General features: G+C 45.5%; 1 protein-coding gene across 1 annotated transcript; it reads right to left on the bottom strand.

Annotated features, from left to right (window-relative positions):
- Positions 1–33,473: 33,473 nt before the first annotated feature.
- Positions 33,474–41,328, bottom strand: LOC123078540 (ABC transporter G family member 37). The gene is made up of 20 exons (XM_044501085.1): positions 40,725–41,328; positions 39,302–39,635; positions 39,129–39,205; positions 38,932–38,985; positions 38,725–38,815; positions 38,290–38,591; positions 37,918–38,199; positions 37,517–37,830; positions 37,215–37,375; positions 36,999–37,102; positions 36,762–36,918; positions 36,390–36,643; positions 35,963–36,295; positions 35,581–35,871; positions 35,420–35,503; positions 35,194–35,327; positions 34,887–35,114; positions 34,609–34,780; positions 34,166–34,420; positions 33,474–34,061 (listed from the first exon to the last, which is right to left on the bottom strand). The coding sequence occupies exons 1-20, from the start codon at positions 41,172–41,174 to the stop codon at positions 33,789–33,791; spliced, it is 4,350 nt and encodes a 1,449-aa protein (XP_044357020.1). The 5' UTR covers positions 41,175–41,328; the 3' UTR covers positions 33,474–33,788.
- Positions 41,329–72,089: the final 30,761 nt, after the last annotated feature.

A 72,089-nucleotide genomic window follows, 5' to 3' on the forward strand; every position in this document is an offset into this window, starting at 1 on the left:
AGTTTGCGTTAGTTACAGATTACTACAGACTGTTCTGTTTTTGACAGATTCTGTTTTTCGTGTGTTGTTTGCTAATTTTGAGGACTCTATGGCTAGTAAAATAGTTTATAAACCATAGAGAAGTTGGAATACAGTAGGTTTAACACCAATATAAATAAATAATGAGTTCATTACAGTACCTTTAAGTGGTGTTTTCTTTTCTTTCGCTAACGGAGCTTACGAGTTTTCTGTTGAGTTTTGTGTTGTGAAGTTTTCAAGTTTTGGGTAAAGATTCGATGGACTATGGAATAAGGAGTGGCAAGAGCCTAAGCTTGGGGATGCCCAAGGCACCCCAAGGTAATATTCAAGGATAACCAAGCGTCTAAGCTTGGCGATGCCCCGGAAGGCATCCCCTCTTTCGTCTTCGTTCATCGGTAACTTTACTTGGAGCTATATTTTTATTCACCACATGATATGTGTTTTGCTTGGAGCGTCATTTTATTTTCTTTAGCTTTGCTTGCTGTTTGAATAAAATATCAAGATCTGAAATTCTTAAACGAGAGAGAGTCTTCACATAGCTACATAATTATTTGACTAATCATTGATCTTCACTTGTATCTTTTTGGAGTAGTTTGTCATTTACTCGTGTGCTTCACTTATATCCTATGAGTAAATGGTTGAATGATTTGAATGTCATAAATCTGAAATTATATATGTTTCATATGCCTTTTCCATGGGGAGTAATGCCTTCACATATAAGAAGTAGAGGTGGTAAATTTATTGAAGGTTAGCAAACATTGTATTGGTCACTTGAACAATTCATGAAAGAATATTGAAGGAAGAGAGATTTCACATATAAATATACTATCTTGGACATAATCTATGATTGTGAGCCCCATTATTATTTTCAAACCTGAGCAAATTAGTTGAAGTTGGACAAGGAAGACAACATAATGAGTTATTCTTGGGTATATTTGTATAGAAGTTATATTGTTATGGATCCTCTGACATGTGGTGCTTGCTATTTAGAATCCTTTGCTAGCCAAAATATCTGTACTAAGCGGGAATACTGCTTGTGCATCCAAATTCCTTGAACCAAGTTTATTCCATGAATTTCCACCATATCTACCTATATGCGGTATTTACCTGTCGTTCCAAGTAAATTTGCATGTGCCAAACTCTAAACCTTCAAATAATAATCTATTTTGTATGCCCAAATCGCTCATGTAGCGACTAGGGGCTGTCAGTATCTTCCATGCTAGGTGGGTTATTCTCACGATGAGTGGACTCCGCTCATCATTCACGAGAAAATGGCTGGTAACTGGGATGCCCAGTCCTATGATCAAAAGATCAAAAACAAATTCGCAAATAATTTAAACAAACTCCCCCAGGATTGTTGAAAGTTGGACGGCACCCGTTGTTTCGGACAAGCCGTGGAGTGTGATTGTTGGTGGAGGGGGAGTAAAATCTTTACCTTTCTGTTTGGGAACTGCCTATAATGTATCTAGTATGGAAGATATTGGGAACTCTTGGTCGTTATGTTGACAATGAAAGCATACCTCTCAAAATTATTTTCATCTCTGTTTTAGCTTCGAGCTCTGGCACCTCTGCCAATCACTGCTTCCCTCTGCGAAGGGCCTATCTTTTACTTTTATGCAAGAGTCAATAGTATTCCTTCTCATTCCAACCTACTCTTTAGTTGGCAAGCATCATGTGATGGAAAGATCTAAGCATATATGGCCATTCAAATATATTTGATCATGAATTATTATTGTTGACATTACCTTGAGGTAAAAGGTTGGGAGGCGAAACATTAAGCCCCTATATTTCTCTGTGTTCGATGAATGCTATTTGTTCTAAAAATATGCATTGAGTGGTAGCAATCATGGAAGACTATATGATAGTTGAGTATGTGGAATTTGCTAAATCAAAGCTCTTACATAGACCCTTCCTGAAAATAAGATGAATTGCAATTGTTTGATGACTGAGAACTGTTTGTTAGTTTTCAAGAAAGTTTATGATCTATACTTTAACATGTGAATAGCTTGTTACTTGATCATGAGAAGCTTTATGATATGAGCTACTGTTATGACATATAATGATGCTAGAAAAGGTGATTGAAATTATCATTGATCAAACTTGTGCACCTGCTAGCATTCACACTTCATAAATTATTTCTTTTATCATTTATCTACTCGAGGACGAGCAGGAATTAAGCTTGGGGATGCTGATACGTCTCCAACGTATCTATAATTTATGAAGTATCCATGCTATTATATTATCTGTTTTGGATGTTTATGGGCTTTATTAAACACTTTTATATTATTTTTGGGACTAACCTATTAACCCAGAGCCCAGTGCCAGTTCCTGTTTTTTCCCTTGTTTCAGTGTTTCGAAGAAAAGGAATATCAAACGAAGTCCAAACGGAATGAAACCTTCGGGAGAAGTTATTTTTGGAAAGAAAGCAATCCAGGAGACTTGGAGTGCACGTCAGGGGATCAACGAGGAGAGCACGAGGCAGGGGGGCGCGCCCTCCATCCTCGTGGGCCCCTCGTGGCTCCCCTTACCGAATTCTTTCGCCTATATATATCCATATACCCTAAAACCTTCGGGGAGCATAATAGATCGGGAGTTCCGCCCCCGCAAGCCTCTGTAGCCACCAAAAACCAATCGGGACCCTGTTCCGGCACCCTGCCGGAGGGGGGGAACCCTCACCGGTGGCCATCTTCATCATCCCGGCGCTCTCTATGACGAGGAGGGAGTAGTTCACCCTCGGGGCTGAGGGTATGTACCAGTAGCTATGTGTTTGATCTCTCTCTCTCTCTCTCTCTCTCTCTCTCTCTCTCTCTCTCGTGTTCTTGAGGTGATATGATCTTGATGTATCGCGAGCTTTGCTATTATAGTTGGATCTTATGATGTTTCTCCCCCTCTACTCTCTTGTAATGGATTGAGTTTTCCCTTTGAAGTTATCTTATCGGATTGAGTCTTTAAGGATTTGAGAACACTTGATGTATGTCTTGTCGTGCTTATCTGTGGTGACAATGGGATATCACGTGATCCACTTGATGTATGTTTTGGTGATCAACTTGCGGGTTCCGCCCATGAACCTATGCATAGGGGTTGGCACACGTTTTCGTCTTGACTCTCCGGTAGAAACTTTGGGGCACTCTTTGAAGTTCTTTGTGTTGGTTGAATAGATGAATCTGAGATTGTGTGATGCATATCGTATAATCATGCCCACGGATACTTGAGGTGACATTGGAGTATCTAGGTGACATTAGGGGTTTGGTTGATTTGTGTCTTAAGGTGTTATTCTAGTACGAACTCTATGATAGATCGAACGAAAATAATAGCTTCGTGTTATTTTACTACGAACTCTTGAATAGATCGATCCGAAAGAATAACTTTGAGGTGGTTTCATACCCTACCATAATCTCTTCGTTTGTTCTCCGCTATTAGTAACTTTGGAGTGACTCTTTGTTGCATGTTGAGGGATAGTTATATGATCCAATTATGTTATTATTGTTGAGAGAACTTGCACTAGTGAAGGTATGAACCCTAGGCCTTATTTCCTAGCATTGCAATACCGTTTGTCTCACTTTTATCATTAGTTACCTTGCTGTTTTTATATTTTCAGATTACAAAAACCTATATCTACCATCCATATTGCACTTGTATCACCATCTCTTCGTCGAACTAGTGCACCTATACAATTTACCATTGTATTGGGTGTGTTGGGGACACAAGAGACTCTTTGTTATTTGGTTGCAAGGTTGTTTGAGAGAGACCATCTTCAACCTACGCCTCCCACGGATTGATAAACCTTAGGTCATCCACTTGAGGGAAATTTGCTACTGTCCTACAAACCTCTGCACTTGGAGGCCCAACAACGTCTACAAGAAGAAGGTTGCGTAGTAGACATCAATGCCCGTACCCGGATGGTGCTCCACCAATGTGACAGCCCCGATGAGCTCTACCCGGTCCACTCATCCACCTCCTCCATCACTGCACCCATGGCGCTTTCCGCCGGAGTTGACCTTTGGCATGCTCGTCTCGGTCATCCCAACACCGCCACCCTTCGTCATATTCTTCGGAGTTTTTCATTCACGTGTAATAAGATCGACGATCACACTTGTCATGCTTGTCGTCTCGGCAAACATGTTCGTCTTCCTTTTAGCACTTCCTCGCATGTTGCATCATACCCGTTTGAGTTAATTCATAGTGATGTTTGGACCTTGTTAGGAAATATGCAACTTAGTATTATCAGGAGGCAAACGCCATCATATATACATGTACAGGGGAGGCCAAAGGCCAGAATGCAAAAGGCCAAAGGCCACCATAAATATAACTCTAACACCCCCCCTCAAACTCATGGTGGATCCACAACACTGAGTTTGGAGAGATAAAATCCATGTTACGCTCTTGTCTGGGCCTTCGTGAAGAAGTCCGCCAGCTGTAACTCGGAAGGAACATACTGAAGAGCAATAACATGGTCCTGCACACCAGCGCGCACAAAGAAAGCATCAACACCAATATGCTTGGTAAGCTCATGCTTCACTGGGTCCCGCGCAATACTGATAGCTCCTGTACTGTCTGACAAGAGTGTAGTAGGTGCAGTAACAGTAACACCAAAATCCTCAAGTAACCAGCGTAACCAAGTCACCTCTGCTGTGAGAAGAACCATAGCTCGCAACTCAGCCTCTGCACTCGAACGGGAACTGCAGTCTGTTTCTTCGTTTTCCAGGCAATGAGAGAACCACCAAGAAAGACACCGTAAGCAGAAAGTGAACGGCGATCCGAAGGATCACTAGCCCAGGTAGCATACGAATAGGCCTGGAGCTGTAACGAGCTAGAATGAGGAAAGAAGAGACAGTGAGAGATTGTGCCACGAAGATATCGTAGAACATGAAGAAGGTGACTATAGTGAACCGAAGTGGGAGAAGAAACAAACTGACTCAGGATATGGACACGATAGGAGATATCCGGACGAGTGACAGCGAGATAGACAAGACTCCCAACAAGATGACGATAACGAGTCGGATCGGACAAGGGCTCACCATCAGTAGCACCAAGGTGAACATTAAGCTCTATAGGAGTCTCAACAGTGCGCTCATCACTAAGAGCCGCACGAGCAAGAAGATCCTGGATATACTTTTCTTGGGAAATAAAAAAGCCATCAGAGGTGGAGGAAATCTCAATCCCAAGAAAGTAACGAAGTGGACCAAGATCAGACATAGAAAACTGCTCACTGAGACGAGCCTTGACAAAGGCAATGTACTCAAGATCATCGCCGGTGATGATCATGTCATCAACATATAGAAGAAGAAGAGTGCGACCATGAGCAGAAAGGTGGACAAACAGCGCTGGATCATGAACACTGGGTGAAAAACCAGCTACAGTGACAACCGAGGCAAAACGCTCAAACCAGGCGCGAGGGGCTTGCTTAAGGCCATAGAGAGAGCGACGAAGACGACAAACCATGCCATCAGGAACTGAATACCAAGGTGGTGGCTGCATATAAACTTCCTCATGCAACTCACCATTAAGAAAAGCATTCTTAACTTCAAGCTGAGACACGGACCAGTGGCGAACAGAGGCCACGGCGAGAAGTGTGCGAACAGTGGTCATATGGGCCACAGGAGCAAAGGTCTCATCGTAATCACGACCATGCTCCTGCTGAAAGCTGTTGGAAATATGCCCTAGAGGCAATAATAAATGGTTATTATTATATTTCTTTGTTCATGATAATTGTCTATTGTTCATGCTATAATTGTGTTATCCAGAAATCGTAATACATGTGTGAATACATAGACCACAACGTGTCCCTAGTAAGCCTCTAGTTGACTAGCTCGTTGATCAACAGATAGTCATGGTTTCCTGACTATGGACATTGGATGTCATTGATAACGGGATCACATCATTAGGAGAATGATGTGATGGACAAGACCCAATCCTAAGCATAGCACAAAAGATCGTGTAGTTCGTTTGCTAGAGCTTTTCCAATGTCAAGTATCATTTCCTTAGACCATGAGATCGTGCAACTCCCGGATACCGTAGGAGTGCTTTGGGTGTGCCAAACGTCACAACGTAACTGGGTGACTATAAAGGTACACTACGGGTATCTCCGAAAGTGTGTGTTGAGTTGGCCCGGATCGAGACTGGGATTTGTCACTCCATATGACGGAGAGGTATCTCTGGGCCCACTCGGTAATGCATCATCATAATGAGCTCAATGTGACTAAGGAGTTAGCCACGGGATCATGCATTACGGTACGAGTAAAGTGACTTGCCGGTAACGAGATTGAACAAGGTATTGGGATACCGACGATCGAGTCTCGGGCAAGCAACGTACCGATTGACAAAGGGAATTGTATACGGGATTGATTGAATCCTCGACATCGTGGTTCATCCGATGAGATCATCATGGAACATGTGGGAGCCAACATGGGTATCCATATCCCGCTGTTGGTTATTGACCGGAGAGGCGTCTCGGTCATGTCTGCATGTCTCCCGAACCCGTAGGGTCTACACACTTAAGGTTCGGTGACGCTAGGGTTGTAGAGATATTAGTATGCGGAAACCCGAAAGTTGTTCGGAGTCCCGGATGAGATCCCGGACGTCACGAGGAGTTCCGGAATGGTCCGGAGGTGAATAATTATATATAGGAAGTCAAGTTTCGGCCACGGGGAAAGTTTCGGGGGTCACCAGTATTGTACCGGGACCACCGGAAGGGTCCCGGGGGTCCACCGGGTGGGGCCACCTATCCCGGAGGGCCCCATGGGCTGAAGTGGGAAGGGAACCAGCCCTTAGTGGGCTGGGGCGCCCCCCATGGGCCTCCCCCTGCGCCTAGGGTTGGAAACCTTGGGGGTGGGGGGCGCCCCACTTGACTTGGGGGGGAAGTTTCCCCCCTGGCCGCCGCCCCCCCTTGTAGATGGGTTCCAGGGCCGGCGCCCCCCCTCCAGGGGGCCTATATAAAGGGGGGAGGGAGGGCAGCAGCAACACAGCCCTTGGCGCCTCCCTCTCCCCCTGCAACACCTCTCCCTCCCGCTTGCGCTTGGCGAAGCCCTGCCGGGATCCCGCTACTTCCACCACCACGCCGTCGTGCTGCTGGATCTCCATCAACCTCTCCTTCCCCCTTGCTGGATCAAGAAGGAGGAGACGTCGCTGCTCCGTACGTGTGTTGAACGCGGAGGTGCCGTCCGTTCGGCACTCGGTCATCGGTGATTTGGATCACGGCGAGTACGACTCCATCAACCCCGTTCATTAGAACGCTTCCGCTCGCGATCTACAAGGGTATGTAGATGCACTCCTTTCCCCTCGTTGCTAGTATACTCCATAGATGGATCTTGGTGATGCGTAGGAAATTGTAAAATTCTGCTACAATCCCCAACAAAAGCCACGAGCCACAAGACGAGCTTTATAACACTCAAGAGAACCATCAGAGCGTCTTAATCTTATAGACCCACTTACAAGTGATGGGGCGAACACGGGGAGGAAGAGAAACCAGATCCCACGTGCCGGTGCGTTCAAGGGCAGCAATCTCCTCTGCCATGGTAAACTGCCATTCAGGATGAACAATAGCATCTTGATAAGAAGTTGGCTCAACAACGGTCGAAAGACCATAGCGAGAAGGAGAACATCGATCAGGGGGTGGACAAGGCCAAGAACGAAGACAATAAGTCGGCCGAGAGGATGAAGACGACACATCAGAAGTAGAGGGCACATCAGTAGACTCATCCACAACATGTCGATGACGAGTATAATGGAATGGAAAGGAGGGGAGAGGTGGAATCACTGGAGGTGGAGACGGGGAATGTATCGGTGAGGAAGGTGGAAAAGAGGAAGGTATCGGTGATGAAGGTGGAGAAGAGGAAGGTACCGGTGATGAAGGTGGTGAGTCATGCGATGAGGGAGGAGAAGAAACCATAGGAGAGGACTGCATCAGATCTGCAACAGCGGGACGAGGAGTAGGAATACTACTGGCACAAAGGGAGGTGTATCCGGAAAGGTGAGAAAAGAGATGTCCTCCGCATCACTGTATCCGAGAAAGACACACTCAACCGACCGAGCGGTTGATACGTCTCCAACGTATCTATAATTTTTTATTGTTCCATGCTATATCATATTCTGTTTTGGACATTATTGGGCTTTATTATACACTTTTATATTATTTTTGGGACTAACCTATTAACTGGAGGCCCAGCCCAGAATTGCTGTTTTTTGCCTATTTCAGAGTTTCGCAGAAAAAGAATATCAAACGGAGTCCAAACGGAATGAAACCTTCGGGAACGTGATTTTTGGAACTAACGTGATCCAGAGGACTTGGACCCTACGTCAAGAAAGCAACTAGGAAGGCACGAGGTAGGGGGCATGCCTACCCCCCAGGCGCACCCTCCACCCTCGTGGGGCCCACGTTGCTCCACCGACGTACTTCTTCCTCCAATATATACCTACGTACCCCCAAACTACCAGATACGGAGCCAAAAACCTAATTCCACCGCCGCAACCTTCTGTACTCGTGAGATCCCATCTTGGGGCCTTTTCCGGAGCTCTGCCGGAGGGGGCATTGATCACGGAGGGCTTCTACATCAACACCATAGCCTCTCCGATGATGTGTGAGTAGTTTACCTCAGACCTTCGGGTCCATAGTTATTACATAGATGGCTTCTTCTCTCTCTTTGGTTCTCAATACAAAGTTCTCCACGATTCTCGTGGAGATCTATTCGATGTAATCTTCTTTTGCGGTGTGTTTGTTGAGACCGATGAATTGTGGGTTTATGATCAAGTTTATCTATGAACAATATTTGAATCTTCTCTGAATTCTTTTATGTATGATTGGTTATCTTTGCAAGTCTCTTCGAACTATCAGTTTGGTTTGGCCTACTAGATTGATCTTTCTTGCAATGGGAGAAGTGCTTAGCTTTGGGTTCAATCTTGCGGTGTCCTTTCCCAGTGATAGTAGGGGCAGCAAGGCACGTATTGTATTGTTGCCATCGAGGATAACAAGATGGGGTTTATATCATATTGCATGAGTTTATCCCTCTACATCATGTCATCTTACTTAAAGCGTTACTCTGTTCTTTTGAACTTAATACTCTAGATGCATGCTGGATAGCGGTCGATGTGTGGAGTAATAGTAGTAGATGCAGGCAGGAGTCGGTCTACTTGTCGCGGGCGTGATGCCTATATACATGATCATACCTAGATATTCTCATAACTATGCTCAATTCTGTCAATTGCTCAATAGTAATTTGTTCACCCACCGTAATACTTATGCTCTCGAGAGAAGCCACTAGTGAAACCTATGGCCCCCGGGTCTATTTTCCATCATATTAATCTTCCAGCACTTAGCTATTTTTACTGCCTCTTATTTTACTTTGCATCTTTATCATAAAAATACCAAAAATATTATCTTATCATATCTATCAGATCTCACTTTCGTAAGTGACCGTGAAGGGATTGACAACCCCTTTATTGCGTTGGTTGCGAGGATCTTATTTGTTTGTGTAGGTGCGAGGGACTCGTGCATGGCCTCCTACTGGATTGATACCTTGGTTCTCAAAAACAGAGGGAAATACTTACGCTACTTTACTGCATCACCCTTTCCTCTTCAAGGGAAAACCAACGCAGTGCTCAAGAGGTAGCAGCGGTCAGTTTGGTGCGTTCACGAGGGGCAAGCAAAGCATAACAAACACAACCAAACAAGCAAAGCGCCGAATAATCAGGAGAACGACCAGAAAGATGCTCAAGAGGAATACTACCTTTTAGAGCAGCAGATGGCTGAATGTTGATGAGATAGGTGGAAGTGGTAATAGCCTCAGCCCAGAAGTGAGGCGGGAGAGAGGCAGCGATCATTATCGCACGTGTCGTCTCAAGAAGGTGACGATGCTTGCGCTCGGACACACCATTCTTAGCATGAGCACCAGGATAAAAGAACTGAGCAAGAGTACCCTGCTCAGCAAGGAATCCTTGCAACACATGGGAGATATACTCACCAGCCGAATCTGCGCGAAAAACACGAATAGGAGTAGAAAACTGGGTATGAACCATGGCAGCAAATTTTTTGTATATAGATAAGACCTCACTACAAGAAGACATGAAATAGATCCAAGTGTACCGAGAAAAATCATCTATAAAGATAATATAGTAGCGATGACCCTCTTTCGAAGCGAAGGGAGCCGGACCCCAAACATGAGAGTGAATGAGATCAAAAGGGCGTTCGTACACTGACTCACTATGAGGATAAGGTAGCCGGTCTGCTTACCAAGCCTACAACCCAGACAATCCAACGAAGCGTTACCGGAGACAGACCCCAGAACACCGCGATGAAGAAAAGACGAGAGACGAGAACCACATAAATGGCCAAGACGATGATGCCACTGCTGAAAAGAGCTGGTAGATGCAGCATAGGGGCTACGAGACTGGCGGCGGTGGCAGCGGAGGGAAGACGAAGCCAGTTAAGCTCCCAGAGACCATCAGAGCGTCGAGGGCCAGCACCAAGCAAAGCGCCCGTGCGACGATCCTGGACAGAACAGGAATCAAAGTCGAGAATGACCCTACAACTAGAGTCAACAATCTGACCACCAGATATGAGCTGCATAGTAAGTCGAGGAACATGAGCGACAGAAGGAACATGAGATGAAGAAGTGTTAAGAGTGCCTCGACTATCTACAGGGAGGGGAGTGCCATCAGCTGTAAGAACACGAATAGGAGACTCGACGGGTCGAACGGAGGTCAAAGTAGAAGAGTCATAAGTCATATGAAAAGATGCTCTAGTATCAAGAATCCATGGGGATGTACCTGAATGAGTAGAAGGTGGTTTCTCAATGCCAAAAGAGTCAGTCATAGAACCTGTAGAACCAGTCAGTGAAGACTCTGAAGCAGCAAGCAGACTTCAGAGCTGCACAATTTCGCATGCAGACAGGGACACAGCGAAAGAGGTCGAGGTAGGAACACCAGCCGCTTGTGTTGGGGAACGTAGTAATTTAAAAAAATTCCTACGCACACACAAGATCATGGTGATGCATGGCAATGAGAGGGGAGAGTGTTGTCCACGTACCCTCGTAGACCAAAAGCGGAAGCGTTAGCACAACGCGATTGATGTAGTCGTACGTCTTCACGATCCGACCGATCAAGTACTGAACGCACGGCACCTCCGAGTTCAGCACACGTTCAGCCCGATGACGTCCCTCGAACTCCGATCCAGCCGAGTGTTGAGGGAGAGTTTCATCAGCACGACGGCGTGGTGACGATGATGATGTTCTACCGACGCAGGGCTTCGCCTAAGCACTGGTACAGTATTATCGAGGTGGACTATGATGGAGGGGGGCACCGCACACGGCTAAAAGATCAAACGATCAATTGTTGTGTCTCTAGGGTGCCCCCTGCCCCCGTATATAAAGGAGCAAGGGGGGAGGTGCGGCCGACCAGGAGGGGGCACGCCAGGAGGAGTCCTACTCCCACCAGGAGTAGGACTCCCTCCCTTCCTTGTTGGAATAGGATAAGGGGGGGGGGAAGAAGTGGAGGAGAAGAAGGAAAGGGGGGTGCCGCCCCCTCTCCTTGTCCTATTCGGACTAGGGGGGAGGGGCGCGCGGCCCTTGCCCTGGCCGCCTCTCCTCTTCTCCACTAAGGCCCACTATGGCCCATTAACCCCCCGGGGGTTCCGGTAACCCCTTGGTACTCCGGTAAAATCCCGATTTCACCCGGAACACTTCCGATATCCAAATATAGGCTTCCAATATATCAATCTTCATGTCTCGACCATTTCGAGACTCCTCGTCATGTCCGTGATCACATCCGGGACTCCGAACAACCTTCGGTACATCAAAACTCATAAACTCATAATATAACTGTCATCGAAACTTTAAGCGTGCGAACCCTACGGGTTCGAGAACTATGTAGACATGACCGAGACACGTCTCCGGTCAATAACCAATAGCGGAACCTGGATGCTCATATTGGCTCCCACATATTCTACGAAGATCTTTATCGGTCAGACCGCATAACAACATACGTTGTTCCCTTTGTCATCGGTATGTTACTTGCCCGAGATTCGATCGTCGGTATCTCAATACCTAGTTCAATCTCGTTACCGGCAAGTCTCTTTACTCGTTCCGTAATACATCATCCCGCAACTAACTCATTAGTTGCAATGCTTGCAAGGCTTATAGTGATGTGCATTACCGAGTGGGCCCAGAGATACCTCTCCGACAATCGGAGTGACAAATCCTAATCTCGAAATACGCCAACCCAACAAGTACCTTCGGAGACACCTGTAGAGCACCTTTATAATCACCCAGTTACGTTGTGACGTTTGGTAGCACACAAAGTGTTCTCCGGTAAACGGGAGTTGCATAATCTCATAGTCATAGGAACATGTATAAGTCATGAAGAAAGCAATAGCAACATACTAAACGATCAAGTGCTAAGCTAACGGAATGGGTCAAGTCAATCACATCATTCTCCTAATGATGTGATCCCGTTAATCAAATGACAACTCATGTCTATGGTTAGGAAACTTAACCATCTTTGATTAACGAGCTAGTCAAGTAGAGGCATACTAGTGACACTCTGTTTGTCTATGTATTCACACAAGTATTATGTTTCCGGTTAATACAATTCTAGCATGAATAATAAACATTTATCATGAAATAAGGAAATAAATAATAACTTTATTATTGCCTCTAGGGCATATTTCCTTCAGTCTCCCACTTGCACTAGAGTCAATAATCTAGTTCACATCGCTATGTGATTTAACATCAATTGTTCACATCTTTATGTGGTTAACACCCATAGTTCACATCGATATGTGACCAACACCCAAAGGGTTTACTAGAGTCAGTAATCTAGTTCACATCGCTATGTGATTAACACCCAAAGAGTACTAAGGTGTGATCTTGTTTTGCTTGTGAGATAATTTTAGTCAACGGGTCAGTCACATTCAGATCCGTAAGTATTTTGCAAATTTCTATGTCTACAATGCTCTGCACAGAGCTACTCTAGCTAATAGCTCCCACTTTCAATATGTATCCAGATTGAGACTTAGAGTCATCTGGATCAGTGTCAAAACTTGCATCGACGTAACCCTTTACGACGAACCTTTTGTCACCTCCATAATCGAGAAACATATCCTTATTCCACTAAGGATAATTTTGACCGTTGTCCAGTGATCTACTCCTAGATCACTATTGTACTCCCTTGCCAAACTCAGTGGTAGGGTATACAATAGATCTGGTACACAGCATGGCATACTTTGTAGAACCTATGACTGAGGCATAGGGAATGACTTTCATTCTCTTTCTATCTTCTGCCGTGGTCGGGCTTTGAGTCTTACTCAATTTCACACCTTGTAACACAGGCAAGAACTCTTTCTTTGACTGTTCCATTTTGAACTACTTCAAAATCTTGTCAAGGTATGTACTCATTGAAAAAACTTATCAAGCGTCTTGATCTATCTCTATAGATCTTGATGCTCAATATGTAAGCAGCATCACCGAGGTCTTTCTTTGAAAAACTCCTTTCAAACACTCCTTTATGCTTTGCAGAATAATTCTACATTATTTCCGATCAACAATATGTCATTCACATATACTTATCAGAAATGTTGTAGTGCTCCCACTCACTTTCTTGTAAATACAGGCTTCACCGCAAGTCTGTATAAAACTATATGCTTTGATCAACTCATCAAAGCGTATATTCCAACTCCGAGATGCTTGCACCAGTCCATAGATGGATCGCTGGAGCTTGCATATTTTGTTAGCACCTTTAGGATTGACAAAACCTTCTGGTTGCATCATATACAACTCTTCTTTAATAAATCCATTAAGGAATGCAGTTTTGTTATCCATTTGCCAGATTTCATAAAATGCGGCAATTGCTAACATGATTCGGACAGACTTAAGCATAGATATGAGTGAGAAACTCTCATCCTAGTCAACACCTTGAACTTGTCGAAAACCTTTTTCGACAATTCTAGCTTTGTAGATAGTAACACTACTATCAGCGTCCGTCTTCCTCTTGAAAATCTATTTAATCTCAATGGCTCACCGATCATTGGGCAAGTCAATCAAAGTCCATACTTTGTTCTCATACATGGATCCCATCTCAGATTTCATGGCCTCAAGCCATTTTGCGGAATCTGGGCTCATCATCGCTTCCTCATAGTTCGTAGGTTCGTCATGGTCAAGTAACATGATCTCCAGAACAGGATTACCGTACCACTCTGGTGCCGATCTTACTCTGGTGGACCTACGAGGTTCGATAGTAACTTGATCTGAAGTTTCATGATCATCATCATTAGCTTCCTCACTAATTGGTGTAGGAGTCACAGGAACAGATTTCTGTGATGAACTACTTTCCAATAAGGGAGCAGGTACAACTACCTCATAAAGTTATACTTTCCTCCCACTCACTTCTTTCGAGAGAAACTCCTTCTCTAGAAAGGATCCATTCTCAGCAACGAATATCTTGCCTTCAGATCTGTGATAGAAGGTGTACCCAACATTTTCTTTTTGGGTATCCTATGAAGACGCACTTCTCCGATTTGGGTTTGAGCTTATCAGGTTAAAACTTTTTCACATAAGCATTGCAACCTCAAACTTTTAAGAAATGACAACTTTGGTTTCTTGCCAAACCACAGTTCATACGGTGTCATCTCAAAAGATTTAGATGGTGCCCTTTTTAACGTGAATGCAGCTGTCTCTAATGCATAACCCCAAAACGATAGTGGTAAATCGGTAAGAAACATCATAGATTGCACTATATCCAATAAAGTACGGTTATGACGTTCGGACACACCATTATGCTGTGGTGTTCCAGGTGGCATGAGTTTGTGAAACTATTCCACATTGTTTTAATTGAAGGCCAAACTCGTAACTCAAATATTTTCCTCCACGATCAGATCGTAGAAACTTTATTTTCTTGTTACGATGATTTTCTACTTCACTCTGAAATTCTTTGAACTTTTCAAATATTTCAGACTTATGTTTCATCAAGTAGATATACCCATATCTGCTCAAATTATCTGTGAAGGTCAGAAAATAACGATACTTGCCGCGAGCCACAACACTCATCGGATCACATACATCAGTATGTATTATTTCCAATAAGTCAGTTGCTTGCTCCATTGTTCCGGAGAACGGAGTTTTAGTCATCTTGCCCATAAGGCATGGTTCGCAAGCATCAAGTGATTCATAATCAAGTGATTCCTAAATCCCATCAGCATGGAGTTTCTTCATGCGCTTTACACCGACCTAAACGACAGTGCCACAAATAAGTTGCACTATCATTATTAACTTTGCATCTTTTAGCTTCAATATTATGAATATGTATATTATTACGATCGAGATCCAACAAACCATTTTCGTTGGTGTGTATGACCATAGAAGGTTTTATTCATGTAAACAGAACAACAATTGTTCTCTAACTTAAATGAATAACCGTATTGCAATAAACATGATCAAATCATATTCATGCTTCAACGCAAACACCAAATAACACTTATTTAGGTTCAACACTAATCCCAAAAGTATATGGAGTGTGCGATGATGATCATATCAATCTTGGAACCACTTCCAACACACATCGTCACTTCACCCTTAACTAGTTTCTGTTTGTTCTGCAACTTCCGTTTCGAGTTACTAATCTTAGCAACTGAACTAGTATCAAATACTGAGGGGTTGCTATAAACACTATTAAAGTACACATCAATAACATGTATATCAAATATACCTTTGTTCACTTTGCCATCCTTCTTATCCGCCAAATACTTGGGGCAGTTCCGCTTCCAGTGACAAGTCCCTTTGCAGTAGAAGCACTTAGTCTCAAGCTTAGGTCCAGACTTGGGTTTCTTCACTTGAGCAGCAACTTGCTTGTTGTTCTTCTTGAAGTTCCCCTTCTTCCCTTTGCCCTTTTCTTGAAACTAGTGGTCTTGTCAACCATCAACACTTGATGCTCTTTCTTGATTTCTACCTTCGTCGATTTCAGCATCGCGAAGAGCTCGGGAATTACTTTCGTCATCCCTTGCATATTATAGTTCATCACGAAGTTCTAGTAACTTGGTGATAGTGACTAGAGAACTTTGTCAATTACTATCTTATCTGGAAGATTAACTCCCACTTGATTCAAGCAATTGTAGTACTCAAACAATCTGAGCACATGCTCACTGGTTGAGCTATTCTCCTCCATCTTGTAGGCAAAGTACTGTCAGAGGTCTCATACCTCTTGACACGGGAATGAGTATGAAATACCAATTTCAACTCTTGGAACATCTTATATGCTCCGTGGCGTTCAAAACATTTTTTAAGTCCCGGTTCTAAGCCGTAAAGCATGGTGCACTAAACTATCAAGTAGTCATCATACCGAGCTTTTGTCAAAACGTTCATAACGTCTGCATCTGCTCCTGCAATAGTTCTGTCACCTAGCGGTGCATCAAGGACATAATTCTTCTGTGCAGCAATGAGGATAATCCTCAGATCACGGACCAAGTCCGCATCATTGCTACTAACATCTTTCAACATAGTTTTTCTCTAGGAACATATCAAAAAATAAAACAGGGTACAACATCGCGAGCTATTGATCTACAACATGGACAAGCAAAATACTATCAGGTACTAAGTTCATGATAAATTTAAGTTCAATTAATCATATTACTTAAGAACTCCCACTTAGATAGACATCCCTCTAATCATCTAAGTGATCACGTGATCCAAATCAACTAAACCATAACCGATCATCACGTGAAATGGAGTAGTTTTCAATGGTGAACATCACTATGTTGATCATATCTACTATATGATTCATGCTCGACCTTTCGGTCTTAGTGTTCCGAGGCCATATCTGCATATGCTAGGCTCGTCAAGTTTAACATGAGTATTCTGCGTGTGCAAAACTGGCTTGCACCCGTTGTAGATGGACGTAGAGCTTATCACACCCGATCATCACGTGGTGTCTGGGCATGACGAACTTTGGCAACGGTGCATACTCAGGGAGAACACTTATACCTTGAAATTTAGCGAGAGATCATCTTATAATGCTACCGTCAATCAAAGCAAAATAAGATGCATAAAAAATAAACATCACATGCAATCAATATAAGTGATATGATATGGCCATCATCATCTTGTGCCTTTGATCTCCATCTCCAAAGCATCGTCATGATCTCCATCGTCACCGACATGACATACTGATCTCCATAATCTTGATCTATATCAATGTGTCGTCATATGGTCGTCTCGCCAACTACTGCTCTTGCAACTATTGCTATCGCATAGCGATAAAGTAAAGCAATTATTTGGCGCTTGCATCTTATGCAATAAAGAGACAACGATAAGGCTTCTGCCAGTTGCCGATAACTTCAACAAAACATGATCATCTTATACAACAACTTATATCTCATCACATCTTGACCATATCACATCACAACATGCCCTGCAAAAACAAGTTAGACGTCCTCTACTTTGTTGTTGCAAGTTTTACGTGGTTGCTACGGGCTGAGCAAGAACCATTCTTACCTACGCATCAAAACCACAACGATAGTTCGTCAAGTTAGTGTTGTTTTAACCTTCTCAAGGACCGGGCGTAGCCACACTCGGTTCAACTAAAGTTGGAGAAACTGACACCCGCCAGCCACCTGTGTGCAAGCACGTCGGTAGAACCAGTCTCGCGTAAGCGTACGCGTAATGTCGGTCCGGGCCGCTTCATCCAACAATACCGTTGAACGAAAGTATGACATGCTGGTAAGCAGTATGACTTATATTGCCCACAACTCACTTGTGTTCTACTCGTGCATATAACATCTACGCATAAAACCTGGCTCGGATGCCACTGTTGGGGACCGTAGTAATTTCAAAAAAATTCCTACGCACACGCAAGATCATGGTGATGCATAGCAACGAGAGGGGAGAGTGTTGTCCACGTACCCTCGTAGACCGAAAGCGGAAGCGTTAGCACAACGCGGTTGATGTAGTCGTACGTCTTCACGATCCGACTGATCAAGTACCGAACGCACGGCACCTCCGAGTTCAGCACACGTTCAGCCCGATGACGTCCCTCGAACTCCGATCCAGCCGAGTGTTGAGGGAGAGTTTCATCAGCACGACGGCGTGGTGACGATGATGATGTTCTACCGACACAGGGCTTCGCCTAAGCACCGCTACAGTATTATCGAGGTGGACTATGGTGGAGGGGGGCACCGCACACGGCTAAAAGATCAAACGATCAATTGTTGTGTCTCTAGGGTGCCCCCTGCCCCCGTATATAAAGGAGCAAGGGGGAGGTGCGGCCGGCCAGGAGGGGGCGCGCCAGGAGGAGTCTTACTCCCACCGGGAGTAGGACTCCCTCCCTTCCTTGTTGGAATAGGAGAAGGAGGGAAAGAAGTGGAGGAGAAGAAGGAAAAGGGGGGCGCCGCCCCCCTCTCCTTGTCCTATTCGGACTAGGGGGATGGGCGCACGGCCCTTGCCCTGGCCGCCTCTCCTCTTCTCCACTAAGGCCCACTATGGCCCAATAACCCCCCGGGGGGTTCCGGTAACCCCTCGGTACTCCGGTAAAATCCCTATTTCACCCGGAACACTTCCGATATCCAAATATAGGCTTCCAATATATCAATCTTCATGTCTCGACCATTTCGAGACTCCTCGTCATGTCCGTGATCACATCTGGGACTCCGAACAACCTTCGGTACATCAAAACTCATAAACTCATAATATAACTGTCATCGAAACTTTAAGCATGCGGACCCTACGAGTTCGATAACTATGTAGACATGACCGAGACACGTCTCCGGTCAATAACCAATAGCAGAACCTGGATGCTCATATTAGCTCTCACATATTCTACGAAGATCTTTATCGGTCAGACCGCATAACAACATACGTTGTTCCCTTTGTCATCGGTATGTTACTTGCCCGAAATTCGATCGTCGGTATCTCAATACCTAGTTCAATATCGTTACCGGCAAGTCTCTTTACTCGTTCCGTAATACATCATCCCGCAACTAACTCATTAGTTGCAATGCTCGCAAGGCTTAAGTGATGTGCATTACCGAGTGGGCCCAGAGATACCTCTCCGACAATCGGAGTGACAAATCCTAATCTCGAAATACGCCAACCCAACAAGTACCTTCGGAGACACCTGTAGAGCACCTTTATAATCACCCAGTTACGTTGTGACGTTTGGTAGCACACAAAGTGTTCCTCCGGTAAACGGGAGTTGCATAATCTCATAGTCATAGGAACATGTATAAGTCATGAAGAAAGCAATAGCAACATACTAAACGATCAAGTGCTAAGCTAACGGAATGGGTCAAGTCAATCACATCATTCTCCTAATGATGTGATCCCGTTAATCAAATGACAACTCATGTCTATGGTTAGGAAACTTAACCATCTTTGATTAACGAGCTAGTCAAGTAGAGGCATACTAGTGACACTCTGTTTGTCTATGTATTCACACAAGTATTATGTTTCCGGTTAATACAATTCTAGCATGAATAATAAACATTTATCATGAAATAAGGAAATAAATAATAACTTTATTATTGCCTCTAAGGCATATTTCCTTCAGCTTGTAGAGTCGACCGAGAGTAATGAGTCGATGTAGAGCGACCATCGCCGCCCGCGGAAGCTGCGAGAGGAGTCCGCATAGAGCGACCACCGCGGCGCCCGAAAGCCGCGAGAGGAGTCGATGTACAGCGACCACCACCACGCGCGGAGGCCACGAGAGGAGTCGACGTAGAGCAACCACCGCCGCGCGGAGAAGCCTCAAGAGGAGTCGGCGTCGAGCGACCACCGCCGCGCGGAGAAGCCGCGAGAGGAGTCGACGTCGAGCGACCACCGCCGCGCGGAAACCGCAAGAGAAGTCGGTGTAGAGCGATCATCACCGCGCGCAGAAGCTGCAAGAGTCGACGAAGAGCAGCCACCACGACGTGTAAAAGCCGCAATGGGATTCGACAAAGAGCGACCACCACCGCCGACGAAAGCGTCGAGAGGAGTCGACACAAAGCGGCCATTGCCATCCAAAAATATCGAAGTAACAGACTGCAAGGCTTGAGGAGGAGTACCGAGTAAAGATAAGGCCTGAGGAGGAGCACCGAGTAAAGATGGAAGGTGCATGTGTGAGCTGACGTTGGATAGACAATCAGCGCCTGAAGACAATGACATAGTACCCTTTTTTGTTTCTTTTTTTCTTTTTTTTTGGAAAAGGGACGGGCAAACTCTAATCAGGCAAGGGCCAAGGGGCAGAGCCAAGAGCCGAAAGAATCGGTACGTAGCGAGGCAGACCAATCACAGCGGCCCACCAATAGCCCAAGTCAACACGCGCCCGCGGAATCCCAGGGATCGATCCGAACGGGGAACTGAAACAGCGACAGTTTCACACACGACCATGGGGAAGCCTGCAACGCGGAGGCCGGACGGGCGGCCGGCGGAGATGGGTGGAAGGGGCCGGCGGTGTCTGGCAGACGGGGCCAGAGGAGCACCAAGGCAGCGGCCGGAGGGGCGCCGGTCGGCGGCCCGAGGAGTGCCGGACGGCGGCCGTAGGAGCAGCGCCCAATGGGCCGCGGGCGGCGGCCGGCAGGGCGCCGGTCGGTGGCCCGAGGAGCGCCGAGCAGCGGCCGGAGAAGCAGCACCTGATGGGCTGCGGCCCGCGGCCGGAAGGGTGGCCGGAGAAGTAGCACCCGATGGGCTACGGGCGGCGGCCGGAGGGGCGGCCGTCGGCGGCCTGAGCGGGATGAACCAGTTGGAGATGCCGGACGATGCAAGACGCAGGGGAGCGGCGGCCTTCTACCATGCTCTGGAGTGGAGACATCAGTGATCAAGTAGAAGGAAAACGGCAGTAGCAGAGATGAGGGAGCGGCCACGCCAAGCAAGAAGACGACGGAGACGCGATGGAAGGATCAAGCACGAGTTGTGCGTGCGAAAAAATTTGTCCTAAGCTCTAATACCATGTTAGGAAATATGCAACTTAGTATTATCAGGAGGCAAACGCCATCATATATACATGTACAGGGGAGGCCAAAGGCCAGAATGCAAAAGGCCAAAGGCCACCATAAATATAACTCTAACAGACCTCTCTTGTTGCAAGTAACACGGGCTATATTTATTATCTTGTCATACTTGATGATTTTTCGCACTATGTGTGGACCTTCCCGTTGCGGTGAAAGTCGGATTATGTTGCCACTCTCACCGCGTTCTACTCCTATGTCTCCACGCAGTTTGGACGTCCCATTCATGGTTGCAAACAGACAACGGGAAGGAGTTTGATAACCTTGCGATCCGCAACCTTCTCGCCACACACGACACGATTTTTCGTCTCACTTGCCCGTACACTTCGCAACAAAATGGCCGCGCTGAGCGCGTGCTTCGCACTCTTAATGACTGCATCCGCACCCTCCTCTTTCACGCCAATGTGTCACCTCGTTTTTGGCCCGACACGCTTGCCACCGCATCACTACTCATCAACATTCGTCCCTGTCGCACTCGCGGGAAAGTTGCACCTCATCACCTTTTGTTTGGCACGCCACCCTCCTATGCTGAGCTCCGCATCTTCGGTTGCTTGTGCTACCCTAGCATCGCTTCCACTACTCCTCATAAGCTCGCACCTCGGTCTGTGGCCTCCATCTTTCTCGGCTATCCCCCCAACACCAAAGGCTACCGCTGCTATGATCCTATCTCACATCGGGTGACCACTTCCCGACATGTTTACTTTGATGAGATGGTTTTTCCGTTTCAGCAGATACCTTCGGATGTTGCGGCTTTGCCCGCTCCCGATGACGGCCGCTCGCGTGCTTCTCTTGGACCGCCTCCCGGCTTTGAGGGTGCCCCCCGCGCCACGGGTCGAGCTTCTCCCCGGCTGGCTGCCTTAGGGGCTGCACCCCCCCGGCGCCCGCGACGACCTTGGCGTCCCCGGCCCTGACCACTCTGTCGGCCTCCCCGGCGGCCGTGACGCCTCCCACATCCCCTACGCCTTCCTCAGCATCCCTCGCGGCCTCGCCGGCGGCCTCGGAGGTGGCGGGCTCTTCTTCATCATCGCCCGCCGCCACCCCGAACTCGCTGCCCCGCCCGATGACTCGCTCTCGGGCTGGCACTTTCCGCCCGAGCACGCGGTACACCAGCGATGAGTACCTTCTCGTTGCTTCCGTCTCTGAGCCGCCCCCTCTCCCATTATCAGCTCGAGCCGCCCTTTGGGATCCTCATTGGCTCGCTGCGATGCAGGAAGAGTTCGACTCGCTCCAGCGGAACCGTACCTGGCAGCTTGTCCCTCGGCCGCCTTGTGCCAACATCATCACGGGCAAGTGGGTCCTTCGGCACAAGACTCGTCCGGATGGCACTCTCGAGCGCTATAAAGCTCGCTTGGTGGTTCGAGGCTTTCGGCAATGTGCGGGCGTGGACTTCACCGACACCTTTGCCCCGGTTGTTAAACCGGGCACGATCCGCACCGTGCTTCAGCTAGCCGTCTCCCGAGCTTGGCCTGTGCATCAGTTGGACATTTCCAATGCCTTCTTGCACGACCACCTCGCTGAGCAGGTGTTTTGTGAGCAGCCCACCGGCTTCGTCGACGCCGCGCATCCAGATCATGTGTGCTTGCTCTCCCGTTCCCTTTACGGGTTAAAGCAGGCGCCTCGGGCCTAGTACCAACGCATCGCTGCCTTCCTACAGACGCTCTGATTTACATCGACTCACTCCGATGCGTCCCTCTTCGTGTACCATCACAGAGTTGACACGGCTGATACGTCTCCAACGTATCTATAATTTTTGATTGCTCCATGCTATATTATATTCTGTTTTGGACATTATTGGGCTTTATTATACACTTTTATATTATTTTTGGGACTAACCTATTAACCAGAGGCCCAACCCAGAATTGTTGTTTTTTGCCTATTTCAGAGTTTCGCAGAAAAAGAATATCAACCGGAGTCCAAACGGAATGAAACCTTCGGGAACATGATTTTCGGAACGAACGTGATCCAGAGGACTTGGACCCTACGTCAAGACATCAACCAGGAGGCCACGAGGTAGGGGGCGCGCCTACCCCCCCTGGGCGCGCCCTCCACCCTCGTGGGGCCCCTGTTGCTCCACCGACGTACTCCTTCCTCCTATATGTACCTACGTACCCCCAAACTACCAGATATGGAGCCAAAAACCTAATTCCACCGCCGCAACCTTCTGTACCCGTGAGATCCCATCTTGGGGCCTGTTCCGGAGCTCCGCCGGAGGGGGCATCGATCACGGAGGGCTTCTACATCAACACCATAGCCTCTCCGATGAAGAGTGAGTAGTTTACTTCAGACCTTCGGGTCCATAGTTATTAGCTAGATGGCTTCTTCTCTCTTGTTGGATCTCAATACAATGTTCTCCCCCTCTCTTGTGGATATCTATTTGATGTAATCTTCTTTTGCGGTGTGTTTGTTGAGACCGATGAATTGTGGGTTTATGATCAAGTTTATCTATGAACAATATTTGAATCTTCTCTGAATTCATTTATGTATGATTGGTTATCTTTGCAAGTCTCTTCGAATTATCAGTTTGGTTTGGCCTACTAGATTGATTTTTCTTGCAATGGGAGAAGTGCTTAGCTTTGGGTTCAATCCTGCGGTGTCCTTTCCCAGTGACAGTAGGGGCAGCAAGGCACGTATTGTATTGTTGCCATCGAGGATAACAAGATGGGGTTTATATCATATTGCATGAGTTTATCCCTCTACATCATGTCATCTTGCTTAAAGCGTTACTCTATTCTTATGAACTTAATACTCTAGATGCATGCTGGATAGCGGTCGATGTGTGGAGTAATAGTAGTATATGTAGGCAGGAGTCGGTCTACTTGTCTCGGACGTGATGCCTATATACATGATCATACCTAGATATTCTCATAACTATGCTCAATTCTGTCAATTGCTCAACAGTAATTTGTTCACCCACCGTAAATACTTATGCTCTCGTGAGAAGCCACTAGTGAAACCTATGGCCCCCGGGTCTATTTTCCATCATATTAATCTTCCGTCAACAAGCTATTTCTAGCGCCGTTTTTATTTTACTTTCTTTACTTTGCATCTTTATCATAAAAATACCAAAAATATTATCTTATCATATCTATCAGATCTCACTCTCGTAAGTGACCGTTTAGGGATTGACAACCCCTTATCGTGTTGGTTGCGAGGATTTATTTGTTTGTGTAGGTGCGAGGGACTCGTGCGTGGCCTCCTACTAGATTGATACCTTGGTTCTCAAAAACTGAGGGAAATACTTACGCTACTTTGCTACATCACCCTTTCCTCTTCAAGGGAAAACCAACGCAGTGCTCAATAGGTAGCAAGAAGGATTTCTGGCGCCGTTGCCGGGGAGTCTACACAAAAGTCAACATACCAAGTACCCATCACAAACCCTTATCTCCCGCATTACATTATTTGCCATTTGCCTCTCGTTTTCCTCTCCCCCACTTCACCCTTGCCATTTTATTCGCTCTCTCTTTTCCGTTTGCCTCTTTTTGCTCGTCTCTTGTTTGCCCGTGTGTTGGATTGTTTGCTTGTCACGATTGTTCAAGATAATACTAAATTGTGTGATTTCACCAATACCAACAACAATGATTTCCTTAGCACTCCGATTTCTCCTCTTACCGATACTGAATCTTGTGAAATCAATACTGCTTTATTGAATCTTTTCATGAAAGATCAATTCGCCGGCCTTCCTAGTGAAGATGCCGCTACCCATCTAAATAGCTTTGTTGATTTTTGTGATATGCAAAAGAAGAAAGATGTGGACAATGATATTGTTAAATTGAAGCTATTTCCTTTTTCTCTTAGAGATCGTGCTAAAGCTTGGTTTTCGTCTTTGCCTAAAAATAGTATTGATTCTTGAATAAGTGCAAAGATGCTTTTATCTCTAAATATTTTCCTCCTGCTAAGATCATCTCTCTTAGAAACGATATTATGAATTTTAAGCAACTTGATCATGAACATGTTGCACAAGCTTGGGAGAGGATGAAATTAATGATACGTAATTGCCCTACTCATGGTTTGAATTTGTGGATGATTATACAAATTTTTTATGCCGGATTGAATTTTGCTTCTAGAAATCTTTTAGATTCGGCCGCGGGAGGCACTTTTATGGAAATCACTTTAGGAGAAGCTACTAAACTCCTAGATAATATTATGGTTAATTATTCTCAATGGCACACTGAAAGATCTACTAATAAAAAGTGCATGCGATAGAAGAAATTAATGTTTTGAGTGGAAAGATGGATGAACTTATGAAATTATTTGCTACTAAGAGTGTTTCTTCTGATCCTAATGATATGCCTTTGTCTACTTTGATTGAGAATAATAATGAATCTATGGATGTGAATTTTGTTGGTAGGAATAATTTTGGTAACAACGCGTATAGAGGAAACTTTAATCCTAGGCAGTATCCTAGTAATTCCTCTAATAATTATGGTAATTCCTACAACAATTCTTATGGAAATTTTAATAAGATGCCTTCTGAATTTGAGACTAGTGTTAAGGAATTTATGAATTCGCAAAAGAATTTCAATGCTTTGCTTGAAGAAAAATTGCTTAAAGTTGATGAATTGGCTAGGAACGTTGATAGAATTTCTCTTGATGTTGATTCTTTAAAACTTAGATCTATTCCACCTAAGCATGATATCAATGAGTCTCTCAAAGCCATGAGAATTTCCATTGATGAGTGCAAAGAAAGAACCGCTAGGATGCGTGCTAAGAAAGATTGCTTTGTAAAAGCGTGTTCTTTTAGTTCCTATGAAAATAAAGATGAAGATCTAAAAGTCATTGATGTGTCCCCTATTAAATCTTTGTTTTGCAATATGAATCTTGATAATGATGGGACTGAATATGATCCACCTTTACCTAGAAGGCGTTCCAAAAATTCGGAGTTTTTAGATCTTAATGCAAAAATTGGTAAAAGTGGGATTGAAGAGATCAAAACATTAGATATTAATGAACCCACTATTTTGGATTTAAAGGAATTTAATTATGATAATTGCTCTTTGATAGATTGTATTTCCTTGTTGCAATCCGTGCTAAATTCTCCTCGTGTTTATAGTCAAAATAAAGCCTTTACCAAACATACCGTTGATGCTTTGATGCAATCTTATGAAGAAAAACTTGAGTTGGAAGTTTCTATCCCTAGAAAACTTTATGATGAGTGAGAACCTACTATTAAAATTAAAATTAAAGATCATGAATGCTATGCTTTGTGTGATTTGGGTGCTAGTGTTTCCACGATTCCAAAGACTTTGTGCGACTTGTTAGGTTTCCGTGATTTTGATGATTGCTCTTTAAACTTGCACCTTGCGGATTCAACCATTAAGAAACCTATGGCAAGAATTAATGATGTTATTATTGTTCCAAATAGGAACTATGTGCCCGTAGATTTTATTGTTCTTGATATCGATTGCAATCCTTCATGTCCTATTATTCTTGGTAGACCTTTCCTTAGAACGATCGGTGCAATTATTGATATGAAGGGAGGAAATATTAGATTCCAATTTCCGTTAAGGAAAGGAATGAAATACTTTCCTAGAAAAAAATACCTTATGAATCTATTATGAGAGCCACTTATGGATTGCCTACCAAAGATGGCAATACCTAGATCTATGCTATTATGCCTAGCTAGGGGTGTTAAACGATAGCGCTTGTTGGGAGGCAACCCAATTTTATTTTTAGTTTTTTGTTGCTTTTTGCTTCTGTTTAGGAATAAATCTTTGATCTAGCCTCTGGTTAGACTTGTTTTTATGTTTTAATTAGTGTTTGTGCCAAGTTAAACCTATAGAATCTTCTTGGATGATAGTTATTTGATCTTGCTGTAAATTCCAGAAACTTTCTGTTCACGAAAATAATTGTAAATCACCAGAACGTGATAAAATATTGATTCCAATTGCTGCTGATCAATAAACAAATTTTCTAGGTCTTCCTATTTTGCATGAATTTTTGGAGTTCCAGAAGTTTGCGTTAGTTACAGATTACTACAGACTGTTCTGTTTTTGACAGATTCTGTTTTTCGTGTGTTGTTTGGTTATTTTGATGAATCTATGGCTAATAAAAGATTTTATAAACCATAGAGAAGTTGGAATACAGTAGGTTTAACACCAATATAAATAAAGAATGAGTTCATTACAGTACCTTGAAGTGGTCTTTTGTTTTCTTTCGCTAACGGAGCTCACGAGATTTTCTGTTAAGTTTTGTGTTGTGAAGTTTTCAAGTTTTGGGTAAAAGATTTGATGGACTATGGAACAAGGAGTGGCAAGAGCCTAAGCTTGGGTATTCCCATGGCACCCCAATATAATCTAAGGACACCAAAAAGCCAAAGCTTGGGGATGCCCCGGAAGGCATTCCCTCTTTCGTCTACTTCCATCGGTAACTTTACTTGGAGCTATATTTTTATTCACCACATGATATGTGTTTTGCTTGGAGCGTCTTGTATTATTTGATTCTTTGTTTTTTAGTTTACCACAATCATCCTTGTTGTACACACCTTTTGAGAGAGACACACTTGATTCGGAAATTGTTAGAATACTCTATGTGCTTCACTTATATGTTTTGAGTTATATAGTTTTTGCTCTAGTACTTCACTTATATCTTTTAGAGCACGGTGGTAACTTTTGTTTTATAGAAACTATTGTTCTCTCATGCTTCACTTAGATTATTTTGAGAGTCCTACAAAACAGCATGGTAGTTTGCTTTAACTATGATAGGCATTCAAGAAAAACAAATTATGAGTGTGTTGAATGCTATGAGAAGTTTGATGCTTGATAATTGTTTTGAGATATGAAGATGGTGATATTAGAGTCATGCTAGTTGAGTAGTTTTGAATTTGAGGAATACTTGTGTTAAAGTTTGTGATTCCCGTAGCATGCACGTATGGTGAACCGTTATGTGATGAAGTCGGAGCATGATTTATTTATTGATTGTCTTCCTTATGAGTGACAGTCGGGGACGAGCGATGGTCTTTTCCTACCAATCTATCCCCCTAAGAGCATGCGCGTAATACTTTGCTTTGATAACTTGTAGATTTTTGCAATAAGTATATGAGTTCTTTATAACTAATGTTGAGTCCATGGATTATACGCACTTTTTCTCCTTCCACCATTGCTAGCCTCTCTAATACTGCGCACTTTTCGCCGGTATCATACACCCACCATATACCTTCCTCAAAACAGCCACCATGCCTACCTATCATGGCATTTCCATAGCCATTCCGAGATATATTGCCATGCAACTTACCACCGTTTCGTTTATTATGACACGCTCCATCATTGTCATATTGCTTCGCATGATCATGTAGTTGACATTGTATTTGTGGCAAAGCCACCGTTCATAATTCTTTCATACATGTCGCTCTTGATTCATTGCATATCCCGGTACACCGCCGGAGGCATTCACATAGAGTCATATTTTGTTCTAAGTATTGAGTTGTAATTGTTGAGTTGTAAGTAAATAAAAGTGTGATGATCATCATTTTTAGAGCATTGTCCCAAGTGAGGAAAGGATGATGGAGACTATGATTCCCCCACAAGTCGGGATGAGACTCCGGACGAAATAAAAAAAAAGGAAAAAAAGAGGTCATAAAAAAAGGGGAAAAGGCCCAAATAAAAAAATGAAAGAAAAAGAGAGAAGGGACAATGCTACTATTCTTTTACCACACTTGTGCTTCAAAGTAGCACCATGATAGAGAGCCTCTTATGATATCATTTTTATATACTAGTGGGAAATTTTTCATTATATAACTTGGCTTGTATATTCCAATGATGGGCTTCCTCAAAATGCCCTAGGTCTTCGTGAGCAAGCGAGTTGGATGCACACCCACTTAGTTTCTTTTGTTGAGCTTTCATATACTTATAGCTCTAGTGCATCCGTTGCATGGCAATCCCTACTCACTCACATTGATATCTATTAATGGGCATCTCCATAGCCCGTTGATACGCCTAATTGATGTGAGACTATCTTCTCCTTTTTTTGTCTTCTCCACAACCACCATTCTATTCTACATATAATGCTATGTCCATGGCTCACGCTCATGTATTGCGTGAAGATTGAAAAAGTTTGAGAACACTAAAAGTATAAAACAATTGCTTGGCTTGTCATCGGGGTTGTGCATGATTTAAATACTTTGTGTGGTGAAGATAGAGCATAGCCAGACTATATGATTTTGTAGGGATAACTTTCTTTGGCCATGTTATTTTGAGAAGACATAATTGCTTAGTTAGTATGCTTGAAGTATTATTATTTTTATGTCAATATTGAACTTTTGTCTTGAATCTTTCGGATCTGAATATTCATACCACAATTAAGAAGAATTACATTGAAATTATGCCAAGTAGCATTCCACATCAAAAATTCTGTTTTTATCATTTACCTACTCGAGGACGATCAGGAATTAAGCTTGGGGATGCTTGATACGTCTCTATAATTTTTTATTGCTCCATGCTATATTATATTCTGTTTTGGACATTATTGGGCTTTATTATACACTTTTATATTATTTTTGGGACTAACCTATTAACCAGAGGCCCAGCCCAGAATTGCTGTTTTTTGCCTATTTCAGAGTTTCGCAGAAAAAGAATATCAAACGGAGTCCAAATGGAATGAAACCTTCGGGAACGTGATTTTCGGAACGAACGTGATCCATAGGACTTGGACCCTACGTCAAGACATCAACCAGGAGGCCACGAGGTAGGGGGGCCCGCCTACCCCCCTGGGTGCGCCCTCCACCCTCGTGGGCCCCCTGTTGCTCCACCGATGTACTCCTTCCTCCTATATATACCTACGTACCCCCAAACTACCAGATATGGAGCGAAAAACCTAATTCCACCGCCGCAACCTTCTGTACCCGTGAGATCCCATCTTGGGGCCTGTTCCAGAGCTCCGCCGGAGGGGGCATCGATCACGGAGGGCTTCTACATCAACACCATAGCCTCTCCGATGAAGTGTGAGTAGTTTACTTCAGACCTTCGGGTCCATAGTTATTAGCTAGATGGCTTCTTCTCCCTTGTTGGATCTCAATACAATGTTCTCCCCCTCTCTTGTGGAGATCTATTCGATGTAATCTTCTTTTGAGGTGTGTTTGTTGAGACCGATGAATTGTGGTTTTATGATCAAGTTTATCTATGAACAATATTTGAATATTCTCTGAATTCATTTATGTATGATTGGTTATCTTTGCAAGTCTCTTCGAATTATCAGTTTGGTTTGGCCTACTAGATTGATCTTTCTTGCAATGGGAGAAGTGCTTAGCTTTGGGTTCAATCTTGCGGTGTCCTTTCCCAGTGACAGTAGGGGCAGCAAGGCACGTATTGTATTGTTGCCATCGAGGATAACAAGATGGGGTTTATACCATATTGCATGAGTTTATCCCTCTACATCATGTCATCTTGCTTAAAGCGTTACTCTGTTCTTATGAACTTAATACTCTAGATGCATGCTGGATAGCGGTCGATGTGTGGAGTAATAGTAGTAGATGCAGGCAGGAGTTGGTCTACTTGTCTCGGACGTGATGCCTATATACATGATCATACCTAGATATTCTCATAACTATGCTCAATTCTGGCAATTGCTCAACAGTAATTTTTTCACCACCGTAAATACTTATGCTCTCGAGAGAAGCCACTAGTGAAACCTATGACCCCCGGGTCTATTTTCCATCATATTAATCTTCCGTCAACAAGTTATTTCTAGCGCCGTTTTTATTTTACTTTCTTTACTTTGCATCTTTATCATAAAAATACCAAAAATATTATCTTATCATATCTATCAGATCTCACTCTCGTAAGTGACCGTGTAGGTATTGACAACCCCTTATCGCGTTGGTTGCGAGGTTTTATTTGTTTGTGTAGGTGCGAGGGACTCGTGCGTGGCCTCCTACTGGATTGATACCTTGGTTCTCAAAAACTGAGGGAAATACTTACGCTACTTTGATGCATCACCCTTTCCTCTTCAAGGGAAAACCAACGCAGTGCTCAAGAGGTAGCAACGGCCTACTTGCTGCTCTACGTCGACGACATCATCCTAATGGCATCCACTGTCGCGCTCCTCCAGCGGCTTACTGCTCGTCTTCGCGATGAGTTTGCCCTGAAGGACTTGGGGCCCCTGCACTACTTCCTTGGCATTGAGGTGGTTCGACGGCCAGATGGGTTCTTCCTGCACCAGCAGCGCTACGTCCATGAGCTTCTTGATCGAGCCGGCATGCTTAATTGCAAGCCCGCTCCCACGCATGTCGACACCAAGGCCAAGGTCTCCGCTCTGGAGGGTTCTCCCGCATCCGATGCGGCTTTCTATCGCTCCATAGTGGGTGCTTTGCAGTACCTGACCTTGACGCGCCCTGACTTGCAGTATGCTGTTCACCAGGTCTGTCTTCACATGCATGCTCCGCGCGACTCTCACTGGACTCTGGTGAAGCGTATCCTCCGTTACATACGCGGCACCCAGTCCATGGGACTTACGTTGATGGCCTCCGCCTCCACCGACCTCGTTGCCTACTCTGGTGCGGACTGGGCTGGCTGCCCGAACACACGACGCTCCACCTCGGGGTACTGTGTCTACCTTGGGCCGTCTCTGATCTCTTGGTCCTCCAAGCGGCAGCCCACCGTCTCCCGCTCGAGTGCCGAGGCAGAGTATCGGGCAGTGGCTAACGCCGTTGCTGAATGCTCTTGGCTTCGTCAGCTGCTCCAGGAGTTGCTTTGTGATGTTCACAAGGCCACGCTCGTCTACTGCGACAGCGTCTCCGCCGTGTACTTCTCCGCCAACCCGGTCCACCATCGTCGAACGAAGCATATTGAGCTCGACATACACTTTGTTCGGGAGCAGGTGGCTCTTGGGTGCATCCGGGTCCTCCGCGTCCCGACGGCGCAGCTGTTCGCCGATGTCATGACAAAAGGACTGCCTACTTCTGTTTTCGAGGAGTTCAGGTCCAGTCTTTGCGTCTCCGGCGACGCTTCGACTCCGGGGGGTGTTGAACATATGGTTTGTGTATGTATATTGTATAGCCAGGCCCACCTTCTAGTCATTGTATAGTTGAGGTTATGGCTCACTTCTCCATATATACGTGCGCTATGCACCGATCAATATATCGTGAAACACTGCCAAAACTCTTGTTTCCAACACGAAACAACAAAACGCAGCCCGTTCGGGAGTTATCGATTCCGTAGAATTTCCAACTCATACTTTTGGCGTTTAATTTCCCTTTGCACATTACCGAATGTCAGCCAGTCCCAGCTAGATAGGTCACCCGGTAGCTCACGAAGCTTGTCTTGCACTTCCGCAACCGAGACTGCTTCCGGATTGTTCTTCCATGCCCTCAACACATGTTTTTAGCTTCGGGTGCGTTTCCCACGTGGTGTCATATTTGAAAGGTCTAGCACCCTTAATATTCATGAGCTCTTCAAAGAAATTTAGGACAATAGGGCTGTGATCTGAGCACGTTGCCGACGCATGATCAAGCTGTGGGAAACAACGAGCTCCATGCAGCATCCGCCGCTCGGTCCAGTCCCACCCTCGTGAAAGCGTCGCCTGCTACTTTCTTCTCGAACGTCCATGGTGAACCACTGTGTCCTAGGTCAGGTAAACTACACACGTCCAACGCATCTCTAAAGCCGTCCATCTCCTAGTCATTGTATAGTTGAGGTTGTGGCTCACTTTGTACTCCATATATACGTGCGCTATGCACCGATCAGTATATCGTGAAACATTGCCAAAACTCTCGTTTCCAACACGAAACAACAAAACGCAGCCCGTTCGGGAGTTATCGGTTCCGTAGAATTTCCAACTCATACTTTTGGCGTTTAATTTCCCTTTGCACATTACCGAATGTCAGCCAATCCCAGCTAGATAGGTCACCCGGTAGCTCACGAAGCTTGTCTTGCACTTCCACAACCGAGACTGCTTCCGGATTGTTCTTCCATGCCCTCAACACATGTTTTTAGCTTCGGGTGCGTTTCCCACGTGGTGTCATATTTGAAAGGTCTAGCACCCTTAATATTCATGAGCTCTTCAAAGAAATTTAGGACAATAGGGCTGTGATCCGAGCACGCTGCCGACGCATGATCAAGCTGTGGGAAACAACGAGCTCCATGCAGCATCCGCCGCTCGGTCCAGTCCCACCCTCGTGAAAGCGTCGCCTGCTACTTTCTTCTCGAATGTCCATGATGAACCACTGTGTCCTAGGTCAGGTAAACCACACACGTCCAACGCATCTCTAAAGCCGTCCATCTGGGACTGAGTCCTCAAACCCACTCCATCATGCTCAGACTGGTGCAAAACTTCGTTAAAATCACCCATAGCCACCCAGGGAACCGGATTTGGTGGCAACAAGAACTCAAATAGAGAGTACAAATTCCCGGGCCACTAGCCAGCTCTTGGTTAGCAGAACTGATGAGATGATAGTTACCCAAGGAAACATACGCACTGCGGCACTGCCACTAAGTAATCAAACAAATCTTGAGATAAAACAATTGCTTTGTAATATTTGGGCAGCAATGGGAAGTTTCACAAGGGATTGAAGAATCAACAAAATTTCTGCCTCCATTAACTCGTCAGAAATGACAACATTACTGGTCAGGTTTACATTCTCCGACGAGAAAAGTAGCAGTTACTCAGCTAGAGCTGGTAAAGAAGCTGGAGGCTCAACAAGACTAATTAGCCTTTCCTACAAGTCCTACAGAGCATAGTTGTGCGGAATTTCTACATGCTTGAAATACAAAATAACCTCTATATCATCTACAGAAACAACTATACTTTGTTCAATCCATCCGCACTGGCTGTTGGACAGCAGTATGGCACTACGTACAAGGAATCTGAAAGAATGTCATCCTCATCTTTTCTGGAAGTTGAACCTCATGATGGCAAAACTAAACAGGAAGGCGAACAGCACGGTGAAAGCAACGTGCACCGCCGCCACAACCCACAAGAAGTCATGATGGAAACCAAAGTAGTCCGTGACAAACTGGGCGACAGTTATCTGTGGGCCTGGAATTCCCTGATCGAGCGGCTGTTGGATATCACCAAACTGGGAGGCAACCAGTCCGTATAGCGTCCATGCCACCGGGCAAATCCATGAGTACCACCTCCACCAAATAGGAAGTTTCTGAAGTAAAAGTTCAACGGATGAGTAATGTGAAAGACAAGGAGCACTGGTAAGTACAAAGTTTACACAAAAGAAATGAAAAATGTATCAAGAGTGTAACTTACAGGTCGGGGGATAAGATATCCTGAGAAGAGGTTCCATACGTTGTAGAATGCTGATGAGATGATAGCTGCTATGCTCTCATTCGGCGTCAAGCCAACAGCCATCATTCCATAGAACGTGAAATATAGCATGGTGAAGTACATGAAGAACAAGTACCACAAGAACTTGGCAACTGTCCATTCGAATCCAATCATGGAATAGACTAGCCCGCCATATATCAAAGCCTGAACCAATACGTACGGAAATTCGATAGCAACCTAGAAAAGGGATAACATGACATTGTTTAGGTTCCAGGACTGAGATAATTCAAGAATGTTGATAAACTGAGCCATGATAAACTGCCAGTTCTGTTACTTTAACCACGGCTGTGACTTCGATTGCCAGTTCTCAAAGGTCATTCATACATATGCCATGAAATAGGTAAACCGACAGTCTAAGAAATTACCTGTCCAAATGCATATGGAAAAGCTGAATACATGCCAGCTGCTCTTTCCCGGTAAAAGACTGTTCGCTCCACCACGACAACTGGTTGAACAGAACCAGAATTTTGCACTCCGATGTATAGTACTGCAGCATACATTGATCCCATGGCATTGAATAGATCCTGTGATCTTCGACTGCATCGTGATATAAGTAAGGCGTCAGATATATCTTACTTGAAGTAGCTACTATATCCAAAGTACAGAAAAAAAATGAAGTTATAGTATCAGTTAGGAGATGTACGTTTTACTTCCAAGGTCCCAGAACATCGTTCCGAACATTAGCGCAATGACGATGGTGAAGAGTAATCTCACTGCTGTGTAGGATGGGTTTCTCCAATATGACAATTTTTGCTTCCACAAGCAAGCTAGACACTGTGTGACGAATGATCTAGAGTACTGTGTAGGGAAGTTGAGATCTCTGGAGCCAGGAGGTGGCATGCTTAGCTCCTTTATGAGTTCCTTGTTCCTTCTGAAATTGCGAAAATGAAGAGTAGTTAGAAGTGTCACTCACGCTACAATGTATATGAATGGCTTGTGGGGAAGCTTACTGATATAGTTCTGATTGTCTGTAAACTTCAGCGAAATCAATACCAAGCATTTCCTCCTGCGCACTAGAGGACACTTCCAACATCCATGTCGCTGGGTTATATCCATCTTTTATCTTACTAATGCCTTCAATTTCCTGAATAAATGCACACAAGGAATGTTCGATGTGATCTAGCTGGCAACAAGAGTTACAAGGTGTCGCACAACTGCTGGTTTTGATCTTCTTACCTCAAAATACTCAATCAAATTTGCTGAATTTTGGCCAACAGGACCAACATAAATTTCTTCTCCCCCTCTCTTCATCAAGAAAAGCTGCAGCCAAGATAGTCAATATATGACCTTAATAAAGCTAAGGGTAATAACTGAAATAGAGAATAATGAATAACCACCTCATCAAATGCTTCAAATATGTCAATACTTGGCTGGTGGATGGTGCAAACAACGGTCCTGCCAGTGTTAACAGTGTTCCTAACAGTCCTCATCACAATTGCAGCTGCACGAGCATCAAGACCAGATGTTGGCTCATCCATAAAAATGATCGACGGGTTAGCAACAAGCTCCACGGCAATTGTAAGCCTCTTGCGTTGCTCAGTTGATAGACCATTCACTCCAGGGAGCCCAACAAGTGCCCCCCTCAATGATGTGAGCTCTACAAGATCCATGATCTCCTCAATGAACATCTGTCATCACAGTTCAGCCGGTAAGATCTCCAATCAGATGAGAAAAAAGAAATCAAGAACTGATCATTTGCCTAGATCAAAGCTAACTAACCTTTCTTCTGTCTGAGTCAACCTCTGCAGGAAGCCGCAGCCATGCAGAAAATACGAGTGATTCATATATTGTCACATGTGGAGAATGAATATCATTTTGCTCACAGTATCCCGATATACGTGCAAAGGTCTCTTGCTTCTTTGGATAGCCTGATACGGTGATTTCCCCCTCTATGTATCCTCCAGTTTTCCTACCCGCTAAAACATCCATCAGGGTTGTCTTTCCCGCACCACTCACACCCATTAATGCAGTAAGTACACCTGGCCTAAAAGAACCACTGACACCCTTCAAAAGCAACAAGCGGTCTTCCGTTACTCCTTGTGCTTTCATTGCCTGTGGATATAAAGCAATATACCTGGGTAAGCAAACTTGGGTAATGGGTATACAATCATAATTGCGCTCTCATGTTCATTGACAGGAAATTTACCTCTGGCATGTCCACCGAGTATTTTGTGTCGTTAAAGGTAAGTGACAGTGGTGTAAATGGAAGTACCAGTCTCTTCCTGCTGTCACTAGAGTCCGCGCCACTAATCCCCGAGTTTCGGTCACTAATGTGAGATAATTCCAATTCCTGCTTCCTAGAATTCTTTTCCTTATGACCCTCTAGAGCTTTACCAGTTAAATTTGCATGTTTTTCTTTCAGTTCCTCTTCAGACATTGATGGGTGAGCATCTGTCAATGCTGCAAAGAGAAGAAAGTGGCTACAGTTAATATCCTATAAGTTAAATGCCTAAGTTATAACCTGCAAATGTTGATTATATGATCCTTGATAAATAAGTAGTTTTGTAAATATACTTACGACTCAAAACTGAAAGTGCTAAGGTGTAGAGCAGGTTGAAGAGGAGAGTGTATCCAACCATGGCACCAAGCCCAATCCAGTACCACTTAGCTTCCGTAAAGATGCCACGATTCTTAAGCACGGTAACTCCAATGGTCTCATTTGTTCCACTAACAATCTGTAAAATATGAATACATATTGAATTTTCTATGTGTGTCGTGGTGACTTTGATTTCTTCTCAAGACAGAGGGTACTTACTTGGTTCCAACTGGGCCCCAAAAATTCGTTTGTTGAAATAGCGTTCTGTGCATATGATAGGGGAGATATCCAGTAACCCCAAATCCACCACTTTTTGATATCAGCTGGAAAAGAAAAATAAGATGGTATCATGTAAGCAACAATCAACATTTAGTTCCATCGTTGTCATGTAAAGATGGCAACATTCATTTTATCATGGTCGAGCCAGTAACTTACGTCTTGCAAGGATGAAGCCACCCAATGCTGCAAAAGCCAACAATGATAAAGGTCCAAAGGTGTGGGACACAACCATGTCTCTTCCAATTCCAGCAATGAAGCGGAACAGCGAAGATGACATCTGATTGATCGCAAGGAGCAGCAGATACTGCTTAAAGAACCTGAGCACAAGAAATCATTCAGACTTCACAGAGCTAGTTCTTGTGGAGCGATAATTTAAAATACTTGCTCACAAAAATACATAACTGCCTAAGAAGCAATATAATTGTGTAAGCAAATTGATGTTTGCATCAGTGTCATACCTGCTTACACTGGGATCAAATCCAATGACATAATACGTGGTGAAAACATAAACTCCAACTTCAACAAACGTGATAGGGATCTGAAGAATCCATGATGGTATGGTATAGGCCCATGCAGGAAAGAAAAGAAGATCCCTCTGCTTGAAGAAGACAGGAAGTTTCATGACGGTCATCGCAAGCTCCGCAAAACCATTAAACATTATCGTGTCGAGAGCAAAGAACAGCGCCCCCAAATAGATTGTTCCATATTCAACATTACGGCGCATGTTTGTACGGAAAAATGTGGTCATCACAATGAACGCCATCAGAGTTAGCTGCAATGATGGAAAGGTTCAGATTGATGCTACCTAATAATCTCCATCCTAATAAATCAAGGAAAACATTTAAAGATATGAACTTACATTGACAGCTTTAAATATGTACATGAATGCATTCCTCTTCATGAGTAGAAGCTCTCTATCGATAGTGGCTTTCAGCAACTCCATCCTGCTGACACCAAACTTTGAAGTGGCCAGAGCAGCAGGGTGGCTTCTGGTCCTATCAAATGGCACTTTAAGCTCGTTCTCTATCGATTTGCCCACATGGAAGGAACGGAATGCATCCGCAAATTGCTTGACAGGTACAAAACGATATGGCCTGTCACCCCTGTACCAATATTGCTCCTGGTCTTTCTTTGATGTCACCTTTTCAGTTATTCAGAGATTTCAGTACCATTCTCTTTAAGAAAAAACAGAATCACAGCTGTAATAAGAATTTACAGATGAGACACACACCTCCTGTAAAAAGTCAGCAACACCCTTTCTGCCAGGGCATTTGAAGCCCATGAACTCAAAGAACTCGAGCACATTTTCTCGGGGGCCCTGGTACACAACCTGCCCATCAGAGAGGAGTATAATGTCGTCAAACAAGTTGTATGTTTCAGGAGCTGGCTGCAGCAAGGAGATGACAGCAGTTCCGCCTAGGATGTGGATAGTCTGCCTGAGAGAATTCACAATCTGGTATGTGGTTGAGCTATCCAGTCCAGTGGATATCTCATCCATGAACAGAGCTTTTGCAGGTCCGACAAGCATTTCACCTGTGCATTGAAGATACATGAGTCGATTAGGAATTTCTTAAATAAGACTATTTTACTGTGATGAAGAAGGTGCAAGTCTCGGATTGCTGTACAAATATAAAATGAACCTCATTCTTGGTGAAAATATATATACCTGTTGTGACACGCTTGCGTTGTCCACCAGATATACCCCTTAGCATCTCATTGCCTACCAACGTGTCAGCACAAATATCGAGCCCTAGTATCTGCAGTTACATACAAGAGTAACAGACATGAGAAGTCATCATTCTATTAATACACAAATGTACATAAGAATCATCCTTGCGGTGCTTCAGCTGGACTCATAGGTAGCAGACTATACCTTGAGTATGTATTCTGTCACAATACTGGATTCTTGCCCTCCCATAGCTGAGGCCTACAGGGCGTAAGTAACGAAACAAGTGTTAACAAATTTACTGATAAACAAGTCTTGTTCAAATGATTCTCCTCAATCCTAAGCTAGCCACATAAACAGCTTTAAGAAGCATAAAATGCTCTAAAATGTGATGACATCCTCACCTTCATGTAGACATCGATATCATGATCGGGCTTGATGTTCGCTGCCTTTTCCCTTCTCGCCAGCTCAGTAAGCATCTCTAGAAGAAGCAAAACAGCAAAGCTCAGAGCCTATCGCCACTATGACATAGGAGTACTAAGATAAGCACATTCCCAATAATCAGGCAGCAGCATACCATATCTAGTGCCAACACCTTGGCACCGAGCCGAGAAGGCCAGCGTCTCCCTCACGGTCATCTCCCCGATGTGGAGATCGTGCTGGCTGATGTAAGCGGCGGTCCTCTGGGGAACGAACTCGTCCATCGCGTGGCCGTTGTAGGTGACCTTCCCGGAGACCTTGAGGTCCTTGTCGAGCTTCCCTGCCATGGCCAGAAGAAGCGTGGTCTTGCCCGAGCCAGGAGGTCCGAGCAGCAGCGTCATCCTCCGGGGCTTGATGATCCCGCTGACGTCGTGGAGGACGGTCATGGCCTGCTTCCGGCTGGGGATGACGTGGAGCGCGTTCCCGACGGCCTGGAGCACACCGAGCAATCAACAGACTTAGATATCGAGAAAGGGCACGGTTCTTCCAATGGCGTAGCATGCGGTGGCGCTTGCGCTGGCGAAACGAGGTGGACGCGCACGCCATGGGGTGGAGGTCGGACGATTTCGTGGCGTGTATGGGGGTGCGGTGGAGGTTCCCCGAGGTAGGGAACGACCGTGGCGGCGCCGTGCCGGTGCCGGTGCCGGTGGCCATCGGCGGAGGTTTTTTTTTAATTCTTTTTGAAGGGGTGGCCATCGGCGGAGTATTGTTTTGAGTGAAAAGTCGGGCAGGAGCGGCAGGCTCTGTGGCGGGCCGAGCCCGGCGTCGCAACGGTTTGGACTCTTGTTGGCCTACTTTACGCTAAGAAATTTAGTACACTCCTAAAGATCCTTTTTCTTGTCTAAAATAAACATTTATCTTTGGAACAGAAAATTATTAGTAGGACTCAGTACAATTGAAAGGAGAACGAATCAGGAGTTGAATATTATTAGGTGGCGGCTAGGTTTAATAAATCTGGAATTTTGAAGTCAGAGAAAAAGCCTGGAAAGCGAGACACGGTCAGAGTAATATTTTGTGCAGGACAAGTGGTCGAAACGGTAGTAATTCTGCAACGTGTGCTTGGTCGTTTGTGAAGCCAAGCAAATATCAGGCGCCGAGAGGCGACTCACCTACCGCATTGCTTGGTAATGAGCCAAAAGCATACAGCTCGCTCGCAAGTTGCAATCGCAAGAACGAGAAAACAAAGCCCCTACTTGGCTTCAATTCTCGCAGCGTCGCTGTCGAGCAGTGTATATAACCATAAGAAAAACGAGAGTGCACTGTCACTCGCCTCCATCGCGGAACCAGCTGCGCCAAAAGCAGCCCATACTCATCGACTAACTGGCCCTACCATGCACCAGTGCTCGGGCTCGGCCAAGCCAGGACTGATTAGTTAACGGAGCAGGTCATCATTAACTATGATCAACATGCTTGTTCGAACGGTGTGGAGAACAAAAAAACAAACAAATTGAAGCTAAGCCGCCATGGACTGTGGCATCCGTTTTGCAGTGGAACTGAACTTTTTGTGCAGGCGGCTTTACCTCGAGGGTGTTGGTGACGGAGTTGATGAGCGTGGGGAGGCCGCGGTTGCCGACGCGCACCTCGGCCTCGATCTCCAGCTTCTCGAACCGCACCTCGATTGTGGGGTAGTCGATGCCCACCCTGTCCATGCGCTCCTTGAGCTTGAGGAGGAAGTTCTCGTGGTCGTCGTCGGCCGCGCGGACCAGCCGCTCGATGAGCGCCCGGCTCTCGTGGGCGCCCAGCCGCCCCACGTCCACCTCCACCTTCTCCCCGCCGTCCTCCACCGTCAGGATCCCGCGCCGCACCCGGTCGTACGTGGGCAGCCGCTCCAGGGCCGCCCACCGCAGCGCCTCCTCGTCGTCCTCCTCCTCCTGGAACCGCGACGACGTCCGCGAGAACACGTCGTCTCCGCGACGCCATAGCGAGCTGTCCCGCCGCAGGCTCGTCACCCGGTGGATCTCTCGATCCATGATCCTCGCCTGCCTGCTCACTTACTTGCCTTCTTCTTCTTCGTCGTCTTCTTCCTCCCTTGATCACTCTCTGAGCTGGCTTGGCTTAGCTCTGTTGCGCAGCTCCTCCTTGCCTTGCGACAGGGGGCTGTTTTGGCTTGGGGTACGAACTGGTACGAAGGGAGCAGACGAAGGCGTCCCTATATATACGCCCAGGAGAAGAGAAGGGAAGGGAATGGTTGAAGCTGGTGAGGAGGAAGACCACGCCAGCGAGCCACATTATCGAGTTTCGCCTCACCTACCTTGAGCGAGTCCTTGACCTGGACACATTTTGTGCAGGTCCGGTGCACTGTGCGAGCTTGGACCCGGCACGGGATGTGGTCGTCGAACTGCTAGATAATGAAACTGAGCTTTCGAGCTAGCTCTTCATTTTTCACGCGCGTGTTTAGACCTGGGCGGGGGAGCTTCCTGGCATCAGCGGGGCTTTTGTCTCTGCGTCGAGGCCGAGGCCGAGGCGGGCAGTGGTCAACATGCATGTCTCGCAATTATTCGGTTCGAGGCTGCTCTTGCCGCGATAGGTTCGTTTGGCCAGTGATAGTATGATATTACGAAGAGGGCAGCCACTTGCAGCTGCAGAGTATACTACTACGACTACTACTAGTCTCTGATTGTTAATTATAGTGTCTACTTTGGATGGGTGTGGTTAAACAAATCGAGTCCAGCTAGGACGATAAGGCCCGGCGACGACAACGGCGGCTACGACCGTCGGTTCCTCCATCCAACGCCTCACCCGAGATTGCATCACCCATTCATTTCGTTGGGGTGGCGACATGAGCAGTGACCGATACATTATTCATGGCCACCCAATCAAGTGTAGAAAAGTCTTTTCAGGCGAATTCTCTCTCCAGTTTGTCCAATTTCTCCCCCGCAAAAAAAAAAAGTTGGTCCAATTTCTCTTCGTCCATTGGTTTATCTTATCTTTTCTTACATGTACTGATGATGTGCATTTTAACTAATTTCATATTTTTATCTCGGGTCGCTTTCCCACGGAGAAATTAAGATCCAGATATGGATTTTTTTAACACGATACAGATGCAGACGCTCGTACATAAGCACATACACTCACCCATGAATGTAAACACACTCTATCTCTATGAGCACCTCTGAGAGACTGAGCTGACAAATCATATTGAGATTGACGAAGCCGACCCAGACACCTTCATAGTCAACGTGAACGTCTCCTCTCACTAAACGCACATCGTCGGAAGGCCTGGAATAAAATCAGAAAAATGCGAGCACTAGCGTTCAGTGTAGGACTTGAACCATGGTGGATTGGGGATAGCACTGTCTTCCTAACCATCCAACCAAAGATTGGTTCACGAAATTAGTTTTGTTGGCAATGCTAGACTACGTCAAGATTGGAGTTTCAGAAGACATGTTCGAATTTTTAGAGAGAAGGCTCAAGACGAGCCCGATTTTGAATTAGCAAAGCCGTCAACTGGTGAGGAATCACAACCAACAACAAAAGTCACAACGGCCAAATGATACAAGAGGGGCTGACTAGATCGAAAATACATAGGAGCACTCAGGTGCCCTATATTCAAAAATAATTTAGTAATTAAAAAAAGTCAAAAAAATCATGAAACTTTTTATGGAATCAAACATGACCAAGTATTGCACTCTTATAAAAAGATTAGACATGGAATGACCTTCATTGTATCTAGGGTCAAAGATTTGGCAAAAAAGGATAGATACAAGTACTATTCATGCTATATTGCCGTCATATTTTTTCCCTGAAGCCAATGGGAACCATTCCTTGGTAAAAAATGTTCCAGGATTTTTTTGACCTTTTTTTGAATTATTAAATTACTTTGAATATAGGGGGTGGAACACCCGAGTGCTCCTGATGCGCTTCCCGAACTAGATAGCATACAATTCGATGCACATTACAAGCACAAAAGTAACTAAAAAAGAAGAGGTGCAATGTTCAGGAAATTGGTAACTGGTAGCTGCTCAGTTGACTTGGGAGTAGCGATTAATGGTGAATTGGCCTATTTACTGGATTGTCGATCATTAATAGTTAGCTTAAATAGGAAAATACCAACATATATCCTTTTAATGTATTATACATACTCTCATGCTCTTAGTTATGTAATATATCAAAATATGCTACTGTAGGCATATAAAAAGCATAAATAAGATGTGACATTGTTAGTCCTGACTATTTAGGAACAACTTTAACAATTTAAGAGATATGAAAATGCTACTTTACACAAACATAATGTTTGATCTCTTTAGTGTGGACAAAATCTGTCGAAGGGTTATTGAGATTCCCAAGCTATTTATCACATCTGTGTAGGAAATATGTGTTCTTTTTGCATAATTTTGGTTTAGCTATGTACTAACAGATCTGCAAAAAGCTCTACACTCACAAAACCAAAATATCCATATTGGTTGACTACATAGCATGCACATTTAGTTATGCTTGATGACAAACCAACACCCCATAAACATGCAATAATTGCAAAAGCTTGCTCGGTTGCAAATGTTGATGTCTGTTATCAACAAAAATAAAACAATCCGAAACAATAGTTCCATTGACTAATCTACAAATCTTTAATTTGCAGTCTGCTAACCTTAATTAATTATGCTAATAGTTGTGAATGTTAGATTCTCCATCTAAAGAGAGGGAGAAGATGGCAGTACCTTGCTTGCCGGTGATGCCACGGAGGAAGAGACTGGGGAGCAACCGCCCGGAGGGGATGGGCAATAGCCAATGAGTCAGGCGACGGGGAGCAACCCACGAGAGAGGGTGGGGAGCAGACGACCCGAGGATGGGGACCAACCAGGCGACCGAAGTGGCGGGGTTGCTGGAGCGGTTAGCATGGTGGCTAGCATCGGCGAGGGCCTGACCAGCCGCCAACGAGGAGCGGGAGGAGAGTCGAACCCTAGCTACTGAGGATCGAGAGGGGCAAGGTAATCAATGCATTCATGGACATCATCATATGTGAACTTCACTCCATGTCTATTAGATGTTTGGTGCTGCCTATATATACCCCCACCTATTTCATCAACTCTCTTAGAGCAACCAGAGCGAAGCATACACTTTCCATATCCATTTTTCTGAGAGAGAGAGCTCCATACCCTGTGTTAAGATAAAAAAAGATTGCACTCCAAACATAGAACTTTGATCTCTAGCCACCTTAATTGCTTTCCACCCAAATCCCTCTCTGAAAAAATAGCCAAATCGGCGAGCGAGTGTTTGAGTATTGAGAAGACTATTTTTTGAAGCACAAGAGTAAGGAGTTCATCATCAACAACAACAACATTTATTACCTTTTGAAGGGTGGTGCCTTCTACATCGATTAGGCGTGCTTGGGAGCCTCCAAATCTTTGTGGGGTGAACCAAGAAGTTTGTAAGGGCAAGTAGATCGCCTACTTCATCCCGAGTGAGCCTAATCCTTCGTGGACGTAGGCCGTGGTGGAATAGGGAAGGTTGTTTCTTCGTGGACCCTTCATTGGTGGAGCCCTCAGTGGACTCGCGCAACCATTATTCTTGGAATTGAAGTCTCCATCAACGTGGGCGTAGGATAGTACCATCTATCGGGACCACGGGTCAAAATCTTTCGTGTCACCATAGCGTTTGTATATCTCCAATCCCTTCATCTAATTACTATCACTTGCAATGTCATTACTTTTCGCTACCTATGATTAGACTTGCATGTGTAGGGTGTTTGTAGACTTGCTAGAATTGCTAAAATCTCTCAAGACCTAAATTTAAAAAAATGATAGGTTTTTAATTGGGTAATTAGTCTAATCACCCCCTTTAAACCTACCAACGATCCTACAACCCCCCTCCTCGCGTTGATTCCTAAATCAGATTAATTAAAATCGAGCTTACTCTTTGTAACTTGACTTATCCATGTCGCACTTGACATGGAATCATTCTTTCCTTTTAAATGGAGCATGCATGCATCCATGAAAACATCATCTGGGACCCCCGCGTCGTCCTCCCCCTAGGGCGACTCGGGCGGCCAGAAACCTAGCCGCCGCCGCAAACTCCCTCCTCCTCTCCCTCCTCCGCCGCCGGAAGACGCCGCCGGGCTAAGCCCGGGGGCCGACGGCGGTGGCGGGGATCTCCTCTCTCGCGCGTCTCCGGGGTGGGGCGGACCCCAAGGTGTGCGGTGGCGCGACCGATCTGGGATCTGCGACGCGGCGGATGGCTGCAGGCGGCGGGAGGCCGGCCCGTCCTCCGACGGCGACGGCTTGGCGATGATGGCGCTGCGGATGGCCCTTCGGGCGGCGACGGCGGCTGCGGTCGGCTGCGGCCAGCTTGGCTGCGGTGGCGTGCATGCTGCCTTCAGATCGGCGACGGCGGCGTGGAGGGCCTGGTGGTCTCGTCGGCGGCACCTTCGATCAGATCTGTTCTGACCGGTGCAGCCGACGGTGGTGGTCATCTCTTCCGTCAGAGGTGGTCGGCCTGAGGCTGGGTGTTCGGATCTCGGGATCCGTCATCTGGCACCAGCTGCGAGTCGGGGAGACGTAGTTGCCGGTGAAAACCGAGCCGACGGCGGGCGATGACGGTGTTCCACGTCGTTACCTTGATGAAGGCATCTTCATGTGACTACCGTCGACCCACTCGTATTGCTTCGGGGGAAACCCTAGGATCTGGTGTTCCAGACCAGACGATGGCGGCACTGCGGTGTCGTTCTCTCTTGGGAGCATCGTTTTGTGGAGCAGCGCTGAAAGTCAGAGGCAGGAGGTGGAGCGGCTTCGCCTTGCACGGAGCTTCGGTGGAGATGTCAAGTCATGCCTGACCGACAGGTGCTACGCTTGGTCATGCCTGGTCGGCAGGTGCTACGCAAGATAGATCCTCCAAGGGCTTCAAGCTGTGTCGGCTGGTGATACTTGGCAGCATGACGCTGAGGTGTATTAGTGGCGACCGCGACGTGTTCAGCTGTTTTGCGTGCAGGGAGGAGGTGCCGTTGGGCGCCGTGGTGGCGTCAACGATAGCTAGACCAAGCAAGGTTGATGCATCAGTACAGTTCTGAAGATGGAGCGGTGACAGTTGGCGGCGGCGGCCTCTGAGAGCACGCCGGACCAGTGTGTGCCCCAGACCCGGCAAGTGGCTAGGTTGGAGTCTCAGGTCTTAGATGTTAGGCTTGGCTGCGATGTCTGTTTGGTATTAGGCCCAGGCTATCTGCGCCCTTTCATCAACTGGATAGGTATAGCCACCGTTTGTTGCTTAGACGGCGGCTTTAGTCTTACTGTTGTATGACTTTATAATGTCTTGTGAGAATAATTAATAAAATGGCCGTATACATCGTCCAGATGCAGAGACCGGGGGTCATCCTTCTTTTCTAAAAAAATGAAGTAGTGGCTCATTAGCCGCAACCTGGAGACATTAACGGGTACCGTGCTACGAACCATCGATTTGGGGTAATTGTACGTATGTTTTACGAGACAGAAGGATTGGGACGAACTGCAATGGTACGCATACACACATTGGAGAGATCCGTAGTACCATTCGGTCCTTCTTGCAAGCATGCGAGCAAATCCATAGCTAGTCTTTGCCTGCAAATAAAGGGAGGTGTGTTTCTCTGACTTTTTTTGTCCATTCACGCATATTTTTATCTGTTTCCCATCCGTATATTATTTTTTTGTCAACAGGTAGATTATTAATATTTTCATCAGCGGGGTGGCAGCAAAAAATTATTTAAAAATATTAGCTAGCATTGGTTCAAACTCAAGACCTCCTCTCCTCTCACTATGACTACAAGCAATTGAGCTAGTTCTCAATTATGCTAGAAAATCGGATTAGGTACAATAATATATCTATATAAACTTATGGGCCGGAGTTGATGGAGACGAGGACCACAACCACGTGAGTCTATGCTCTGTGGGTCGGCCCATCCATGAAGCTCCGCCAAGGCCCAGCCATTCCTAATCAGCCCTTTCATGTGCGTCTACCCATTAAATAGTCCCACGTCGCTTTGTTACATCGAATCTCATTAGTTTATATATGGGTTGTTTGAGAACAAGACCTCTTGAAAATTAATAAGCAAACGATGAGGCATGGATCTGATAGACAACGGAGGAGAGGAGATTGATTGTGGAAAGGATTGTGGCATGCCTAATTAAATAGATGACCAACTAAAGGAAGGAATGGAAAGTATCTTGAGAGCTATTGCGGGCTGCCTAGAAAATTCAAATAAATGCAGCTAATTAATCAAACAGATGGCTAATTCAAGGAAGGAATGGGAAAGTATCGTGGGAAGGATTATGGGCTGCCTAGAAAATTTAAACGGGTGGAGCTAATTAAAGAAGAACAGATGGCGGGCCGGCTAGAATAAGGATGTCATAAGAGTATTTAAAGGAAAACGCTTAAAAACATCCGACTTATCTTTTCTCGCGTAAACCGTCTTACCTGCCTGCCACGTGCCCCGTGGGATCAGCCCACCGCTTTCATCCCACCTTTATCTCTTACGAAGCTTGCTCCTCCACTCATTTATGTCTTTCTCCTTCCTTCTTGTTCGTGACACCGGCTAGATGAGAGGCTCCCATCGGTGAGCACCACCATTGCAGTTGGGGAATCGGGAGAGAGCGCGGCCGGCCGCTGCCTGTTGCATGCTCCGCCCAACATCGTCGAAGCTGCAACCAGAGGGCGACGCAGCCACCCCGCTGCTACCTTCTTGCCGTGGGGCGGAGCCGCCATTGCTGAAAAAGGAGAAGGCGACACCGGCCACCACACAACAGCTTGGTTATTGCATGGTCGGGGGAGGGCGACTCCGGCGACCGCGGTTACAAGCAAGGTCTTCGTGTGTCGCCCACAGTGCATACTGCACCCCCTTATGCAGCAGCACCTTTGCTGCGTCGGCGGCTGCGACGGGGCAGCGGACGACGCATGCTGCTATGTCGTGCTGTGTTGGCCGGCCACGACGTCAAGATGGTGCTGCAAAGGGGCGATGCTGCATGGCGGCAAGGTTGTGTTATGGGGCTCCGCACGGTGATGCATATGTGATCGTTGTCGGCCTTGTCTCACCGATGCATGCGACTCAGCAGTGCAACGCGAAGTCGTGCAGGGTATTGCGTGCTGTAAACAGGGTGACTTGAAGCATCGTCGGGCCGCCGGAGTATCACCTGTTGGAGCATTAGTCGGGCCGCGAGAAGATCGCCCGTCCTTAGGAGCATCACAGGTGCTACAATAGAGCATTGGGGCCATCAAGCATCGACGGCGATGCAATGGAGCATCATAGGTGCCGCGATGGAGTATCGTCGGGCCGCCAGGATATCGCCGGTCCTTCGGAGCATTGCTGATGATGGAATGGAGCATCATAGGTGCTGCGATGGAGTATAGCTGGGCCGCCGATGCAACGCCGTCGTTGCAATGGAACAGCCCCGAGCCGCCCGAGCATCGCCGGGCTGTGGTTGCACTGTGGAAGCATCCCTTGCGCTGCAATGGAACATCACTGGGGCTTTGATGGAGCGTCGCCGGACAGTTGAAGTATCGTCGGGCCTTTGATGCATGGCCGGTGCCGGAGTATCACGGGTGCTTCAGGAAAATACGCGGGCAACACAGGGTGTTCGTGGCGCTGCATCGCCCTGCATGGAGACGAACATGGGGCAAGTTGGGATGCAAGTGATGGCCTGGAGGCAGCGCTGCGTGGAGATGTGCATAGGGCAGGCTGCGATGGAAGTGATGACGTGGTCATCAGGAAATCAAGTGGCTCAAAACAGACTGTATTCGCGCAGATGGACGGCTGGCAAGGCGGCTGATCTTTTTGCTAAGATCAGCCGGCTTACGCCTAGCACCCGCCATATTTAAATGGAATTTCATGGAATGTTGCGCTCCTTTGAATGAGTCTGAAGGAAGATTACACCCGACAAAGAAAATATGAAGGCCGCTAAGTGTAGAAAGCTACTAACTAGCAAACATCCTTGTCTTCTTTTTATCTTCATCCGTCTAGTTCATTAATGAGCTACCACATAATTCAGATGATGCGTTGTTGAACGTTTTGGTGGAAGGGACAAATAGTGTGTGTTTCATAGTGAATCTAATACTATAGGATATTGTGCTTGCACATAGCGCTAAAATTTTCTTCCATTTCAACTCACAGGCATTTGTGTGAAAGAATAAAGGAGTTAATTAGCATGATTTTTTTTTCTTTTCTGCTAGCTTGTACAACGACGCACGGTTTTCTCCCGTCTCACGGGCATTTGTGTGAAAGAATAAAGGAGTTAATTAGCGTGACTTTTTTCCTTTTCTGCTCGCTTGTACAACGACGTACGGTCTGTAAACTGCATGAATTGAACGAATTCTTGATCAATATACTGCAATCTATGAGAGGCAGAGATAGAGACGTCTGACGTAGCGGCAGAGCCTGACCGTGACCGGAAAGAAAGAAAGAAAGGCGCGCGAGAACCCTTCAACGCCGAAAGCAGAAAGGCCAAGCCGCACACATTCCGCAAAGAGCATCCGAACGTGCATCAAGATGTTGCTCTTCCCAATTGCTTCTGCAACATCACAGCGGAGTGCAAAATTATTTTCCTCGATCGAATGTAATCGTTTATATTCTTGATGATCTGGTTTCCCAAAGAGTAACACAAAACGTTCCTCTCGGGTCCATCACGCATGGCACGTTGTTTTCTTTTTCGCAAAAAAATCAAGTCGAATTGACCGGATGGATCGAGGGCAAGTGGGAGGGCAGGTAGGTGGTCAAGATTTTCCAGGGGCAGACATGGATTGGGCGAACTGGTCAGCCCTTCAAAGTTTCTTGACCAACGGAGGCATGCAGTAGGTAGGGAGCTCCTGCCTAGAAAAGTCAAGGCTGCTGATTTGAATATTCTATTTACAAAGAAAAGAAAAATTAAACACGCCGTTTCCTGTTTTCAGAGGTCGTAAAAATGACTGCACTCCACTGTTTGGCTCTGCTCTGATTGCAGTGCGTTCTGATCATGTAAGATCAATTACAGGTCGCTCCGGGCAGTGGCCGGAATAGGTGGTCAAACTTTCTTATGGTTGACATGGGATTGTATCGATCAATTAGTCCACGTTGCCAAGGTTCTTGACCGAGTGGCGAGTGGACTGGTCACTGGTCACACATGGCAGTAGGTGCATGTAGAACCACGGCGAGCCTTTTTCTGGTTTGAACGTACTACACTGAAAAGGTGGACGAACATTGCCTTCCCTTTTCACACAAAAACTGCACGGTGTGCACTATTTTCATCTATTTATGGATTGCGGGTTATAGAGCAATGGACCCACCCTTAACTGGATAATGACAATGTACATATTTCAGTGAGATTCGAAAATACATCTCTGCACCCGTGCTTACGATAAAAGTCAAAACAAATACTAGAAAAAAATAAAAAAAAATCAACTTCTTTTGTGGTAGACAATTTGTTGCGTGAGACCCGCTCCAAATTTCAAGTCATTTGGATATATGAGCAGCTCTCAGCAAAAAAGACAAATTGGGGGTCTGTAAAAATGTTTACTGTTCATGTACTGTTTTGACCTGATTTGTCTTTTTTGCTGAGAGCTGCTCAGATGTTCAAATGACTTGAAATTTGGAGCGGGTCTCACGCATCAAATTTTCTACCACACAAAAAAAGGAATTTTTTTAATTTTTTTAATTTTTTACGAATTGTTTTCTAACCGGGTGCAGATGAGTCTGGGCACCGAAACGCCCTACTCAGTGAGATTCGGCTATACGAAACATAAACATTGAAATACGAGACCTGAAACCCAAAATACATATGATTTATTGGATAACTGTAAAATATTTATGAAATACTACCTTTTGTAAATAAATGTAAGACCTAAAGTTTTAGGTAACTGTAGTGACCTAAGAGAGTATAGAAGAATGGACATCTTTTTCTCATGCATGGTTGCATGTTGTGGTGTGCCTTTTTTTCCTGCATGTTAGTTGTTAATTTGTCGATATGTCACTTGCATCTCCATTTGTGGGCCGAGCGCTGCATTTTGTTTTACAATGGGCAGTCTTCTATGCATTTGCTTTCCAAAATTTGGCCTGAGAACGCCATTTACTTACTTGCATGATATGCCCGGTAGTGAAGTACTACCTCCGTCTAGGTGAATAAGTCATTCACGTAGTTCTAGGTCATCAATTTGAGAAATTAAATATATGTTATATGTCATGAAAACTATATCACTAGATTTTTACACGGATGTAGTTTCTAAATATATTTTTTATCATATATAATACATATTTCGATAGTTAAATTGTCGACCTAGTATAGGTATGTCAAGAAGCTTGGTGGGACATTAGTCAGTATTTTTGCAATAAATGTTTTTGATAAACATGAAATATAAGTAACACTACCAAAGAAGTTCTTTCGCCAATTCTCAACGCTGCTCATTATTGGGGCTTGGACCTCACGAATCTTTGTGTCTGCATTTGTGCTCCACAATTCCTATTGGACCTGGCTCGAGAATTTTATTAGTCTAAATGGTTTGCTCCATCTGCATATGTTTGATTATATGAAATAAAATTAAACATGATTTCATTCTATACAAATGGTTGGCACATCCAAAGACTATTTGTGGTGCAACAAAAGCTTGGAGGTGAGTCACCCCATCCCTTGCCTTACTTCATTTTCATGTGACAAAATAAACTATAGTTGAAAAGACAATATAGATTCTGTTGAGAGCAGCATGGACAAATTATCTGCCCGCTAATGAGAAGAGCATACCATGTGTGAACTTGTTTCTTTTGTGGAGAACGAAAATGATTCCCCGATATTTCCAAAATGTTTGAGAGTCAAAATAGTACTCCCTCCGTCCCATAATATAAGACATTGTTATATCCAAGCAGAAGAGACTGGTCATGGTTTTTCATTCAACAATTAACTTTGTAAGAAATGTACAGTTTGAAACTAAAATTCAGAGTTTGACCACGTATTGATGTAGGTTCTGTTGACTCTGTACTGATGTTGCTTCTGTTGTGGTTTGGTAGTGTATTATTTTGTATCTTTGCACTACATAAGTAGATATCCTGTAGATCAGAAAAGAAATTTTACTTTTAATGATTATAATGAACAAATCAATGTAAAAGACATAGATATAGCTTCATTTATAGTTTTTGATTCCACAAGAAAAATTGACTAAGTGCATGTAGTCAAAGATAATCTATAGAATAGACGGAAATTAGGATCGTGCATATGATTATAACAAAGTCAAACACCCTACCAGGAATGCAATTTAAACCTATCTTATATAACTGGGCATATTTCGGGCTGAGCCGGGCTTCGGGCCGGGCCTAAAAAATCCCGATGTTGAAAACCCAGGCCCGAGCCCGGCCCAGCCGACGGGACTACTAAATCGGGCCCGAGCCCGAAAAAGCCCGACACGGCCCAGTCGGACCGGCCCGGCTACGGCTAAAATCATGTTTTTCGCATGCCCGAGCCCGGCTCGATCTGCCCGTCGGGCTCAATTTCTAGGCCCGAGCCCGGCCCGATGGCACGAATAGGCCTGGCCCGACCCGGGATTTTCAGGCTGTCTGGGCCGGGCTGCCCATGGCAAGGTATACTATCTTATCTCTAAGTAAAAGAATCTTAACACCAGTGAGATATAGTGGCTAGCGTTTAAAAAATGTCATGACAATATGCCATAGCATTGTTGAACATAAACTTACAACTGCAATGAACTGATACACCAGAAGAAGAAGATTTGTGCATAGATGACCAAAGATACAAGACATACCCTGTCCTACATGGATTTTCAGAATTACAAAGATTTGACTTATCACAAAATGCAACTTTAAGCATTGACTTTAGTTATTCTTTGTTTTCACGTGCCCTATAAAAGCTACGGAAAGATTCAGATGAAACCATAAAAATATATAATACCTTCTCAAACAAGATCAAATTAGTACTTGTGCTTCAACACTAATTTCAGGTTCAACGACACCATCAGAAAGGCTGGAATCTGAAGATGATACACGTACTTTCTAGCTCGACTACATTTTCCGGTGATTTCTTCATGAGGTCCACTATGTTCATATGGTGAAGCTATAGCCCCTAAGCAAGGTGAGGCCCTTGGAAATGTGCAACAGGTATAATAAGATCACCCTGACACGGACACTGGTGCGCGTCGGTACTAAACAAACGGTTTTTAACCCCTTAATCGTCACCAAGTGAGTGTGGGCGATAGGGGGTCCTTCCCACACGATTCAGAAACCGTCGGGGATATGCCCTCCTGGCACACACGCTCGGCAAAATGAGGTCGTGTGCGACCGGTGAGCGCTCAAATATGGAAATACGTACAGTAGAGCTAAAAATTCAATTATAGCGAAATTGTTTCCGGTCGTAAGTACATCCCACACAGTCAGTCCCCACTAAACGTTTCCGTTCGTATGTACATCCCGCACAGTCGCTCCAAGGAAAACGTTTCCGTTTACAGGTACATCACACACAATTTTTCCCGTTAAATCGTTTGTGATAGCATTGCCATTGCACACAATATTAATAATTTTATCATTTGCGTTATTGAATGCATCACACACGGTGCGTAAAAGAAACTGTGTGGCAAAGGCTGTCCATCACACATAGTTTTTATGTGGTAAACGTTTGCGCAAGGTGGCCTAACGCAAACAGTTTTCAAGATAAAGTCATGTGTGCAGTGGAGATTGATCGCACACGTGGTGGACCCTAGAAACGTTTCTGATCTCCACGTATATCACAGACGTTTCGCTTTCGCAAACCGTGTGCAGTGTAATCCCTAATTAATCCCTAATTTAAAAATCACATGTTTTGAATTTGAAAGTATGCAATCACTTATTTCATATCCAACCATGTTTATTGCAAATATAGGTTCAACCACGAATGCATAATTCGATGCACATATACATATACTGAAGAACTACAGAAGCACCAAGTAAAGAATGATGAACCACAGTTGTACTAAAGACTGTAAAGAGAGAGGGGAAAGACATTCTGGTTGCTGGAGAAGGTGAAGCGGAATGCCCATATTGTGCCCTCCTCCATGCGTAATGCACGCACGAGGCCAACCCCTTGTGATGGCTGCCCGTCCATCCTTCACTGTCTTCATTAAGACTTCTCGATGCTCATTGTAGTCTGGATGAAATACTTTAACCTTCATTGCGTGTCCACCAATCATGTACTTTGCGAGGTAATCTTGAGTGAACTGCTTCAGGAACCACTGGGAGCGAAAAAGATTCAGACATTGTTGTCTAACAACTCATTATGGGAAGTAAAAAAGAGAAGGCTGTATAGTTTGTAGTTACCATCCTACAGCTCACTGTTGTGTTGGATAGAGCATAAACAAATAATTTGCTTGCCACATTCGTATCTTTTTGCTAATAATCCTTATCAGTTTCCTCACTTGATGCTTGTTCATCAATATCTCATTGCCCCATACGCAAAAAGGGTCGATGCGTGTATCCTTGCCAAGGGCATATGTACCTACAAGCAACAAGTCAATGTTAGAAGCTAACTAGTGTTCAGGCCTGGATCTATATGCACTACATTATGGAACAACGGGGGAGTAGAAGCCGAGGGATGAAGCTAACCTCGGCGGAAAATGGTGGCCACTCCGGTTGTTGTCCTGCATAAGTAGTGGAAAGGCATGATAAGTATAGCAGCCTTAACATCAAACAAATATAGAAAAGGTAAACAACATCATCTCCAAATGATAGCTTGAATGTGTTGGTTTCAGCATGCTGTTAAAGCAGATATAAAATGGAAGGCAATGTTACCGACAGCAGGCTTAACAGCCATCAAATATTGCAATTCAAATTGGTATTGTTGAACATGAATAGAACGTAGGTAATGCTTAAACATCACACTGGATAAATGTGTAAAACTGAAATAAAGGGCATGTGTTAACTACACCAGGAATAACCGGAACCAAATATAGCCGTTCAAACTGGTATTGATGTGGTCGAGCGACGTAGTTCCGACTTGCACATAATGAACAACACATTGTGAATGACTGAAATAAACAAGGCATAAATGACCAGTATAACAACCAAATATAGCCATTGAAAACTGGACAGAGTCTCACTGCAACCAACCTAACAAGCAAATATAGATAAACAGGGCATATGCTTGAAAACTGGACAAATGCTCACTGCAACCAACCTAACAAGTAGATAAAGATAAACAAGGCATCTGCTTGATAACTGGACAAATGTTAAAAAAAAAGCAACCTAACAACCAAATACAGATAAACAAGGCATCTGCTTTATAACTGGACAAATGCTAAAAAAAAGCAACCTAACAACCAAATACAGATAAACAAGGCATCTGCTTGATAACTGGACAAATGCTCACTTCAACCAAACTATTCATCAAATACAGATAAACAAGGCATCTGCTTGATAACTGAAAAATGCTCACTCCAACCAACCTAACAACCAAATACAGATAAACAAGGCATCTACTCACTATAAACAACCAAATATAGCCATTCGTGAAACTGAAGTGGAAAATTCATACTTAAACATCACATAGACCTATTGAACAATACATTTTTGCATAACTGAAATAGTTAAACACGACACAGTTAAAGCACCGCACGACAAATGCTACTACAACAAAGGGTACGGGTTGGGAAGCTAGAAAAGGTAAGATTTGCTGATAGAATGTTGCCTCACATTTCATGGATGGGATCCTTCCAGTTGGAAGAGCACATACTCATGGTGCGCTCTCTGATGTCACACATGGGCTGTTTTACCTTGGAAGAACCTTCGTGAGTGCCCTCCTCGTGGTCGTCGTCGATGAGATCTGACTTGGCAATTGAGGATCCCAAGCCGCCGCCGTAGAACGTGTCCTTCAGAAATGACAAAATGGGCTCGATGGTGTATAAAGCTCGCAAATCCTTGACCGTTTGGCGCAGGAGATCAGTGGCAGGGCCGTGGAAGAGATCGACGACGGTTGAACCAGAGGGGTTGGGGATGGACCACTTAACCTGTGACATGGCCCGCGTGAAGCCGTCGGTGTGGACGAGCTTGATGTCGTAGCCAGCTTTCCCGAGATACAGTAATATGCTAGCCCGCTGACATGAAGCCTTTGGCATGGCAACGTAGTCAACATCTTCGCCGACTTCCACGGCGATGTGTTGCTTCGAGATCGACAGGTCGGGGCGAACGGCGGCCACCTCGCCAACGTCCACCAGAGAGGCCATGATAAACCTCTTCTTGGCTGAATGCTCGTCGGGCTCCCCGGGATACGTGGTCGAGTTTAGGCTGCGACATTCTGGATCAGGAGATGTGGATCTGGCGGGGAGGGAAAAACTCAGGGGAGTGGGGTGACGGTATGGGAATCGTTGGGTAACCTGAACTTTATTATCTAAGCTAGGAGGAACTGGCAGACCGGCAGGGGTTGGCGGTGGCGGCGGCCGTGAGCTAGCGTTCGAGGGGGGGAGGGGGCGGGTGGGGGACTGTGGAGGGGGTGGTGGCGTTTGAGGATACACTGCGGGTACTGAAAATTTATTAATGGTGGGTGGAGATGGTGGTGGACGAGGGAGGGCGACGGTTCAAATGCCTCGGCTACTGCAATTTTACTATAAGGTCGGTGCTAGAGGAGTGTGGGCGACGGTTGAAGTACAACAACTACTAAAATTTGGGTAAAGGAATTGATGCGGGGCGGGAGTGCCCAAGATCGCGCACGGTCCAATAACAATATGCATGTATGATAATAAGGAAAAGTGGCGCGGATCCGCCGATTTTTGCAACTCTCAAGGCGGGTAGTTTGTTTTTTATATTTCTCGCTAGCTGGTCTATCGCACACGGTTCGTCCTAATTTCTAAATAAACTTACCCGCCTTTAGCTTGCACAGGTGGTGGTTTTACAGCGCACTTGCATCGACACGGTTAAGCCAGTACCTCTATCCTTTGCTCGCGCTTGCGCGGTCGTGGTGATTTCAGCGCACTTGCATCGCACATGGTTGAGCCAGTACCTCCACCTTAATTTGCTCGCACTTGCGCGGTCGTGGTGATTTCAGCGCACTTGCATCGCACACGGTTGAGCCAGTACCTCCACCTTAATTTTCTCACGCTTGCGCAGGCGTGGTGATTCACATCGCACTTGTATCGCACACGGTTAAGATATTATACCCTGTTCCATTGAGCGTCATCAGAGTATTTGCAGCAAAAAATAACGTTAGAGAGGGTCGAAAGACAGCCACACTAGCATGTGGCCCAAATATATATGAGTGAAAAGGGAGGTCTGTGATGTTCAAAATTCCAATGCACAACTTTGACCACGCGGGCCCACAGTTGGGCGCGTCATTGAAGATCGATGAGAGGGGCCAGAAGTCAAGAACCACCTGGAAGTGGCCAAATATATGTACGAATATTGGGGATGTTTAAAACTTTAAATACACAATGCATAACTTTGGTGGCACCTGCCTCGCAAACCCGAAAGCACCCTAACAACCACCTAGCTAGGATATATATAATGACATAATGTCGTACCTAGCTAGGATGCTTGGCCCACCACCTCCCACTTCGTGTCAGCGGGGCGGATGCACGTAATGATCGATACTTTGGTCATACATGCATGTCGCCATGACCTACCATAAGACGGACCAATGAATCTATCGTTTGGTCAAATAACAGTTGTTGTTGCCGATCAACCGCTTGGGCCAATAGATTGAACCATCATAAAAATCGCACGAGAGGGACCACAAAACCAGCACCTCTTGCATGCGGCCCAAAATGATGTACGTTGGGAAGGGGTGATGTGTGTTTTCAATATAGAATAATGTACAATTTAGATGTGGTGGCTACCTCTTGATACAGATAACAACCATGAAGGCAAGGTAGTTAAGGACGAGATACGTAGGGTTTGATGTAGGTTGAATCCATCAAACCGAGCATGTGGGAGGGAATCCTGACAATGCATGAGCTCGAGCTTTGGTTGAGCGACATGTGACGGCGACCGGCCCTAACACGAACTAGGAGGAATCCATTCATGTCCAACACATAATACCCCTCATTATCGGTCAAAGCGATGATATATACACACTCGGGGAGCCCATCGATATGCGTGTCGTCACAAAAAACCGCACAAGGGAGACGTGGTCGATCAGAAGACCCCGTATACACTACATGCGGCCCGAAAATATGTATGGGTACGGTTGTGTGTGATGTGTTTAAATCCCAAATGCACAATTTTGATGGGCCACCAACTACATTACAAACCGAACACCGTACCTGACTCCAAGCCTGGTTCAATACGTACGATGTCAGTTTCCCAACTTCGAGGCGGCGGCGGGGGGGGGGGGGGGGAGGGGGTCGTCCCACGCATGCGCTCAAACTTTATTTGGTCTAGCATGGGACACACATATATATATATATATATATATATATATATATATATATATATATATACATACACACACACACACACACATCTATACACCTATATAGTGTGCGAATAACTTTGAAAGTTGGTCGTTGGATGAAGCCAATCCGACGATACAGAGATGGCAAATTCGTGCACTACTGGCCGTTGGATATCATCTACATTCCACCAGATTCTGCCACATACATGTACAATCTAGAAGACTCCATGGTTGAACTTAAGCATAATGCACAAACCTCAAACACACAAGCACTTCTCCTTTGTTCTCTAGAATCTTCCATATCTTAATTGCCCAAACTTTTTTTTCTAAATGAATTGTCACTTTTTGTTTTTACCTTTACAATGCACAATTCCATGAATCTTAAAATAGATTTAGATTTTTTTTATAAAACTAATTGATTTTGGATGAGATGAACTATAAGAATTAAACGAACATATACATCATGCATATATGACTCAAAGCTTACGTGCTATAGTGTGGTATTTATTCATAATTTGGTTACCAAATCTCATGTGTACAATGTACCTTACTTGTATCAATAGGAAACCATCATGGTCAAACCCTTCTCGTTCTGGGTCAAAGGGATAGATGAGTGTGGCCCCCTAATTGTCGGCAAAGGATAGTATATATACCTCGGCGAGCGCACAGATATGTGCCGCGTCTATAAGCCGCACAAGGGAGACATGCTCGAGAAAAACACCCTGCCCCCTATACCTTGCATGCAACCTGAAAAAGGTTTATATAATCGCCATACAGGTCAAGTCAATCATTCTTTAATTTTTTAGAGAAAAAATAACCCATAAAAACATAGTAGGTTCATATAATCGCCATGACAAGTCCGGTCAATCATTCTTTAATTTTTTAGAGCAAAAAATAACACATAAAACATAGTCTACAAATTAGCAAAACAAGGATCCCAAGGTTTATATAATTGCCATGATAGGTCATCATAGAGATATATTAATATATCTCTATAATGACCGTGTCACGGCATTTATATGAAGATTGAGATATGCAACTTCCCACCGGGTCACCCATCCTTGGACTACTCCAGCCCGAGCACACTTAACTTCTGCGTTCTATTCAACTAGGCTAGCGGATGGGAAGCCGGCCCTTGCTGATAAGAATTGCCTCCTTGCCATTAAGGCTTTTCACGCTCTCGAAGGGGCTCAGGGTTGTCGTTCGATCTGGGAGCATCCAACAGTGCACACGTACGATCCGTGGGGTTTGGGTTCTGGCCAATCAAAACGCACAACTCAGATCGCGCGTGCAGCAAAGGGGGGGCATCGGCCACGGTTTGGTAGGCACACGGCTTTCGTGTGTGAACTGTGTGCTATTTGAAAACATTTTTTGGAGGGGCTATTTGAAAACATTTACATGTGCTGTCAAAATGGATGAGGATCGCCGTTCGATCAAGGAGAATCCAACGATGCAGACGTACGATCCGTGGGGTTTTCTGGCCAATCAGAACGCACGACTCAGATCGCGCGCGCAGCAGGGGGGATATCATACGGAAACCAACATTCGGTGGAAACAGGTGAAAACCACGAGAAAAAGATGTTTTGAAGATTCAAAAAAATTGAAAAAAATGCGGGATGTTAAGAGGACGATGTTTTATTGCCACACAAAATTTCAAGTTGAAACAGATTACGAGATGTGAGCTATGAAAAAGACAAAATCAGCGTTGAATAGTGCCGAATAGTAAAGTCACTATTCAGGGCTGAATTTTCCTTTTTCATAGCTCATATCTCGTAATGTTTTTCAACTTGAAATTTTGTGTCGCAATAAAACATCACCTTCTTAACATCCCACATTTTTTTTCAGATTTTTATGAAACTTTAAAATATGGTTTCCACGAAGTTTTCATTGAATATCGGCTTTCGTGAGTGAACCGTGTGCTATTTGAAAACATTTCGTGAGAAGAATCTCGGTTTTTAAATCCCCGTAAATCCAAAACTAAGCCGAAAATCATGAAACCTGGCATGGTGTCACGACATGGCACTTATATGTCGAGGAATTTTTTCCGTCCATTGTGGCGCAAGTTTTATTACAAGCCTCTTACAAACCGGAGCTTCTCTCAAAGAAGCCTCGTGGTTCCGATAGGGAAACGTGTCCCCCTTGTGGGCGAAACGCAATCACTGCCTCTTTTCGGCTTGTATTTTTGTAACGCCCGGGTAATTAAGCTAAAGTGAACCTCTGCTAATGATGCCATGTCACCTCGGTTACTGTCGATAAACTCGCGTTAGTTTAAAACCGATTCAAATTCAAATTTAAAATCAAGCAAACAATAAAAGTTTTCAAATATTAAAACTAAAATGTTCATCATGTGGCAAATAATCCCTAACTAGTTTTGGTGGTGGAACCAACCTTTTTCAAAGTGTTTAAATGCCCTAAAACTAATTAAAACCAGTGGCTAAAATAATAATTTAATTGCTTTTGAAAATATAGAAATATTAAACTAATTTATTTTGGGTTCAAACTAGGTTGGCAGTGTCCTATTTTGATGATACTAATTTAGGTGCTAACTTAGTATTTTGAAGAAACTAAAAATATCAGAAACTAAAATGAAAACAGAAAAGCAAACTAAGAGAAAACAAAACAAAGAAAAGAAAAGGAAGTACCCTCCCCCCACTGGGCTCCGGCCCAGCAGGCCACCGGCCCAACCTCGCAAAGTCCAATCGGCCAGCCCACCCCCGCTCCCTTATCCACCCACCTACCGAAACCCTAACCGACATCCCCCACTCACCCATGTCTCCCCCTCTCCTCTCGATCCCATCTGGATCAGGGAGGGGCTCGACCCCGCCGCGCCTACCGCGTCGCCCCTGATCGCCCGAAGCGCCCCCGCCTTTCGCTGGTCCTCCCCGCCGGACTGCCTCCCCTACGCCCGCGTCGTCCCCATCCCCCACCTCGAACCCCACTGCTCGTGCCCTACGAAACCCCCGTGAGGCCTCGCCCCTCTCCACTCCCCTCTGCTCCCTACGCCCGTGGTCGCCGCGCTGGCCGCGCCCGCCGGCGCCGTCCGGCTTCCGCGCCTGCGGTTACCCCCGATGTCGCGTGCCCGTTGGCCGTCCACCACGCGCACGCACCCCGCCCCGCTGCCCGCTCCGGCCTGCCGCCCCTCCCGCTCGTCCAGCTCGGCGTGCTCGCCGGCTGCTTCTCGGGCCCGCTGCGTCGCCGCCTCCCGCTTCCATCGCGGCCACCCGCTGCCGCCGTCGCTCCGGCCAGCCTGCGCCCGGCTCCGCCCGGCCCCGCAGCTCCCCGCGCCCCCCACGGCCGCCTCTCGTGGCCGGCCCGCGCTCGCTCGCGCGCTCCCCGCGCCGTCCGCGACCCGCGCGCCCACTCCGCCCCTGACGCCGCTCGGCCATCCTTGCTGCCGCCGCACCAGCCACCCCCCTACGCTCGCGCCTCCCGCAGCACCCCCTCGCGCGCTCCGCGCCGGTGCCGCCTTCACCTGCCATCGCTCCGGCCACCCCTGCCCTTGCGCCTGCTCGCCGCCGGCCGGTTTTGCCCGCCCCTGGGCGTGCGCCCGTTTGGGCTATGCCCGCACCCAGTGCCCGAAACCCACTAGGCCTCTGGGCCCATGACATGAGGGGCCCACGCCCCAGAACGTCTATTAAAAAAGGATTTAAAAAATATTAATAATAAAAATAAATTTAATTATTAATTAATTAACTAAATTAACCAACTTAATTAATCCTGTTTAGTTAACCTAATTAACTATTGTTAATTAATTAAACAATAATTAGATTAGTTAAATCCTAATTAGAATAAATAGAGTATGACCTGCGGGACCCACACGTCAGATTGACTCAGTCAACGCCTTGTTGACTGTTGACGTCATGCTGACGTCAGCATGCACTATTCTGGATAATGTTGATTTAAAATAATTAAGTAAATTCTAAAAATGATTAAATCTTTTAAAATTAATATAAAATAAACCGTAGCTTGAATGGAAAAACTTTGTACATGAAAGTTGCTCAGAACGACGAGACGAATCCGGATACGCAGCCCGTTTGTCCGCCACACATCCCTAGCATAACAAACACACAACTTTCCCCCTCCGATTCATCTGTCCGAAAACGCGAAACACCGGGGATACTTTCCCGGATGTTTCCCCCTTCGTCGGTATCACCTCCTACCGCGTTAGGGCACACCTAGCACTACGCATTGTCTTGTCATGCACCGTCATGCTTATGTTTGCATTATATTTATTGTTTCTTCCCCCTCTTCTCTCGTTAGACACCGAGACCGACGTCGCTGCTACCCAGTACGACTACGGTGTTGACGACCCCTCCTTCTCGGCTGAGCTTCCAGGCAAGCCCCCCCTTGATCACCAGATATCGCCTATTCTTCTCTATACTGCTTGCATTAGAGTAGTGTAGCATGTTACTGCTTTCGGTTAATCCTATTCTGGTGCATAGCCTGTCATTGTTGCTACAGTTGTTACCCTTACCTGCTATCCTACTGCTTAGTATAGGATGCTAGTGTTCCATCAGTGGCCCTACACTCTTGTCCGTCTGCCACGCTATACTACTGGGCCGTGATCACTTCGGGAGGTGATCTCGGGCATATGTTATATACTTTATACTGTTACATTACTTATGATACTGTTCGGAGATGGGGGCTGAAGGGGCAGGTGGCTCCATCCCGGTAGAGGTGGGCCTGGGTTCCCGACAGCCCCCGACTGTTACTTTGTGGCGGAGCGACAGGGCAGGTTGAGACCGCCTAGGAGAGAGGTGGGCCTGGCCCTGGTCGGCGTTCGCGGTTACTTAAAAATAACACCTTAACGAGTTCTTGGTATTTGATCTGAGTCTGGCCACTGGCCTATACGCACTAACCAACTACGCGGGAACAGTTATGGGCACTCGACGTCGTGGTATCAGCCGAAGCCTTCGTGACGTCAGCGACTGAGCGACGCACGCCGGGTTGGACCGCGTAACGCAACTTCCTTTGAAATGGAGGTTGCTAGGTCTGCTCTCCGGCCACGTTCACAACGTGCAGGTGAGCAAGGGGCGATGGGCCCAGACCCCTGCGCGCATAGGATTTAGACTGGCGTGCTGACCTCTTTGTTGTGCTTAGGTGGGGTTGTGACGTGTTGATCTTCCGAGGCCGGGCATGACCCAGAAAAGTGTGTCCGGCCAAAGGGGATCGAGCGTGTTGGGTTATCTGGTGCACCCCTGCAGGGAAGTTTATCTATTCGAATAGACGTGTCCCTCGGTAAAAGGACGACCCCGAGTTGTACCTTGACCTTATGACAACTAGAATAGGATACTTAATAAAACACACCCTTCCAAGTGCCAGATATAACCCGGTGATTGCTCTCACACAGGGCGACGAGGAGAGGATCGCCGGGTAGGATTATGCTATCCGATGATACTTGGTGAACTTACCATCTACTCTCTTCTACATGCTGCAAGATGGAGGCTGCCAGAAGCGTAGTCTTCGACAGGATTAGCTACCCCCTCTTATTCTGGCATTCTGCAGTTCAGTCCACCGATATTGCCTCTTCACACATATACCCATGCATATGTAGTGTAGATCCTTGCTTGCGAGTACTTTGGATGAGTACTCACGGTTGCCTTCCTCCCTCTTTTCCCTCTTTCCCTTCTACCTGGTTGTCGCAACCAGATGCTGGAGCCCAGGAGCCAGACGCCACCGTCGACGACGACTCCTACTACACCGGAGGTGCCTACTACTATGTGCAGTCCGCTGACGACGACCAGGAGTAGTTTAGGAGGATCCCAGGCAGGAGGCCTGCGCCTCTTTCGATCTGTATCCCAGTTTGTGCTAGCCATCTTATGGCAAATTGTTTAACTTATGTCTGTACTAAGATATTGTTGCTTCCGCTGACTCGTCTATGATCGAGCACTTGTATTCGAGCCCTCGAGGCCCCAGGCTTGTATTATGATGCTTGTATGACTTATTTTATTTTTAGAGTTGTGTTGTGATATCTTCCTGTGAGTCCCTGATCTTGATCATACACGTTTGCGTGTATGATTAGTGTACGATTGAATCGGGGGCGTCACAAGTTGGTATCAGAGCCGACTGCCTGTAGGAATCCCCCTTCCACACTCCTTGGCCGAAGTCGAGTCTAGACATTACAAAACTTTTACTAACATGCCAGTGTGCCTTACGGGCCCACGTCGCCATTGGGTGGTAGTAGGATCTTTTATTCCTCGACCTATACTCTGGGATTCTGATCTCTCTTCTATTCGGGTTAAATGGTTTTGCTAACTCTAACTCTAGGTTCTCGAAAACACTTTCTCCCGAAGAGCCCCTTCAATCCAGATGATCGCCGGTTACACCAGAAGATTTCGAAGATACTATCCGATATTCTCTCAAGACTCTGTGCCCGTTGCTTTTGCAATTCACTACCACCGAATTATCCCTATGGATAAATACTTACACCTGTTGTTTTTACTTTTCTTCCCAGTCGATCTTGTTATTACAAGATACCCCGAGAATACTTTGTGCCCACTGCCTTGCCGTTTCTTGCCACATGAATACCCCTACGAATAATTTCTCACACTTATCGAGTGTCCACTCATCCCCAGTTGATTCAAGTAATTCACAAAAGTCTTCGAAATACTATTTGAACTTCCGAAAATCCTGAGCAGCCTATTGCTCTTGAAATTCTTGCTTGCTTGCATTATGGTTAATCCCAGAAGTCTCGTAACCTTATTGGCATCCCTTGTCATTATCATTTTGAGTCCGTTGTTTCAATAGGTTGCGAATGCTCGCAGTCCTTAATCAGATCCTAGAATTCATCCTTCCGGCTCAGACGTCATTTTGAACATGAGCTTGTTCTCAACCAATCTATTTGCTGTCAATTGTACCCTTAGGTCTATTGAACTTATCCACCCTTGATCAGAGCATCTGCTTCTGATCCTTCGATTTGGAAATCATAATTCCTTTGATATCTAAGCATCGAATCATTCAGATGTTCTATAATCTGATGCCCTTGCATCCTTTCTTCAACTGGTTGTGTGCAGATGCTCACATAAGCTCCACTATGGACCGTCAGATCCTTTATTGGATTATCATTCGACAGTGTCCTTCATATTTAATCTCCTTGTAAATTCTTCCCTGATACATAATGCCATTAGTAAATCCTATTCTCTGATTTGGCCAACCATGCTCTGCTTTCGAGCTGGTGATATTTACTCTTGAAACTTGTGGTATATGTTTCTAAGATATCCCGATGGGTTGAACCTTATGCCTTCCTTAATCTATGTGAACCCGAAAGATTCCACGGGTCATACTTATCTGGTATTGCACCAGATAAAACTTTCAACAACTAATGTCATTTTTGAAAAGCGAGAGGTGAATGGAAGGTTATACATTGAAGAAGTGGGAGTCGACCTTGAACTTGTGTTCATGCCCATGGACCCGATGTGGAACTTATCATGGAAGCTTCTTGCAAAATATTTCGACCATATTATTCTTCTTTGATCCCATTCCTCGGACAAGTTGAAGCACTTGTCTTCTGCAGGTCATTACATCTATCCAACCTCTATTCTGCTCTACCTTCGAGTATACCCTCAGGTATCTCGAGAATATCACGGTACTACATAACTTCTTATGAGTTCTTCATCAACTATTATTCTTGCCGATTCCAGTGCCCCCTCGGGTTATGAGTAAATAGTCACTCGAGAACACCGATAAGTGAATCGATTCATCACTCCGATTCAATAACTCTAAGTAATTTTCGTGGCTTATGAGTTTAATAATCCTTCAAGTCATTCCTAGCCTGATTGGCTATATCATTATCATGCTAAAATTTAACTGTGCCACCCGTTCCTTATTACTGGAGCACATCTTTCGACAATAAGCTAAGCTTACGTCGATTTCCTTGTCTTATCGTTTCACCTCGAACCACAAACTGGATTTCTGAGCTTGTGTCGTACCCATGGTTCCAATACCCTTCGCTTCATCATTCCCTTTGACCTGATGTCGTCGCTGATTGATTACATCTTCATGAATCTCTCGACAAATTGTCGGGATCATCATCAACCGTTATGAGCTCTTCCAGGATATCGATCGAATTCATGATGAGAATACCATCCTTGCCTCGATGATTTGTGTTATCATCGACCACTTTATTGTCTTAACTCAACACAAAACTTGTTCGTTTTGTGTTATACCTTGAGTTTCCTTTGCTACCATCATTTGTTCTCCTTTACCTTGAAAATAGTACCATTTTTATGTCAAGAATGTCGTGAGAATTTCACCACCTCTTAAGAATTCTTGATTCATCGTGATACTTCTCGCAATTCCGTTCAATCCTTGGTCCCTGTATTGTGCTAACCGGAATACCAACAAATGAAATGTGCGGTGTAATTCCAAACTTCTAACAACCCTATTGCTTGTAAGTTAATGAACGATGGTTTCATTCTTGGTGTATTGGTTATGAAATCACCATACTAACATTGATCATGCTACCTAAGCCCATATTTCGGGTGCACCCTTCAACCAATGTTTACTCGTGGATGTTCTCCTCGGGCATACATCAGTATATCATTTGATCTGACAAATGTTATCTCCTTGTTCACATAATTGTGGAAATCCATCTTTTTGGGAGTCTCGATGAGTTGTCGTTGAGTGCCTCAGCCACCTCCTCATCCGCTCCTTGGTCTAATGATGAAACTCTTGTTCGTAACTCGCTTCCATAGTTCATCTCCCGAGAACCTTACAATGTCATCTCGTCAATTTGTGTTGCACCTTTCTTCTCAGGCATCCTGAGTCTAAGTTATCCTGACACCAATCAGATCTGAATCTCGGTCAGATATGATGGTTGGAACATCCTTCCAAGAGTTACAACATTGGTCTTTATATGACTCGGTAAGGTGATGTCATGCCTAGCACACCTGGCCGGAGAATCTATTGTTACAGTTTCCTATTTAGCAAGGTTAACCATTCTCCCATGAGTAAGTCGTAAGACTTATTCTATATGTTGTTCCTGATGAATCCTTTGTGTATCCAAATTCCGACCTTTGCTTGAAGACCATGCCAATTCTATCTCGGAGCTTGTCTATGGTACCCCGATCTTCGATAAGAACATTTAAAACACAATGCTAAAATTTCTTTACCAATTATCCAACACCGTCGTATGGGTAATGTCATGAAATTTCTCTCCCTTACCTAAAGGGTTTGCTACTTTATATCCTGTCATGGATATTAATGCTCTGCTTGTCCTTGGGAAGGATATACTCCTGAAATATGTGTTTATACGCATTTTCCTTTCCATTGTTCTGTTTAACATGAAGATCACCTTTTCCTTTCCATTGTTTTGTTTAACCTTTCTGGTGATCTATATGATCTAAGCAGTAATATTCTTCTGCTTATGTAAACACCTTGGTGTACAACCGTGTCAGTAAGACCCTGTTGCTTTTGTTGATAGCATTCCGGTAACTACCGATGGACGAGAACTTTGCCTATTGGTCCGCCTCGTTCAACGAGCAGGAAAATGGTTCTCTTCGTCCCTCGCCCTTGGTACCAATGGTTGTTGCCGACATAATCGATAGTCTATCCTCTGACATGCCTTGCTTACATGATCATGCAAGACGTCATCCCCCTTCCTACTTTTAACCCACATAGTGGGCCCATAACCCACAGTTCCACAGGATCGAGACCTGACTCTCCTGTACACCCTGTTGTCCAAGTTACTCCTCACGCTTGACTTCGTGTGAAATTCACGGGCCACCTGCCTAGTGAACAATACCTTCTGATTAGGCATCGAACGCTTGCCTATCCGTTTGAAACTTCTCATGGTACCTCCTTACTTTGCTCTCGATATTTTCGGAGGTTTCAATTCGAGAGTTACTTTCCGCCTCCCTCCCCGATGTTATCTTCCAGATAGTCAACCTTGCCGAGGTCCGTTCTCCCGGAATGCTCCCCCTTTATTCTTTTGTAAGTACGATGGAGTTTCCGAAGAAAGGATGCTGACTTCATCTTAATGACCTGAAGCAGAAAAATGAAGACATCAATGTAATGGATCGACCACTTCGAGAAGAGCAACCAAAACCGAGAAGATTCGTTAGAATTTCGTAACCAGACCTTACCCCCTAGTCCCCCTCTTAAATCTCGGGAGGAGATTTCTTGTAGTGGAGGAGAATTGTAACGCCCAGGTAATTAAGCTACAGTGAACCTCTGCTAATGTTGCCATGTCACCTCGGTTACTGTCGATAAACTCGCGTTAGTTTAAAACCGATTCAAATTCAAATTCAAATTCAAAATCAAGCAAACAATAAAAGTTTTCAAATATTAAAACTAATTTTGGTGGTGGAACCAACCTTTTTCAACGTGTTTAAATGCCCTAAAACTAATTAAAACCAGTGGCTAAAATAATAATTTAATTGCTTTTGAAAATATAGAAATATTAAACTAATTTATTTTGGGTTCAAACTAGGTTGGCAGTGTCCTATTTTGATGATACTAATTTAGGTGCTAACTTAGTATTTTAAAGAAACTAAAAATATCAGAAACTAAAATGAAAACAGAAAAGCAAACTAGGAGAAAACAAAACAAAGAAAAGAAAAGAAAGTACCCTCCCCCCACTGGGCTCTGGCCCAGCAGGCCACCGGCCCAACCTGGCAAAGGCCAACCGCCAGCCCACCCCCGCTCCCTTATCCACCCACCTACCGAAACCCTAACCGACACCCCCACACACCCACGTCTCCCCCCTCTCCTCTCGATCCCATCTGGATCGGGGAGGGGCTCGACCCCGCCGCGCCTACCGTGTCGCCCCCCTGATGGCCCGAAGCGCCCCCGCCGTTCGACGCCGACGCCGGAGCCCCACTGTTCGCTGGTCCTTCCCGCCGGACTGCCTCCCCTACGGCTGTGTCGTCCCCATCCCCTGCCTCGAACCCCGTGCCCGTGCCCTACGAAACCCCCGTGAGCCCTCGCCCCTCTCCACTCCCCTCTGCTCCCTACGCCCGTGGACGCCGCGCTGGCCGCGCCCGCCGGCGCCGTCCGGCTTCCGCGCCCGCGGTCACCCCCGATGTCGCGTGCCCGTTGGCCGTCCACCACGCGCACGCACCCCGCCCCGCTGCCCGCTCCGGCCTGCCGCCCCTCCCGCTCGTCCAGCTCGGCATGCTCGCCGGCTGCTTCTCGTGCCCGCTGCGCGCCGCCTCCCGCTTCCATCGCGGCCACCCGCTGCCGCCACCGCACCACTGGCCGCCGTCGCTCCGGCCAGCCTGCGCCCGGCTCCGCCCGGCCCCGCAGCTCCCCGCGCCCCCACGGCCGCTTCTCGTGGCCGGCCCGTGCTCGTTCGCGCGCTCCCCGTGCCGTCCGCGACCCGCGCGCCCACTCCGCCCCTGATGCCGCTCGGCCATCCTTGCTGCCGCCGCACCAGCCACCCCCCTACGCTCCCGCCTCCCGCAGCACCCCCTCGCGCGCTCCGCGCCGGTGCCGCCTTCACCTGCCATCGCTCCGGCCACCCCCGCCCTTGCGCCCGTGCGCCCGTTCGGGCTATGCCCGCACCCAGTGCCCGAAACCCGCTAGGCCTCTAGGCCCATGACATGAGGGGCCCACGCCCCAGAACGTCTATTAAAAAAGGATTAAAAATATTAATAATAAAAATAAATTTAATTAATTAATTAACTAAATTAATTAATCCTGTTTAGTTAACCTAATTAACTATTGTTAATTAATTAAACAATAATTAGATTAGTTAAATCCTAATTAGAATAAAAAGAGTATGACCTGCGGGACCCACACGTCAGATTGACTTAGTCAACGCCCTGTTGACTGCTGACGTCATGATGACGTCAGCAAGCACTATTCTGGATAATGTTGATTTAAAATAATTAAGTAAATTCTAAAAATGATTAAATCTATTAAAATTAATATAAAATAAACTGTAGCTCGGATGGAAAAACTTTGTACATGAAAGTTGCTCAGAACGACGAGACGAATCCGGATACGCAGCCCGTTTGTCCGCCACACATCCCTAGCATAGCAAACAGACAACTTTCCCCCTCCGGTTCATCTGTCCGAAAACGCGAAACACCGGGGATACTTTCCCGTGCCCGATTTTTATCCAAGTTTCTTTGCATTCTATAGCATATGCTCATGTTTGATAGTGCATAACTTCTTGCATGTAGCTCCGATTCGCTTGTGTAATATGTCAAATTGTTCGTCTCGTGATACTCTACATTTTGTTTAATTGCACCATGTTCATTAGAGGTCATCTTGATGCCCAAATCTCTGTTGCAAGAGGGCTAGTTGCTGTTATCTTCTGGTTCTTATCAGAACTTGGAGATTTGTCATTTTTTGTATCTTTAAATCTGTGCATCTTATGGGCATGAGCTCTACATGTGTTTTGTTGTATGCCATGCCATCTTTCCAAGTGTGTATGCCATGTATTTTTGTGATCTCTATGGTGACTAGCACAAGCATGCAAACTAGGCCCGTAATGTTTCTGGTTTCAGGGACTTAGTGATTTCTCCAAGTCCTTGTCTGCTGTTATTTTGTTGCCTTGTAAACTTGATGCTACAGAGAGATCCTTGCATATTTTGGAGATGTTCAGTAAGGATGTTTTGTAGCTATTGTTGTAATTGATCCATTCCTACCCTTGTTTTCAATTATGGAGTGCCATAGCATGACTCAATCTTGCTCTACTTTTGCTATAAAATATTTCTGGCAGATTCTTAACATGATATTCATTTTTGCCAAGCTTATTGTAGTTGATCCATACATGCTATGCAATTTTTCTTGCCATGGTTAGCTTCATAAACATGCCATCTTTCTGTAAGTATGCTTGTTTTGTCATGCATTGCCTTGTGGTGAGTGCATCAAGCTCAGCAACATGCCCTCATATTATTGTTTCTGCCATACTCTGTTTTCTGCAAAGTCTGAAACCTGATAACGAAACTTGCTATGTTCACATGCTTGCCATCATATCTTCTGGTCCTTTTTGGCTTATGGTCAGTAAGGGACTTTTGTCATATACATTTAGTAGAATACTGCCATGCCTTTTTTTGCTATGTGAAATTCCTATAGCATGTTGATTTCGTGCTCTGAACATTGCTACCTGATGCTGTTTTCTGCCATGTCCAGTTTTTCACCAAGTCTGTGATCCTGTTATCTTTTGCACTTTTGCCATGCTTGTTTGAGCTTGATATGTTGTGATCTAGCCGTAGCTCGGTGTTCATCTTTTGTGAAGCATCTCCTGTAGGTTACTGTCATGTGCTTTGTTGCTATGTTGGAGTGCTGTAGCATTGTTGCTTGTTGCAATTTATGTGCTATCATGCTGTTAATCGCAGATTCGTGTCATTCTTGTTTTGCTTGCCATTTGCAAACCGTGCATCCGTTTCCGGTGATCTTTATATCGATTTCGACCGAAATCATCTCATCTTTCCAGTGGCATGCTTGGTTTGCCAAGTTACTTCCTTGTTCATCATTTTCCTTCCGGAGCACGCATATGCATCGCATATCATATCTCGCATATCATACATGTTTTGCATCATGTTGCTTGTGCATTTCTCGTGGTTGATTGTGGTTCCGTTTGTTTGTGTTCTTGTCTTGGGTAGAGCCGGGAGACGAGTTCGTGAACGAGGAACCTGTTGAGTACGCTTACGAGGATCA

Source organism: Triticum aestivum, chromosome 3D (assembly GCF_018294505.1).
Source record: "Triticum aestivum cultivar Chinese Spring chromosome 3D, IWGSC CS RefSeq v2.1, whole genome shotgun sequence".
Lineage (NCBI taxonomy): Eukaryota > Viridiplantae > Streptophyta > Magnoliopsida > Poales > Poaceae > Triticum > Triticum aestivum.

Coding starts and splice junctions, on each gene's coding strand:
- LOC123078540 (XM_044501085.1), bottom strand. CDS start 41,174: ATGGATCGAGAGATCCACCGGGTGACGAGCCTGCGGCGGGACAGCTCG. Junction 37,103..37,214: donor TGGCTTCATCCTTGCAAGAC/GTAAGTTACTGG, acceptor TTTCTTTTCCAG/CTGATATCAAAAAGTGGTGG. Junction 36,644..36,761: donor AGCACTTTCAGTTTTGAGTC/GTAAGTATATTT, acceptor TTCTCTTTGCAG/CATTGACAGATGCTCACCCA.